At 44.1% G+C, this 72089-nt stretch overlaps 1 protein-coding gene across 6 annotated transcripts; it reads left to right on the top strand.

Moving 5' to 3' along the window:
* The first annotated feature begins 16727 nt into the window (after positions 1-16727).
* Positions 16728-57242, top strand: PLAC1 (placenta enriched 1). 6 transcript variants are annotated; one of them, XM_057538503.1, is made up of 3 exons: positions 16728-17439; positions 26814-26885; positions 56228-57242. In XM_057538503.1, exon 3 carries the CDS (start codon positions 56286-56288, stop codon positions 56922-56924), a length of 639 nt encoding a protein of 212 aa, XP_057394486.1. In that variant the 5' UTR covers positions 16728-17439; positions 26814-26885; positions 56228-56285; the 3' UTR covers positions 56925-57242. The 6 variants fall into 6 exon arrangements, with proteins under 6 accessions (XP_057394486.1, XP_057394485.1, XP_057394484.1 ...); XM_057538505.1 differs by lacking the exon at positions 16728-17439 and adding an exon at positions 20638-20726; XM_057538504.1 differs by lacking the exon at positions 16728-17439 and adding an exon at positions 24896-24964.
* Positions 57243-72089: the final 14847 nt, after the last annotated feature.

Here is a 72089-nt window from a genome sequence, read left to right as displayed (position 1 = left end):
TAAAAGATGGCAGGCACTCAAGTAATATTTGTTAAATGAGTGAAGGAAGGAAAGAAGGGGAGAGGGAAAGCTGAAAGGAAAGAGGGTTAGGTGTCAACACGAGTGCCAGTGCTTCAGAATCCTGAGGCAGCCCCCAGACTCATGGGCCAAAAACCCAGAGATACCTAGGTCAGCTTCACAGATGCTGGTGACTTTGAATTGGTCACTTTTATTGTTGTGTTTACTCATCCTTGAAGGTATTAAAATAATAGAGTAGGAAAACAGTTTGGTGGCTCCTCAAAAAGTTAAACATTACCTTCTTAGTAACAAAGTTACCATATGACCCCACAACTGCTCTCCTAGGTGTACAACGAAAAGAATTGGAAACAGGGGTTCAAACTAGTACCTGTACACACATGTTCATAGCAGCCCTACTCATGATAGCCAAAAGGTGGAAAAAGCCCAAAGCCCATCGATGGATGAATGAATTTTAAAAGTGTGGTGTATCCATACAATAGAATGTCATTCACCCATAAAAAGGGATGAAGCACTGATACATGCTACAACTTGGATGAACCTTGAAAACATTATGCTAAGTGAAGGAAGCTGGACAAAATAGTCACATATTATATCCCATTCATATGAAGTGTCCAGAATAGGTAAATGCATAGAGACAGGACACAGATTGGTGGTTGCCAGGGGCTAGATGGAGGGAGGAAATGGGGAGAATCTGCTTAATGGGTAAGGGGTTTTACCCTGGAGTGACGGAAATGCTCGGGAACTCTATAGAGGTGAGGTTGCACAACACGTGAATGTACTAAATGCCACTGAAATGTTCAGGGTTTTTTCTTTTTTTTTTTTTAATCTTTTGGCCACACCACACGGCATGCAGGATCTTAGTTCCCCAACCAGGGATCGAACCCGTGCCCCCTGCATTGGAAATGCAGAGTCTTAACCACTGGACCACCAGGGAAGTCCCTGTTCAGTTTTTTGGTTTGTTTGTTTGTTTAATTTATTTTTTTATATATATTGTTTATTTTTGGCTGTGTTGGGTCTTCGTTTCTGTGCAAGGGCTTTCTCTAGTTGCGGCAAGCGGGGGCCACTTTTCATCGCGGTGCGCGGGCCTCTCACTATCATGGCCTCTCTTGTTGCGGAGCACAGGCTCCAGACGCACAGGCTCAGTAGTTGTGGCTCACGGGCCTAGTTGCTCCGTGGCATGTGGGATCTTCCCAGACCAGGGCTCGAACCCGTGTCCTCTGCATTAGCAGGCAGATTCTCAGCCACTGCGCCACCAGGGAAGCCCCCTGTTCAGTTTTAAATGGCTAATGTTATGTGAATTTCACTTCAAGGAATTATTTTTTAAAATAATAATATTAAGAAAAGTCAGGCTAGAAAAGTCACAATTCTGACTCCAGGCAGAGAGGGTAGTGGTGGGAAGTGGTAGACGAGGTGGGTATAGAGTGAGAACTATTTCCTTTCCCACCCCCCCGCTCCAGCACGCTCCTATTCTTGTTCCTTTCCTACTCAGCTAGGTCAAGTGTTTATTCCTATTTCCATTCCTGTCCATATCCAAGAATTGTCTGGAATTATTCTTAAGCATATTCCACTTCTCAAAGAACTGTTCATAGAAAGGCAGTTATTTGTTGGGAGCTCTTCCAAGGAACCCCAAATATCAAAGGTTTTAGGAATACGAAAAGCCAGCATGAAGATATAGGTCAGTTTAAGAAGATGGCCTTTTGAAGAAAGTCTTAAGAAAATGTTGCTGTAGCCAAGGTGATGGGTGAGCACAAAGTATTGGGTAGCCGGGCAGGGGTGTGCTAGGAAATGCTTATTGATTGACTGATTGCTTGATTGAATAAATAAAGATATTTACATAAGGGATCTCACTTCAGGGAGGCCCTATCTTGTTTTTGGTCTTTAGGCTACGTTTTGTGTCAGAGCTTTCATTCGTCCATTCTTTCACTCGACAAATATTTATTGAGCACTTCCTGTGTTCTAGGAAGCACAGTGCTAGGGGTTCATCATCATATACATGGATCAGAGAAATTCACATACAATCGCAAACATTATTTTTAGACATAATTTCAACCTTTTATCATCTCCAAACTTTGAGCTTGACTAAACTGATGGGCAAGACCAGGGCCAGTTATGGTGATGATGATGGTGTTGCCACAAACTGGAATATGTGGTGCAGGAAGTATGGTTAAGGGGCAACAGAGTGGAAGAGTTGGAAATGAGGCCAGCTAAGGAAATGGCCCTGTGACAAGGGAGGTGGAAGAGCTTGAGGGAGAGCCTAATCAACGTCTTCTTCCCATCTGTCCCGTCCTCTCTGTCCCCCTCCCCATGCCTGGAGCACCTGGAGACGGTGGATTGAAACAGCATTCACCTAGACTGCTATGGCTACCTGCACCGTGTGTGCAGCAAATGCTTTCTCTCACCCCCCAGCATAAGTCATGAGGGACTCTGTGTGAGTACTAGGTCGCCCGAAATTGAGGGGAGGCTATCCAGGCAGAACTAAGAGGGGTCTGCTTCTTGCCGCCTATGCTACAGTTAATCCATTGCCATCTGTCTTTATTTTGCTGACTCACTGTTTTCATTTGGGTTGGCAGTTCTTCTGCTGTTGGCTGCAGTCTTTAACTGTTTACAGAGGGCTGAGATGGATGGAGAATTAGGGGCTTTGCATTCATTCCCTGGATGAAATCCTACCCAGGTACTGTGGGCCTCTTGTCGAGGGCTGAGGCCAAGGCCTCTGGATTTTGATGGATGGTGGAGATTAAGTGTAGGGTAACACATCATTTAGTCTGATTGCAAGGCCAGATTTCTCCCAAGTGCTGCCAAATGAGCTGGGAGGTCATGTGAATTGTCTGCCCAAGCACAAGGGAGCACGGTGCCTTTTAATTAGAACAAGGATGAAGGCTATTCAGGACCTTGGTCTGTCAGGGAACCTGGAGCGCTCAAATCCTATACCTCATTCAAGGTTCTCCTTAAGCTTCACCTCATTCATGGAAACGTCCGCTGTGTTAACTTCCATCCCCACACTATATCCCACCCCTCCTCCAAAACGCACTTTCCTACACTTTGAATCTCATCAGCATTTGTTTTCCATTGTGTACAGTCTTTGCTCACTCTGTCTCAGCAAGTTTGAGACATCCTTTCTTTATCACAGTGAGATATAAGCTCATCAGGATGTGAAACTCTGTAGCCTTTATAGCTCTGAGTGTGATTCTGGGCATTACATGTTTGCAGTCTAAAACTGAGGTGACATACATATCGTCCAAACTGGGACACTTCTGAGGGTGAAGCACAGTGCTATTAATAATACTGGCACCAACCTGGGCACACCAGTACATATCTTCATCCCTTCATCCCACCTAAAGCACTGGGTTCCTTTCTGACTTATTTTGTTCCTGCCCCAATTCCCAGGCAGGACACGTTGACACTGAAACTGAGTAGGCAGATATACCAAAACTCCCTCAACTCCCTCTACCCCAGAAATGATCGAATGCTGACAGAAAGTAACCTTAAAAGGGTTAAAACTGATATAAGCCCACTACAAACCCATGGCGTCTTATTACAAGTCATTCTATCAGATATCTTGGAACTGTTTCCACTGAATTACTGTAGATTTCAAAGGCCAACAGTGGCTTTCCCCAAGTCATCTTCTCCCAGGATCCAACCGCCATATAACAAAATGGATGTGACTTGCTTATAAAAATTGTCCCCTTGAAAGCTTAACATTACATGGTCAAACTATTCCAGGGAGATGGCTTCTCCAAGCTGTCAATCTTGGAAAGTATTCTCTACCAATGGGACAGGATTAACAAGTAGCCTCCAGAAACTGGAGCCCTCATACACTGCTGGTGGGATAGTAAAATGGTGCAGCCTCTTTGCAAAATGGTCCGGGAGTTCTCAAGCAATTAAACACAGAGTCACCATATGACCCAAGAGTTCTACTCCTAAGTACATACCCAAGAGAATTGAAAACAAATGTCCACACAAGAACGTGTGCATGAAGGTTCATAGCAGCACTTTGCATAATAACGAAGAAGTGGAAAGCACTCAAATGTCCATCAACTGATGAATGGATAAACAAAATGTGGTATATCCTTCCAATGGAATATTATTCAGCCATAAAACTCATGAAGGACTGACACATGCTACAACACGGATGAACCTTGAAAACATTCTGCTAAGTGAAAGAAGCCAGACACAAAAGACTGCATCATATGTTTCCATGTCTATGAAATATCCAGAACAGGCTAATCCATAGAAACATAAACATTAGTGGTTGCCTAGGACTGGGAAGGGTAGGGAGTTTGGGATGGAGAGTGACAGCTAAAGGGACAGGGCTTCTTTCATCAGGGGCTTTTGAAAATGTTCTAAAAGTGACTGTAGTTACAGTTGAACAATTCTGTGACTATACTAAAAACCACTGAACTATACATTTTAAATGGATAAATTGTATGATATGTGACTCATATCTCAATAAAGCTGTTTTAAAAAGTAGCCTCCAAAAAAAAAAAAAAAAAAGTAGCCTCCAGGCCTAAGTGGGACTCAGTACCAGCTATCCAGGCCAGACTTGGTGTTCCTTTAGTAAGAACATGGGTGCCCTCTTCCAGGCCATTCTTCTCAGTCTTCTCAGGTTACCCAAGCACCAGCTTGGGCAAATGCCTCCTAAGGGCAGACCAAGGGGGAGAAGCCTTGTTAACACCCACAAGACCTTGACATTTTCTTATTAGCCTTTATAGAACCATCTATCACAAAGTCACAGTGTCCAAAATTATTGGACAGGAAAGGACTTGGAGCTTATCCACTCCAGCCCTCCCTGTGGAGATGCTCAGAAAGGGGAAGTGACTTCCCAGCCCACACATTTAGTCAGTGGCAGAGCAGGAACCAGAGCTTGACACTCCTCACTCCCTCTCCAGTGTTCTTTCTCCATGGCCCCAGCTTCTCCATTGCCTCTCTTGCCCCTGCCCTACCCAAAGCAGCCCCTTTGGCCCTTCCTGCTGAAATCCAAGAGGAGTCAAGTCTGAGAATCCAAGCTCAAAATCAGGGTGAATTTACAAGTTTGGAAATATGGTACAACTATGGAAATACGGTTGACCAAAGAGCCAGTCAGGAAATGTGCAGTATAGGTCTCTCAACATCAGGATGTGGATAGAGCACAGGATCTGACCCCTGGTGCAACTAAATTTGTGGAATAATCACATGCTTCTCTTTATACTGTATTTGGCAGTATTAGAAGAGAAAAATAATATTCATCTTAGGAAAACCTTGGTAACTGCAAATTTTCTGGCAACCTTATTTCCTCTCGCTTTCTTGGAAGAAACCAAACGAAAAAGCAGCTGTACAAATTAGCCCTAACCAACAGGCCCGGGACCAAAACAAAACAAAACAAAACAAAACAAAATAAAGCCCAAAACAAATCAGGCTAAATATTTAAATCAGAATTGGAAAATATATCCAACTCTACGCCTACTGAAGCTCTTGAAACTGCTAATCTCCACTTGATTATCGACAACATCCTCTTTCCAGGAGGTCAAGACAAAGCTGGGGACAGTGTGACCTAAACTTATCAGTAGTTTTCCAAACCCCTTCATCTGCATTCGCAGATTTTTCTGATAGCCCTGTTTTATAGAGGCCAAATCATTTATCCTGCTTGTGTGAGTCAGATTAGTACCATAGTGAAAAGAAAACGTGCTGAGTAGGTCATCAGTCGTCAGACACCGTGTGCCAGGCACTGTGCTGGTGCTGGAGGAGAGGGGGAAGACGTGTTGCCTGTCCAACAGGAGCCATCCAGCCCCAAATAAGACAGATAATGGCCAAGGGCAAGGGCAAAGTTGAAGAGGTAGCGGAGTTTATACATGTTGAATAACAGGCAAGAGCACCAGTCTTTCTGGAATAGAGATTTCTTTTAAGAGAGTCAAGGGATATTTGATTGAAAAAAGAAAGTTGGAGACAGATTATGAAAGCAATGTAGGGTTTTGAGGAGGTGAGCAGCCAGATGAAAACCAGGTCAGGGGAAGCTTCTCTTCACCCTCCCCTCAACACTGGGTTCGGTGTGCTCCTCTGGGCTCCCACAATCCCCTGGGCCCTGTCATAACACTTTTCACACTTTCCTGTAATTCTCTGCTCCCTTGGAGTTCTCCCCTTCAAACTGATTTTCTTGTGGGAAGAGTTTATATATCTGGTTGATGTGTATATCTCTAATGCATAGCAAAGGGTTTAACCGGTGGCCGGCACTCAGGAAATGTTTCTTGATGGGATGAGTTGGGACAGGACGGTATGTGATGGGATACAAGGTTAGATATTTGGAAGAGCCATCAGGAAGAGAAGCCCGGGGAGAGGAGATCAGTTTAGAAAGATGTTGCCCTCGTACAGATATGAGGAAATATGGGCCTGACCCCAAGCAGTAGCAATGGTGACTGAGGAGAAGGGAGGATGTCAGATGCATTTTGAAGAAAGAATGCACACGATTTGGGAAACTTATTTAACAATGACTTGAGGAAGTAAAACAAAATGACTGTTGAACTTGAGTAGGTTCCTCAGGAAGTGGTGTGGTAGGTCCTACAGACCCTAGTAGGATTAACCAGCCCCTGCTTCCATTTTGTGGGCAATTGGTCATGGACCCAGCTCTGTATGGGGACCCTGGCCCTTCGGTTCTTTTCACATCTAGAGCGAAAGGGACTAGCCCATTGCTGAGGGGACTTTGCCCAGCTGTCTCTGTGCATGCTGTGCTAAGTCCCCAGTGAGCTCGTGCTGACCCAGTAAGACCAGGCTGCAGAGTGATGACCCGACGTTTGGTCATCTTAATCCCATGGTCTCAGCTCAGCACCCGCCACCTGGAGGTGTCAAATAAAGAAGTCCCAAACAAAGAAAAGCATCAGCCTGAGAAACAGGAGTCCTCCTTTCCTAGCCGTGCCTGTTTCGTTCCACCTCAGTCTTTCTGCAGTCCGGGAAGGGAGGGGCGAGAGAAAAACCACGGAACTTTTCGAAATCCCATTTTCCAAAAGCTAAATCAGATTCATTCTGCGTCTCCTGCACAGACTGCATTAGTCTGGGTAATGTAAACACTGCGAGGCCGCAGCTGTCTGCCAGCTGCAACATTGAAGCCCATTTCGGGGGGCATGAAAAAACCTGTCTGTAACTATCACAGATGAGAAGTGTTAGCTAATGAATGATCCCTGCTGAGTCCAGAACCCAGCTGAGTTATTTCAGTCCTGGGCCTTAGCAGAGATTTTTATTGGGTAACAAATCTCAAATGCAACCGGTCACCCTCTAGACCCCAGATTGGAACCCGTCCCTCAATGCCCCCAAAATGAATTCACTCCAGGGACATTCCTGGTAGTAGCTCAAGGATCTAGGCATTTGGAGTGTTGGGTGATTGCTCAAGGAAGGAGGGTACAGCACGGGTTTAATAATCCCATGAGCCCCATTGGGCTCCCTGCAGCAGCGTGGACAGTGGCCTTTTCCGAGAGCAGGGCTGTCAGTGGCTCCCACCGGGACTGAGAAACAGTAGGCTTGGAGCTGGACACCACTATTTCTGCTGGGCCTCAGCCTAATCATCTGGTTCTTGCTGGCACCTTTCCTACTGTTCTCACTCCTCCTACATGGGCTCAGGTCAGGGGCAAGGCCAAGAGAGCCACCAACCAGCTCGCATGACATGAGTGCGAGGGCCCAGGTGTTTTGCGGGGCGTCGGCCTAGAGCGTGCATGCCTCATAGCCAGTGCCTCCAGCCCGCCCTGGGGTGGAAGCAGATACCGATTATCAGCCTCCGTATGTGTGCACTGTCTCAGGGCTGTCTGCGAATTAGAGACCCAAAAAAGAGAAGAAAGTGCTAAATCCAAGCCAGCGAATTTTTTGTGGTAAAATACAAATAACACAAAACTTAACCATTTTAACCATTTTAAAGTGCACGAGTCAGTGGCATTGAGTACGTTCACGACGTTGTGCAATCATCACCTCTGTGTAGTTCTGGAACATTTTCATTACCCACAAAGGAGACCCCATACCTATTAAGCAGTCATTCCCCATCCCCCGATCACCAGTTCCTGGAAACCACTAATCTACTTTCTGTCTCTAGGGATTTACGTAATCTGGATATTTCATATAAGTGGACTCAGACAATACGTGGCCTTTTTTTGTCAAGCCAGCACTTTTTTTTAGTACCTACACGCGCTAGTTGTTGTAATAGGCATGAGGCTTCGGCCTCAGATGCACGCCAGGTAGCAGCAGCTGCTATGTTTTTGGCATGCAGTACTTAGCTCACCCAAGACACGTGCTGGGTGATTTATTTACACCGTCCCGTTTAATCCTCACAACTCTCTCGAGCAGGTAATAGTAATGTCCCATTTTAAAGGTGAGTAGTCTGGGGCTTGGAGAAATTGAGTGACTTAGGCAAGGTCACACTAGTAGTTAAGATTCCAACTTAAGCCCTCCCCTTATTTATCACATATTTAGCCTGACTTTGAGCCAATCTGCTTAGTTAGAGCCAACCTACTGCCTTTGTGGTAGGTGCTGCCTGCCCCATCTTGCCTGCCTCTAAGACCCCATAGGCAGGGGAATAATCTCATGAGGCCCTTGTTAAAATACCCCCCTGCTGCCAGGGATAGGAGCCTGGCATGAGTGCCCTTAGTGTTCACATGCCCTTGGGCATACCCAGAGTTTTCTTTAGTTCCCAGAGCACTGACTATAACCCCACCCCTTTCCCTCCTACTCATGAGAGCATATGGGAATATTACTGACAGTTATTTATAAAGAACCCCTTGAATCTGCTTGAGTTTATTTTCTTAAGTAAATCATACACACGCTTTGGTATTTGATTATTAGAAACAAATACTAACTGATTGTCAGACACCAGAGCGTCCTAACATCAAAGATGAGAACCTTTTCCAAAGGTTTTTTTCTGAAGACTTTCTCCTTCATGGCCCATCTAGAGGCTCCAGAGAGGTGTAACTCAGCTCAGCCAAATTCCCCCTGGGGACTGAAGATCTGATTGTTTCAAACAAAGGTCTGGGGTGGCCTTCGTGGGGCAGCCTTGAAGGCTGTGCACCTGATGTCTGGACTTTTGAACATGACTCTGGCTGCATCTGACAGGGACTCTCACGCCCAACCATGTATGCAAGAGATAGCCAGGGCCTGACCCAAGTTTGGCAGCCAAAGTTGGGGAAAAGGGAAAGGAAAATGGGCGTTGTCCCACTGTTTTCTAGACTCCAGGATGTATGTTTCAAAGCTCCACCAATGGGAGTGGCACTCCGGAAAGTCCAATGGAGCTAAAAGAGACAAATATTGATACTTGACAGTCAGCTTCTATAATAATAATAACGGTACTGCCTGAATTCAAATAAGCAGAACAGATGTTCCTCATGTGTTATGAGTTGAAAATCATTCCTTCATGTGGGATCAGTTAAAATCAAGCTTGAGACTTAGTGTATGTTTAATATTAAAATTCTCAATAAAAAGACTTTGGAGGCAAAATCCAAGTGAGGGCATGCTAAAATCATCTGGGCAAATAATCAACCATTCAGCATTTGCCTGGAAGGTATCAAGGGATGTAAGCGTGGGAGGATGGCGATCCTGGGAACAGAGGTGGTGATGAGAGAAACGTCCTTTGCCATCAGATCTGACCAGAGGTCAGCGTGTTCGGTTCTTATCAGCGTAAGTGGGGCTTACGGCTTGCTGCTGGGGTGAGCCCCAGAGAAAAGGAAAAACCAATTTTTTTGACGTTTCATATACAATAGAAGAATTTTCGAAAGATGGGCGCTTAGAAATATACGAAACTGTCCCAGTCGCTGGCATGGGGATAATGAGAGAACTTCAGCCGTAGTCACTGCCTCCAGGACCCCATCCACACCATAGAAGAACTTAACATCCGAGCTGGCAGACACGCTAGGAACCCGGATTCAACACCCTCATCTTGCTGGCAAGGAGACAGGTACAGGAGTCTCTTTGATGCGTCCAAGGTCACACAGTGAATTGGCCCCCAGGCAGAGCTGAGACGTGACTCCGCTCGGGGAGCCCACTTGAAAGAGAAGGAAGTCAAAATGGAATATAAAAACATGATTGCCTTTTCACAATAATGGCATAAAATTAGGATTCTACAAGAAAAAAAAAAACAACAAAACTGGCATGCCCTTTCATTCCACAGCACCAGCTAACAGCCCTTTTGGTTTTAAAGAATTAGTGGAGTAAATAGTCACCTGATCCCAAAGAAGAGAAACACAAAACAGGCAGCCATAAACAAAGACTTAATGAAGCCAGGAAAAGGCCAAAGTCACTGGGAGGCTGCCCTACATGGGCAGGCAGGAAAGATTAGAGCAAAATAGTCGGGGAAGATGAAGGCATAGACAGGATGTCATATGATGAAAGTTTATAGAGAAACTCCAGAAGGCCATGGATCCAAGGGACTTAGACACGTCCTCCAGATTCTGGAGTACAAGAGAGGCAGCTTTCGTAGTGCATACCAGGAAAAATAGAGAAACAGAGGCAGCCTTACTGTATACAATGGGTACTAGATACCCAGTAAAAGTGAAGGAAATGTACAAACCTTCTTCACCCAAAAGGTGTTATAAAGTTACAAAGCATTTCTCAAAGAACTTCAAATAAACCAATTCCTGGTTTAATAATAATAATACCACTACCATTTATTGAGTGCTTACTATGTGCCAGGCACCATGCTGAGCTCTTCACATGCTTTTCTCATTTCTTCCTCACAACCACCCTGTGACTACTTTTCGGATGAGGAAGCTGAGACTCAGAGAGGTTAATTCATTTGCCCTAAGTCACACAGCTAGTCAGTGGTGGAACCTACCTTCAAATCCAGGTCTCCATTCCAGAGCATGGAAACACTCCACCACCCTGCCTCTGTCATTGCGATGGCTTGGTTGCTTGGGACTCTCCCTCTGGCAGTAGAGATCTGACAGAAATGATGTTCTAGAATGTTCATTCCAGTTGGTGGGAAAGATGAATTGGAAAGAGAAACCCTGGGATTAGGGAACCAGTTAGAAGGCTGAACCAATGAAAGGGGAGGAAAAGCAAGGAAGGGCTCAGTGAAATCACTGGGAGGAGGAGGGACAGACTCTAAAGACATATGGGATCTGACTGTACCGAACTTTGCTTGTTTCCTTTAGGACATCATGGAGATCTTTCTGTGACCATACATGTAGATCTGTCGTACCCTTTTTGTGACTGCTCAGGGTTCCATTTTGTGGGAGCACCACTATTACAAACACTTTCGGTGAACACTCTGGATGTACATACATCTTTGCATCCTGCTATATATGCGGGATCAATTCCAAGCGATAGAATTTCCAGGCCAAAAGAAACACATTTGAAATGGTGATAGACTTTTTTGAAAAGATTTTCAGAGTTGAGATGATTAATATTTTAAACTAGGGATGAGGGAAAACCTTCCTTGGTAGTGTTAGGGAATGATATAGCAGAAATAAATGGATTGGTTGCCATTCAATAGTATAATCAAAGAGCACAGGGCCTTCCATACCTTTCTAAACCACATGAACGCCCATGTTGTCGCAGCTAGTGACAGGAAGAAAGGGAACAGAAGGCATGGTAACCCTTTGGGAACCATTTTCAAATGTTGGAGATCTGGTAACTCATCTCTCTTCATTACTTAATTTCAAAGGAAGAGGAACTAAGCCGGCGTGTGGAACAGGATGGCTGTGGCCATTTATTTAATAGAGCAGACAGCCTTGCAAGAGGCTCCCAGAAGGAAGGCTGGCAAACTGAAAGGAGAGAAGTTTTCAGACATCATAGCAACTTAACTTTATTTGTAGCTTCGAGAATATTGGCCATTGTTTTCAGACAGGGAATCTAAATAACTTCTTAAAAGTAGCACCCAGGGGCTTCCCTGGTGGCGCAGTGGTTGAGAATCTGCCTGCTAATGCAGGGGACACGGGTTCGAGCCCTGGTCTGGGAAGATCCCACATGCCACGGAGCAGCTGGGCCCGTGAGCCACAATTGCTGAGCCTGCGCGTCTGGAGCCTGTGCCCCGCAACGGGAGGGGCCGCGATGGAGAGAGGCCCGCGCACTGCGATGAAGAGCGGTCCCCACACCGCAGTGAGGAGTGGTCCCCGCTTGCCGCAACTGGAGAAAGCCCTCGCACGAACCGAAGACCCAACACAGCAAAAATAAATAAATAAATAAAGGATAGTCTTCTAATTTAAAAAAAAAAAAAAAAAAAGTAGCACCCAAAGGGAAGGGAAGGTGAACTCGAGGATTATTATCAAGTATCATCATAGTCTGGCCCGCCAGGTAACATTTTGATACACTGCTATTAAAGTCAGTTCCTTTTGGCAAATCCCCAGCACTAACCAAAAAGCTGCCTGATCGTGGGCACCATGGCCCAATGAAGAAGAAGGAAGTGGACAGAGAAAGGAAGTAGCTGGGTGCTAGCTAGCTCTCTCCCCCCAGATACACAAGCTGCAACAGTCAAATGCAAGAAGCTTTTAGGGAGAGACCTATGCATGGAGACAATAGGAGTGCTTTTTAAATTTCCACAGAATGGACTAGTAAGCGAAATACCAGCATTTTATTCATCCACTCAAGAGATATTTATTGAGCATCTACTATGTGCCAGGCACTATGATAGGCATTTGGGAGTACATTGTTGAACAAAATAAAGGTGGCCCCTGCCTTCATGGAGCTTACTGTGTCAGAGGAGAGATGAGTAATAAGCAAGCCAACACACAAATAAAGACATCGTGATAAATGGTAATGAGTGCTTTGAGCAGGAGAAAAATAGGTTCTGGGAAAGAGAAAATTCAGTGGGGGCCCAGGCTGAGGAGTCAGGACGGCCTCGCCAAGGTAGCCATACATTTAGAGTGAGTCCTGAGTTGTGCGGGGGGCGGGGGTGGGCAGTCACTTAAAGAGCCCGGGGAGAGCCTTTAAGGCCGAGGGAGACATGTGAAAGGACTTTGGGGAATCAGATTCTTAGAGCTGCTGGGCAGGCAGGAGGCTACCTGGGAGATGCCCCCCACTGGGCAAACCGAAGTGCTCTAAGCCTTGTGGTGGCTCTGGGGCCCAGGTGGGTTGCAAAGACCACCCTGGAAGTCGCCCAGCGAGGATCCATGGTGACAGCCTGCTTGGAGGTCCAGACAGTGAGCTTCCAAAGGATTCCTAGCCTTCCCAGCCTCAGAGAATCACGTCCCAGGGATTTCCGTCTCTGCTCATTGCCTGCCATTAGCGGGGGATGCCTGCTTGCCAGAGAGCTGTGCCTCACCTTGCTGGGGGTTAACGACGGAGGCAGCTCTGGCCTTCAGGAAAAGTGCGAGCAGCCACGGGGAGCGAGAGCCGGGGAAGCAGCCCCTGCCAACAACTTCCGCTCCTCCCCCTCCCTTCGGCGCGGCTGCCCAAGGAGCCCCCGGTGACTGTTTATGGTGATCTGTTTGTTTCGCAACTGACAAAGAAGGAGGGAGCCCTTTCTGACATTTTTGCCCAGAGGCCCCAGATTTCTCAAGTATGAAACTGCCAAATACGCAACTTTGGGTGGATATTTGGCTGAATCACTTTGAAGGGCCTGTCAGTGCCTAAAATGGAAATTGTTAGAAAGCAGAGGAGGATGGCTGCCAGCAACCATGAAATGGTAATGACCAAATCATTGATTTTTGTAATGAAATGTCATCCCCTAACACTACAAAGGCTGGTTTGTTTGTTTTTTCTAGCTTAGAAGTACTGACCACCTATAAGAAATCTTCAAAAGTGACTGTGTGTGCCCCCGTCCCTCTCCCAACCTCTGTCTTCCCTCCCACACCAAACTTCCTCCATGTTCCTGGAGCCCAGCTGCAACCTGGGAGGAATTAAGAGGTTGGCTGATGGTGAAAGGTAATCAGGCTTTAGCCACCCTATAAAATGAAGGGGAGTTCGTTTGGTTATTCATAAGGTAAAGTTGTGTGTGGCCAACTTTACCATGTGGGAAAGTCAGTAGGCTGTAATAGACTACACCCCAACACGTGATGTGGGTCTCTTAACTGTCTGTCCCAGCCTAGCTATAGTTGCACCTAGGAGACAGGACACTTCATAAGGTTTTATTGTATGTAAAACTCGGTAGCAGGCAAATTAGGCCAAATCTCCAATTCTGTACCTTTTATTTTTAAACTCTGGTGCTTTTTTCTTTTTTGAGTTTAGGAGGAAGAGACTGGAAAGTACCTTGTGGGTTAACACGGGGGAATGGAAGAAGATCTACTGTTTCTTTGAAAACAGCCATTAAGATACCATTCCCTTGGGCCAATTCCTGGGCGGCTTTAACCAAAGACCAAGCCTCAGGTCCTTTCTGTTTTTCTACATTGACTCCTGTGTCAGGATCAGTGAAATTTTATACGGTCATAAAATTTATTTTAAAATAATACTTCACAAGCCTTTTGGCTTGAAAAATATTTCAATAATGTCTGCACATTCAATATGGAAAAGTAAGATGGTTCCATTGAGCTCTCATTATAATAGGCTTTGAGAGGTATCCTTGGATCACAGTCATCAGTCCAAACTTTTTGATCAGCTGCTTTTTCAACAGAAGTGGTTTTCCCCAAAGCCGTTTGTGATTGTCACTGTGGGATCCATTTTGTAAGCAGGTCTGGTGTTAAGACAGGTAACAGGGCCATTGCTGTTCAGCCATGGACCACGGCCATCTGAACGTGGCAGTGGCTTTGTGTCTCACTGCACGTGAAGCCCACCACATGGCACCCCTGTTATGCCAGGAGCTGGGGCAGTGCATGGGAAGAAGAGGCTCTGGTGTGGGTGAATCCCTCCCTCCGATTTCTTTGTAGGGAAAGGAAGGGAAATTATAAATTAGGCCAACTCTGTCATTTCTGTTCCTTTCCCAACCTTCGAAGCTCCCTCTAACCCTCAGTCCCCCGTGAACCTAATCCCACTTTCTCATCTTCAGCTTCCCCATCTGTAACATGAAGGACTTCGACTAGACAAGCTGTAAGTTCTCCCCAAACTCTGACATTTGACAAATCTCATGGACTTACCAGCACAGAGCAACGTGGCCATTTTCCAACACTTTCTTTAGTTTGGGGAAACCCATTTTATATAGTGTTCTTTCCCTATGTTACTCTTTTAAGAGGAAAACACGACCCATTTCCAGTGTCGTAAAGTCAACATTTGGCAGCTATGCGTGAGAAAGCTTTTTTCTCTGTAGAAGGGGCACAGAATGCCATGGAAACGAGGGCAGGCCCCTGCGCCTGACAAGGGATGCAGGCGCGTGAGGCAGGCGGGGCAAGCAGTCCTCACGGGAGCCAGAAACATGGGTACCAGCTCAGTCCTCCGATCGTGCTGGTCCCACCTCCGAGCCAGCCGTCCTGGGTTAGAATAGCAGCTCTCCCATTTAGTAGCTATTTAACCTCGATTCAGTTAACTAACCTCTATGTGGCGCAGTTTCCTAATCTGTAAAATATGATTAATCATCATACTGTTGTGAGGATTAAATGAGATCAGATAAGCACGTTAAAGTGCTTAGAACAATGTCCAACGCATACATATTAAATGCTCAGTAAATGTCAGCCATTTTCATCACTGGCTGTCCATGTCCAGGTATGGATCCAGGAGTGGCGAGGGTCACATAACACAGAGCTATCCTTTCTCGTGTGTCATGTGTCTCTGTGGTCTAGGTCAACTTGTGTGAGGTGTCTGGTCTGGATGAGGTGACTTCCTTCAACAGAGCTAACTGCCTACTGGATAGTTAGTCTACCCCAGTCTTAGTCTCTCTAGGTTCACAAGTCGGTGATAATGACCAAAAGGGTGGGAAACTATCCCATGAGAGGGAAAGTGTGGTCATTTAAACCAAAGCAGTTGTCTCCCCTGGTTGAGGAGGACTTAACAGAACTCTGACTTGAAGGCTCTTGGAGTTGACAAAGGATCTTTAGAAAAGAATGTTCCCTGGGGGTATTCCATGCCTACAGAGGCCCAAACAAGAGAAAACAGATGGTAGTTGGACCCAGGGAAGAGATTTTTACCACAGAAGGATAAAATACTGGGCCAGATTCCCAAAACAGGTTATGTAGTGTCTTTCCCTGGTAAATTGGGGAAAGAATGGCTGGCCAACTGTCCTAGATTGTCTCATAGACCATTCGAGCAGGAAGAGCCCTTAGAGGTCATTTTATCCAAGCCTTGATTTTAAGGGTGAGAATGCTAAGACCCAGAGAGAGGGGACAATTGCCCTATAGTCAGATAACTAATTATTAGCAGACCCAGGATTTAAATCCTAGGCCGAAAGCTTAGGCCACTGCACCATACTGCTCTCTTAAGCCACTCAAACTATTGTCCCTCCTAGTTCTGGAATGCTCTGGAGTACCAACATACTAAAGAGTAATTGAGGCCCACCCAGAAGGACTCAAAGGCATTGAGCAGTGCCCAACTTGCAAGTCCTCCAATGTATCCATCTGATTTTGGAGCTCCGGCTGTCAAAGTGTTTCAGCCAAGCCTCCTCAGCTGACTAACTGGTCTTCTTAGCTTACCATTTGAAAGCAGCTGTGGTTAAAGCAGAGCTTGCTGACTCAGCCCATGTAGTAAGGATGACTAAACACAAGAATTTCCTGTGGAGGGGCATGGGGGATGAAAAATATCTTTCAAATGCATTTGTTTCAGGGAACCATTCTGATCAGTCAGGAGCTGGCCCACCGTGGGCCCATGAGAAAAAGCCGCAGGCTGTCCCTGCTCAGCACCAAGGCAGGGCTTGCAGATGTTTCCTTTCTTTTCTGCTAAACAACACCGTGGCTGTCTCGGCACCATTTTGGTCTGGCCAGCATTTGCACAGAGCTTCATCTGCCAACTGGTACAGCCCAAAGCCAAGGGGAGCGGATGTCTCCCCTGACCAGAGGGGCCTTTCCCCTGCTCAAAGGCCTTCCCCCAGGGGTGAATGGGGCTGATCTGCTTTATCTCAAGGCAGCTTCAGTTCTGAGCCCACCTTGAACTCGAACGAGAGGATCATTTATGCTGACTGATCAGAAAGCAATGTGGGCTGGCTTCCATCTCCAGGGCGCACTCTGGGGAGTTTGCAGTCCGGAGTCGAGTCATCATTTTCAGGTCTGAATACCACACAGACACTGGACAACTTTAGGAAACGAACGTTGACCTCCAGTTGGATTGCTCACCAGCTTAAGGCATTAATTCAGTGAAACTAAAATGTGGATAAATATTTCAAGGCTCTTGGCTGGGAAGGAGGCTGCCTTGCTCAATTAGAAAGTTGGAGACACCTGGTGCATTTGGGGGGCGACACGTTTTTACAACTTGCAAATTAGAAAAGGGGGGCGGGGAAAGAGGGGGCGTGAACGCACTCAGCCATCTTCCGAAAGCCATATACCAAGCCAACAGTTCCGACATAGAGTCCAAGGGGCCTGCCTCACCCTCCCCCCATCCCCTCCCCATTCCACCCACGCAGGCACAAGGAGGAAACAGGACCAACTGCCTTACAGGTCTCAAAGAAGGTTGAGGATTTATTTTTCAGAAGTGAGTAACAATTTCTTATTCCAATGGAGGGAGGGATGTTCTGGGACCGCCAATATGGAGTAACGGAAGGAATCTGGTCTTGGGGGAGGGGGGGAGGGGGAGGGGAGGGAGGGGAGGGGGAGGGGGAAGAGAGAGGGCGTCCCAGTTCCTTGCCACCTAGCAGTGTGAGCTTGGAAGTGTTATTTCACTTTTCTAAGCCCGTTTCTGATTCTGTAAGCGCTTATTTAAGCTACATATAGTGCCTGGTAATAATACGGCCTCTAAAGGTTTAGTGAATGAAAGAGAGGGAGGGAGAGGGCAAGAGAGCGAAGGAAAGCATGACAGAACAATAAGGATCTGTGTAGCCCATGGAGTTGGTTTGAAACTTAAATGAAATAACGGTTATGAATTCTTCTGCTTGTCTAACACTTTACAGTTAACGAAGTATTTATATACACCCTATCTTAGTTGAATCTTACAAGACGTCTGTGAGAGAAGCAGGGTAAGAATTGTTGTGTGTCTGATAGAGGGACGTGAGGCTCAGAGAGGCAGGGAGGCAAGATATGAAGGAACTAGGGCTCCCAATCCAGTGCTCCTTCGAACATACTATACAACCTCTTATTTTCAAATAAAAAGTTTTTTTTTAAATTTTATTTATTTATTTAGTTAGTTATTATTTTATGGCTGTGTTGGGTCTTCGTTTCTGTGCGAGGGCTTTCTCTAGTTGTGGCAAGCGGGGGCCACTCTTCATCGCGGTGCACGGGCCTCTCACTATCGCGGCCTCTCTTGTTGCGGAGCACAGGCTCCAGACGCGCAGGCTCAGTAGTTGTGGCTCATGGGCCCAGTTGCTCCGTGGCATGTGGGATCTTCCCAGACCAGGGCTCGAACCCGTGTCCCCTGCACTAGCAGGCAGACTCCCAACCACTGTGCCAGCAGGGAAGCCCCCAAGGTTTTTAAAAGGAGAAAGTGCTACCAGATCAATGCATCAGATCTTTGCCTTGCAACTAAGCACCCTTTGTATGAGGGTTCAAACACTGGAGGTGGGTGCAGAAGAAGAAATATCAGTCCATGACTAACAATGATATTCAAGATTATAGTAAGACCTTGTCTACTCAAAACACAAGAAGCCAGGGGGAAATGGCCTTGGAATGACTTGGGCTGGGATTATCTGATATTTTTGTAAAAGAACAATAGGGCCTCTGGTTGGCAGGGAACTAACGGTTGCTATTTGGAACAACATGGGCCAGTGTAGGGAGGTTGACTGTGGCCTCAGGTGAGTGAGCCAATATATACTTAGTCTGTCCCCATCAGGTACCTGGCCTCTCACAAAGCCATCAGCAGCTCAGCGGGAATGGACCTATGGTCTGAGACTTCTCCAGGTTTACGTGGGTCTTAGAACCTTTGACTCATATGCTGAATGGGGCTGTCCAGGTCATAGAGTCCAATCCCCTTCTGATGAAGACACTTCTGTCTACTGAGTAGCTGCCCACCTTCCAGTGACAAAAAAGCTTACTACCACTCTACGTGTGGTTTCTAGCTCTGAGTTCTGGCCAGTTCTGATGATGGCCATCTGTGCCACTGATATTTCTAACTGCATTTCTAGGGGAACACAGAGATGTTGATTGCAAATGCACCTCATGCAAGCAATTAGACATGTTCCTAAAACATTATATGAAAACAAAATTTTCACAAAGCAAATCCTGGTTTATGTGCCCTAGGTTGGTTTGTGATTTAAAGGAATCATTGTTTCTGAATTTATCACTTTTTAAAACATAAAATTATGTTTGCTTAAAGCAGGAGTTTTTAACTTGGGGTCTGTAGTTCTTGAATGAGATACAGAAAGCTAGGTGAATTTTTCTGAAAACTATCTACAAAAATGTGTATTTGCATTTATACGTTTTTCTGAGAAGAGGGTCTACAGTTTTCTCAGATTCTCAAAGGGCTCCACCCACAAAAAGGTTAAGAATGGGAGCCGGGAATGAGAATCCAGACTTAAATGGTCAGAGTCTGGGCTGCGATGAGGCCACGGAAACCCAGAAAGGAGAACGATGCAAGAGAACGCGCCGGTCTCTGGAACCTTTGCCTAGAGGAGCACAGAGACCTTCCTCTCTGTACGGAGCAAGCTGATCTGGGGTCTTTACATTTCTCTAGCATGAGTGATGCCTTCTTCATACAGGAGCGCGTGGCCGGCCAGCTTTAAGACAGTAGCATTGACATATATACACGACCAAATGTAAATTAGATAGCTAGTGGGAAGCAGCCGCATAGCACAGGGAGATCAGCTGGTGCTTTGTGACCACCTAGAGGGCTGGGACAGGGAGGGTGGGAGGGAGACATAAGAGGGAGGGGATACGGGGATATATGTATACGTATAGCTGATTCACTTTGTGATACAGCAGAAACTGACACAACATTGTGAAGCAATTATACTCCAATAAAGATGTTAAAAAAAAAAAGACAACCAGGCAAAATCACTTGCAAAGGAGAGAAACCGAGAGGTGATTCTTCATGTTGAGAAATGATTCTTTCCCAAAGAACGTGCAGAGAGTGCCTTGACTTAGACCCTCCCCGAAGTTTAGAATGCTTTCAGATTAGAATACTTAGGCTTTTTTGAATTGAGGATGAACAGAGTCAGAAATTATATCGAAAAGATTTGTTTAAATAGCTTAAAAAAGTAAAAAGGAGGGAGAAAAATAAAAACAGTCAAATGTTCCCAGTTGTCCTTCCTTGTGATACATGGGAACCATATAAAACTTACGCCTTCTGAAAATAATACTAAAAGCTATAGTAATTTAGTAAGATGAAATATATGAGGAATAACCAGTAATAATAATAATAGTCAACATGTATTGAGGGCTTGCTAAGTATGACATATTACTAAACAACTTAAAATAAAAAAGACATATCACTAAAACAATTATCCTGTTTAATCTTCACAACAGTCTTTTGAGGTATTTTTTACTATTCCCCCCATTTCATAGATGAGGAAAATGAGGCTTTTAGAGAAGTTAACTAAATTGCACAATATCGAAAGAAAGAAAGAAAGAAGAAAAGAAAAGAAAAGGGAAAGGAAAGGAACTCTCTTAAGTTATGTGCAGGGTAGCGCCCTGTGTCCTGGGAGGCTTTGGAGGGTGGGATGACAAAACACCTGGACAATCCCCCTCCTCAGCCTCTGCCCGGGCTTCTACTTGATGTAACAGGTCTTGTGAAGCTTTTCTGATGGAAAACCGCCTCTGTCAGCCTGCGCAGATTGGTCAAGACCCTAGTCCGGTGGTGAAACGGCTTTTTTTGACATTTCAGCATGAAAGGTACAGAAGCGAGGTCTGCAAAGAGCACTCAGGACTCAGTTCCCTGGGTTGCCCTGAGAATTTCTTTCTCAGATTTGAGCATTTTCCTTGGGGGAGAAAATCCAGGGCTGTGAAGTGGTTCTTCACTCCTGTTCTGGACGCCCAGTGAGGGGTGGTGAGTGGGAGACCCTTCTGAGTATCACGTTGGCTGGAGCTCTGAAGCACCGCTTCTACCTGCCGCGTGTGCCTGAGAGGCCACGCCTGGCTCGGCCCCAGAAACCCCCAGGGGGCGGGGGCCATGCACTTGATCAAGGCTGCCAACAGCGGCTGGATTCAGCGCGGGTTCAGCTCTTCCACGGGGTAGGGCAGAGCGAAGGTACCACACAGTCACACTCAGGGGAAGAAGAGAATCTTGTTTTTACAAACTTTAAAGGAGTATAAAAATGACGTTGTTGTGTTTGAATTGCCTTCGCTGGATGAATAGAGCCCTGTAGCTGCAGGGCTTAGGGAGGATTGTGTGGAGACCACGTATTTCCTTATGTATGTTCCTATATAGATATATTTCCTTATATGCTTGTGTCTGAGAACTCTTCACCGGTTCTCACTGAAACTGGTTGTTTCCTGTGGTGACTTCTGTCTGTCCATCTAGGTGGTAAGTCCTTAGTTTATTATCTGAGCTTGTGTACCCTGAGGGGTCCTAGGCAGTTGAGGGACCCAGGCTAAAACTAAGACTGATATTTTTGAAACTTTCTTGAATGGAAGCTAGGGGTGGGGAAACCCTGTTTAATTGCTGCAAGCAGTTTGTAGCTTACAAGGGATGAAACCTTTGATATTTGTTGAGGACAAACTATTCCTGTTTAGTGGTGACAGCAGCTCCTATATATTGAGAGCTTCCCACGTGCCTGACACTGTCCTAAACCCTTTACATACATAAACTTATATAAGCTTCACGACATCCCTAAAAGTGAAGATCATTGTTATCCCCGATTTTGCAGAGGAGGAAAGTGATAGAAAGAGAGGCAAAAGGATTTCACTAAGGTAAGGCAGCTAGTAAGTGGAGAGCCGGGATTTGAACCCATAATTTTAATGACCATGCAAACATTCCCTGGGAAAACTGCTCAGCATTCTTCTCCCTGCAAATTTCAAGCAAATACTCTTTAAGGGAATTAAAATGTGGTTCAAGAAGCAAAAATGGCTTTGTGAAGAAAAACATACAAAGTTGTCTACAGGGGAGGCTGGAAACAATTTGTGCAGACTAATCTGCTATGGGAGCAGATTTTTTTTGAGGCCCATCCACATTGTAGCATGTATCAGTACTTCATTCCCTTTTATAGATGAATAATACCCCATTGTATGGATATACCATATTTTGCTTACCCATTCATCAGGTGATGGGCGTTTGGGTCGTTTCTACCTTTTGGCTATTGTGAATAGTGTTACTATGAACATTCATATACAAGTTTTTGTTTGAACACCTGTTTTCCATTCTCTTGGGTATATACCAAGAAATAGAGTTGCTGGGTCATATTGCAATACCGTGTTTAACTTATTGAGGAATCACAGAGTGGCACCACTTTTATTATTGAAAAGAAAAACCCAACAACCAAAATACAATCATTTGAAGCTATATATTATTTTTTAATATCTTTATTGGAGTATAATTGCTTTACAGTGGTGTGTTAGTTTCTGTTGTACAGCAAAGTGAATCAGCTATAAGTATACATGTATCCCCATATCCCCTCCCTCTTGAGCCTCCCTCCCACCCTCCCTATCCCACCCCTCTAGGTCATCACAAAGCATCGAGCTGATCTCCCTGTGCTATGCAGCAGTGAAGCTATATTTTAAAACATTATAAGTAGTCTGGCCAGATTAGTGGCAAAATGGATCCCCTTCTCAGGAGGAGAATCAAAGTAAGTTATTCAGTGAACACCCGTCACTACGGTTAGAAAACCCACACAAACGCCATTTTCTACTGGCCAGCTCAAGGATGAGCGTGAACTTCCTCAAGTCTGAAGCTGGACTGCTTGTTGTAGCCCCCAGTCACCACTAAGACTAGTGATAACCTCATCCAACTATGAACACCTTGAAGACAAGGGCATATCTGAGGCACCTTTGTCACTCCAGTGCCTGGTACAGTCAACATTTGTTGGTGGAAGGAAGACAGGAATGCCATGCAGCCCCCTGGGAGAGATGGTCTTGGGTAGAGTGTCTCTTTGCCATGCCCCCACAGGGCATGAACCACCCCTACCCTCACGTCAACCTCCATTCCATCGTCCATCACTTTGGGTGGCACCACCACTGTCACTCAATGATGAGCAAGCCGGGTTATAGCACTTTTCACATAAACAAATCGGCAAATCACAGAAGCCAGTGTTTGTCAGACCCAAGTATCCTGATTTTTTTTTAATTAATTTATTTTATTTTTTGGCTGCATTGGGTCTTCATTGCTGCACGCGGGCTTTTTCTAGTTGCGGCGAGCAGGGGCTACTCTTCATTGCGGTGCGCGGACTTCTCATTGCGGTGGCTTCTCTTGTTGCAGAGCAGAGGCTCTAGGTGTGCGGGCTCCAGCAGTTGTGGCATGAGGGCTCAGTAGTTGTGGCTCGCGGGCCTAGAGCGCAGGCTCAGTAGTTGTGGCACACGGGCTTAGTTGCTCTGCGGCATGTGGGATCTTCCCAGATCAGGGCTCGAACCCGTGTCTCCTGCACTGGCAGGCAGATTCTCAACCACTGCGCCACCAGGGAAGCCCCCTGATTTTTATTTTAACACTATGATCATCATTCCTTTGGGCAAATCCCCTAGTGTCCAGATGTTTGCCTTTCCGCACTGTAAAATGAGAATTTTATTACTGGTTTTTAGTCACCTCACAGCATTGTGGGGAGAGTCAAGGTAGATATGGGAGCTGGATGTATGAACATCCCTGGGCTTGTGGAGCTCTCATCAAGAGGGCAGTAACTGGGCATGATCCCCTTTGGAGCCTGTCACTGCTGTTGACATTGAGAATGCTGGTGTGGGAACAAATGCTGTCTTTGTCACAGGCTCAACTACAGGGCCTCTCCTTCCCAAAGCTGGCAGCTGAGGCTAAGTACTTGAGATCCCTGGGCCAGCTGTTGTGAAGTAAACGCCAGGCAGTAGGTAAGGCAGGATTCAGAACTGGGCAGACAGCCAGGCTTGAGTGGGAGCACTGATGGGGGGGGGCACAAAAGTTGGCAAACAAGTGTTTTCCAAGGGGGGAGGATTAAAAACTACAATCTTGTTTCTAAGGTAGACAAAGCACCAACAGGCAGGGGTCGGGGGAGGGAGAGCTGCCTAAAAATTCCTGCTTTAACTCACTATCAGCTGAGAAGATTCTAGTACTAGAAGGGCAGTGTGAGCAGTGTTTCCCGAGGAGGCTTCCCTGGGAGCACAGAAAGATAGCCACACCCTTTGAAGTTCGCTGGGAGCTTACAAAGGGCAGTGTTGTTTCCACTGAGGAAGAATGATAGCCCCACATAATGGTGTCCTTATTCTCTAAACCTCAGACCTTGTGCGATGAGGGGCAAGTGAGCCTGCAGGCCCAGGCAAGGGGGGCAGGGACACTTGGCAAAATGCACACGCTTTCAGCTTGCTTGCTAGCCAACGTGGAAGGTCTTTCCTAGGAAGACGGTGTGGTCAAAGTCAGGGGTCTGTTTCAACTCTCTTTCTAGGAGGATTGCTAAACCATACCAAGGTACCATTCTAATTTGATGATGGCTGATAAAAGTTTCCAAGTGGACATATCTATCATACTTGACAGATTTCAGTGAAACATGTCATGCACCTTAGAGGCTGTAGAGATAAAAGACCGATGAGAAAAAAATTGTTTTAAATCAGAATGAAAATGGCGGTATTTCTGAGTGGTAGGATTCCTATCACACAAAAAGGAAAGTCAGTAGGCTGGCAGGAGCTGTCAAAGGCAGTTGATCCACCTGTTATTAGGAAATGGAGGCCCCAAGCTGGGCCCTAACCTAGCTCGACCAACTTCGGGATGCCTGTGGTACTGCATCATCCATGCGTATGTCAGGGACCACTTCCAAAATTCTGACTCATTTCCCAGACCAGTGAAACCATGTAAGCGTGCATATGAGTTTCATGCCTGGTGTCATCCCTGGGAATTTTTGTCAGCTTTGGTACCCGGAAATGATTCCATTAGACCTGGTAGAAGCTGGGTGGTGTGATGGCAAGAGCCAGGCAGAGACCTAAGCTCCAGTCCTAGCTCTGTTACCAATTAACTGTCATTCCAAGTGAGTCTTTTTTTTTTAATTAATTAATTTATTTATTTTTGGCTGTGTTGGGCCTTCGTTTCTGTGCGAGGGCTTTCTCTAGTTGCGGCAAGCGGGGGCCACTCTTCATCGCGGTGCGTGGGCCTCTCACTATCGCGGCCTCTCCTGTTGCGGAGCACAGGCTCCAGATGCGCAGGCTCAGTAGTTGTGGCTCACGGGCCTAGTTGCTCCGCGGCATGTGGGATCTTCCCAGACCAGGGTTCGAACCCGTGTCCCCTGCATTGGCAGGCAGATTCTCAACCACTGCGCCACCAGGGAAGCCCCCAAGTGAGTCTTTTAACCGATCTGTGTCTTGCTTTCTTCAGTGGTTAAAAAGAGACTGCTTAATTTGATGACTGAGTCCCTTCCAGGTTTAAAAATTTTTAATGTCTGTGTCTTAGCTTTGGGTTCAACAAAGAATTGTTGTAGATATGCAAGTCATCTGATTTGATAAATTCTTTTAGGTCTGAAAGGGATCTTAAAGCTCGTCTAGTCCAACCCCTTTATCTTACAGATATAGAAACCGAGACCCAGAGAGGAGAAGGGAGTTGCTCAGTTTGTACAGAATGAAGGTTAGAGATAAGGTTTCGTGATTCCCAGGGCAGTACATTTCCCACTACATTTATTTTTAAATCAAAGTAATGCATGGGCATGGTTTTAAAATACCAAATAATACAGGAGCACTTGTAATTTAAAAAAAAAAAACAGTTTTCTGCCCCAGCCCTAGTCCCACTCCTCAGAAGCAACCATTTTTAACAGATTCTGTTTTCAATTCATATCTGGTGGTTACTTCAAGGTCTCTAAATATGCCTCTACTCCTATTTCTTGATTTATCCATTTTGGACCTTATCTATTGACTCCCTGCTATAAAAACTGAGGATTTAGCTCACTTAACATTACTCCCAACCTCTTCTCTTTCCTCCGCCTCCCCATGTTTGATAGTATTATCTTTATGAGGTTTTGAAATTCACCTTTTAAAATAGCATATAGTATAATTTACTATTTTGGGTATACAGTCCTATGAGTTTAGACGAATACATAAAGTCATATAACCACCATCAAAATCAAGACATAGAACAATTCCATCACCCCCCAAAACTTCCTTATGCTGCCCTTTGTAATCAACCCTGCCCTTCACTCCCAAACCCTAATAACCACTGATCTGTTTTATTTTCCTATACTTTTGCCTTTTCCAGAATGTTATAGAAATGGAACCAGAGAATATGTGATCTTTTGACACTGCTTCTTTCACTCAGTATAATTATTTTGAGATTCATGTCTCAGTAGTTCATTTTTTTTTATTGCTGAGTAGTATTCCATTGCTTGGATGTACCAGTTTACCCATTCACCAGTTGAAAGACATTTGGGTTGTTTCCAGTTTGATAGTATTATTTTCAGTGAATTCCACTGGTTACCTTTTAATTTGAAATCATATACTTAAACCTCTATTTCTATTTCTCTAGATAGCATCCACTATATATTAACTAGGTCTTCCTTTTCAGAATAGTAAATGCTTTTGACTGGATTTCAAAACATGATACTTTCATTCATTTTGTCTCCGTTTTAAATGGATTGAGTTTGAGGGTGTAATTTTTCATGGGGGTGAGCGGGCTTGTTTAAATGCTACCCAGCAGCCCCATTCAGGGCTACTGCTATTCTAAATGGCTCCTGTAGCATGGGGGCTTTCTCTAGCTCCAGACGTGCTTGTTGCTGGGAAGATATACATGTACTTTCTGTTCTGACCGTTGCTAACTCAGGCAGTAATTTTGGGGAAAAAGATCTTTCTTCATGTGGATTTCAGCTTTTGTCTGTCATGCTTTTTCTGTTCCAGCTGCCTTTACCAGTGAGCACAAAGCCACATTTCAAAGGAGACTGACAAATTATCCCCAGCTGCCAGAAGGAGGTTAGCTTTCTGTGTGTTCTGTGTCCCCCGTCTCTGATAACTAACAGGTTAACTTTCTAAAGGGAACTGACAAAAGCAGAAATTGTCCTTTTACCCAAATGGGTTTTTGTTTTTTTAAAAGATATGGATTTGTAATATTCCTCTCCATTCTGACCCTAATTTACATCAGGAAATACAGTGTAAATGATTACAACTGAGCCCCTGTCATTTGCAAGATTCATATTAGTGCATTTCTTTTTTTAAAGCATTTATGAGATCAAAATTATGTTTGAAAATTTTCTGGCACAGTGTCTTTCCTCAAAAAGTAGCCATTTAAAGGCTGAATGGTATCAGCTCTGGCCATAGAGATTTATATGTGGTTATATTTACTTGCATTTTTTTTTAAAGCTTTTATTTATTTATTTATTTATTTATGGCTGTGTTGGGTCTTCGTTTCTGTGCGAGGGCTTTCTCTAGTTGCGGCGAGCGGGGGCCACTCTTCATCGCGGTGCGCGGGCCTCTCATTATCGCGGCCTCTCCTGTTGCGGAGCACAGGCTCCAGACGCGCAGGCTCAGTAATTGTGGCTCACGGGCCCAGTTGCTCCGTGGCATGTGGGATCTTCCCAGACCAGGGCTCGAACCCGTGTCCCCTGCATTGGCAGGCAGACTCTCAACCACTGCGCCACCAGGGAAGCCCTTTACTTGCATTTTTAACCATCTTTGTATGTGTGTTATCTACCTAGCACTTACACTGCATAACTCATACCTAGCATAGTACCCTACACATAGTAGGTGCTCAGTAAATGCCTTTTGAATGGAAATGGTCCAAAATAGTGTCATGTACACATGATGGTGAACTATTCTGTATTAATGCAGTGAGTCAGGCGTTCTCAAACACAACTGGGCATGCGAATTGGTACAACTTTCCCACAGGAAGATTTGGCAAAATGTGCCAAAGCCTTAACAATGTTCTTGTCCTTTCACCCAGTAATTCTCTAAGGACTTATCCTTAAAAAATAATAGAAATGCACAAAAGATATAAATACTAGGAAACTCATTGTAGCATCATTTAAAATAGAGAAAAAGTGAAATCAACTTAAAATTCTATATTATAAAATCGTATGCAGTAACATTTAACACTATGAAATGCTATGTATTTATTTAAAATCATGTTTAAGAGAGTATTTAATAACATGGGGAAATGCTCACAACCTAAATTAAGTGGGGAAAGGGAGGATACAAATGAACATACAGTATGATCTCATGTGTGTGTGTGCAAAAGAAAGAAGACTGAAGGGAAATAAATACAAATAATAACAATGGTTCTCTCTAACGGTAGAATTATGAGTTATTTTTATATTCTAATTTTTGTAATTTCCAAATTCTCTACAATGAGTTTGTATTACTTTACAATTTGAAAAATATCTTTTTAATTTGAAAGAAAGAAATACTATCCTAGGGACTTCCCTGGTGGCACAGTGGTTAAGAATCCACCTGCCAATGCAGGGGACACGGGTTCGAGCCCTGGTGTGGGAAGATCCCACATGCCGTGGAGCAACTAAGCCCATGCGCCATAACTACTGAGCCCGCGCTCTAGAGCCCGTGAGCCACAACTACTGAAGCCCGCGTGCCTAGAGCCCGTGCTCCGCAACAAGAGAAGCCACCGCAATGAGAAGCCCGTGCACCGCAACAAAGAGCAGTCCCCCTCGCTGCAACTAGAGAAAGCCCACGCACAGCAACAAAGACCCAATGCAGCCAAAAATAAATTTTTAAAAAATTAAAAAAAAAAAAAGAACTACTATCCTAGTCACAAAATGTGGAACGATTTCTCAAACCAAAGTCAGCTCTTCAGATGCCACGTGGAAAGTCACGGCAGTGTTTAGTTTTCAGAAAGACAAAATGAAGCTACAAGTTTTTTCAGGTTTAAGTGTTAAGAGCCTCAGTTTGATATTGCAAGGCAAATGTGTTCATCCTTTTCTCTAGGCCTCGTTAGGTTTCATCCTTCTCTCTCCCCATCCCCACCCATTTTAAAACTGTCCAGATCTGTGGAAAAAATGTTGAGTAAACTGGAAATAAATAAAATCCAATGGCTTTAAGATACCACAAAGTCCTCCCTTCCTGTGTACTAATGGCTACCTGCCCACTGTACTCCCCAGAGTGGAGGGCTGGAGTCAGCCAAAATGGAGGCTTTTCTGATTCAAGCGTGAAAACTGCAAAACACAGAAAAACTTAGGAAGTCTGAAATGATTGAGACACAACATGTATAACCTTCCCTCCTTACATTCTGACCTTCGCACAATATAAACTGGTGGGCTTTTCTGGGAAAAAAAACTACTAAGTAAAAACTCAGTCATAGAAGGCAGCTACAGTAAGGACTATTCACATTTCAAAGAAATCTCAGAATCCTAGAACTTTACAGCTGGAAGGGAAGTATTCCAACAAGTATAGCATTCCTTCCAAATACCAGATACTCTGCCGGGTGCTGATCCAGTGTTACCTCATTAAAAACCATATAGCAATGCACCCCATTTTACAGATGAAGAAATCAAAGCCCAGTGAGGGATTATGAATTGCCTTAGATCACATAGTTTGTTGACTGCAGAGCTGGAGCTAGGCTCCACATCTTCTGGAGACTCTCAGGTGAAAAGATGGGTTTTTCTAATATTACCTAGCCCCTCAGCTTCAGAGAGTCCAAGTACTTACCGTGCAATTGTGCTTGGATGTTTTGCTAACAGTTCAAGCTAATCAAGTCCAAAATCAAACACATAATCTTCCCCTTGGCTCCCAGTGACCCAGGATCTGAACCAAAGTCTGGCTTTTTGCTCTCTTTCACACCCCCTCCCCCACATAAACAATCTGTTAACAAGTCCTGTCAATTTTTCCTTTAAAAATACCTTCAAAAAGGTACAAACTTCCAGTTATAAATTAAATAAGTCATGAGGATGTGATGTACAGCATGGCCACCACAGTTAATAATCCTGTATTGTATATTTGCAAGTTGCTAAAAAGTAGATCTTAAAAATTCTCATCACAAGAAAGAAACATTTGTAACTATGTATGGTGACAGAAGTTAACTAGACTTAACTTCTGGTGGTGATCATTTCACAATATATATGAATATAGAATCATTATGCTGTACACCTGAAATTAATATAATGTTATATGTCAATTATACCTCAATAAAAAATACCTCCAGATCCTACCCAACCTACAAGACAAAACCAACCTCTACCTCCTTAAGAAATCCCTTCTTGACTACTCCAGCCCACACTGCTGCCTCTCTTCTGACTTCATACAGCAATTCTAGTGTGCAGCACAGAGTTAGTTTAGCACCTGTCATTCAGGGGCAATTAGCATTTGTTCAGCAGCATTCATCCTGGCAACAAATATGTATTGGGTGTCTACTATATGTCAGGTCCTAAGATGGAGAATTCATTTGTCTTGTCTCCTCACCTAGATATTAAACACCCTGAGAGTGGAGGCTACAGCCTTTGCCGTAGCCTCTTAAACACCCATTGCAGCTCTGGGCACATACTGAAGACTTGTTTGTTCAAGAGCAGAACAGATTTAAGGAATCTGTCACCAGCTCAGCAGCTGGAGAACTCTGGGGATGCTTTAATCTATAGTTCTGCCTCACTATCATACAGGCTACATGAGTATGATCCACTCACTCAATGAAGACAGCATATCAAACTGTGACTTTTTAACACCATACCTTCCGAGATAAGTGAAGAGATTTAACTAATACGAGATGTGGGGTCCAAAAAGTCAAATGGTGTCTTCCACCTCCAGGAAGCTGGAGTAGATGTACTCTTCCCTATTTCTCTCACTAAGTACAGTTAAAAACCCTGGACATTATATATAAAACAGATATAAGAAGACCAAGAAAGGTGGAGAGAAAAGGGTGGAGTGGCTAAGGACCTCAGCAACCAAAGAATGACATGGTGGTGAGTTCCCTGGATTTTCTTTTTGCTTCATAGATTCCAGACTAGCTGCTGGAAACACCAGCAGTTCAGAAAACACCAAATGGGAGCAAACAAACAAAAAAAGTCCTGCTCTCTCTAGCCAAAGGACCAGGAAAGGGGCAGCCTAGCAAGGTAGAACACTTTTAGACTAGTACTGTTCTACTGTAGCCAAACACCACAGGAAACACTGTGACTCCCACACCCACCCATGCCAACAAATGACGAATGGGGAGCCTGACCTTCTACCCCAATCTGGCAGTAACAAGGCAGCAACCCTCTTTCCCCTGCCAGAGCAGTGACAGAAAAAAAAAAACAAACAAACAGCTAAAACAGAAGGTTTAAATAAGATCCAGAGTCTCATTACATGATACCCAAAATGAACAGTATTCAACTGAAAATCATTCATCATACCAAGACCCAGGAAAATCTTAAATTGAATGAAAAAAAGAATCAATAGATGCCCAAACCAGGATAACAGAGATGTTAGAATTATCTGACAAAGATTTTGAAGCAGCTGTCATAAAAATGCTTCAATGAGCAATTACAAACATGCTTCAAACAAAGGAAAAGAATAGAAAGTCTCAGCAAAGAAATATAACAGCTCAGCAAACAAATAAGAATATACAACTAAGAACTAAATGGAAATTTTAGAACTGAAAATCTCAGTGGATGAGCTCAACAGAGTAGAGGGGACAAATGAAAGGCTTAATGAACTTGAAGATATAACAACAGAAATTACACAGAGAGAAATACAAAAAATGAAAAGAGTCTCAGGGACCTGTGGGACTATAACAAAAGATATAACATTCATATCACTGGAGTCTCAGGAAAAGGGAAGAAAGAGAATGGGGCTGAAAAGCATTTGAAAAAATAATGGCTTAAAGTTTCCAAATTTGGGTAAAGATATAAACCTACATATTCAAAGAGCTGAAAGAACCCAAACAGGGTAGACCCAAAGAAATTCACACTAAGACCCATCATAGTCAAACTTCTGAAAACTAAAGACAAAGAAAAAAATCTTGAAAGCAGACAGAAGAGAGAAGATATCACTTACAGGGAAACAATGTTTTGAATAAGGAATTGGCACATTTTTTAAGCGCTAAAAGAAAAGAACTGCCAAACCAGAATCCTGTATCCCTCAAAAATATCCATCAGGAATGAAAGGGAAATCAAGAAGTTCTCAGATGAAGAAAAAGTAAGAGAATTTGTCACCATCACACTTATCCTAAAAGAATAGCTAGAAGAAGTTCTCCAGACAGAAAGGAAATAATAAAAGAAGAAATCTTGGAACATCAGGAAGAAAGAACACAATAAACAAAACCATTAATAAATCTAGTAGACTTTCCTTCCCCTCTTAACTCTTCAAAATTATGTTTGATGGCTGAAGCAAAAATTATAACACTATCTGATATGGTTCTAGATGTATGTAGAGGAAATATTTAAGATACTGTAATAATATTATAAACTGAAGAAGGTAAATGGACATAAATGGAGGCAAGGTTTCTACTTCACCTGAAATGGTAAAATAACACCATCACTGAGTATGATAAGTTATGTATATATATAAATATAATACCTAAAGGAACCACTAAAATCTGTACAAAGATATACACTCAAAACCATGACAAATATATCAAAATGATCTTCTGAAAAATATTCAAGTAACCCACAGGAAGGCAGGAAAAAGAAAGCTAAGGACTGAAAAGCAGAAAGCAAAAAATAAAATGGCAGACTTAGATCCTAATTTATCGAAAATTACATTAAATGTAAGTGGTCTAAGCACATCAATTAGAAGACAAAGATTGGTGGAGTGGATAAGAAAAATATGACCCAATTATATGCATTCTACAAGACACTCACTTCAAATATAATGATATAGGGAGGTTGAAAGTAAAAGGATGTAAAGAGATATATCATGCAAACATTAATAAAAAGAAAGCATGAGTGTCTATATTAATATCAGATAAGCTTCAGAGCAAAGAAAATTACCAGAGGCAGAGAGGGACATTATGATATATGATAGTAACATAATGATAAAAGGGTCAATCCGCCAAAAAGACATAGCAATCCTAAATGTGTATGGGCCAAACAACTGAGCTGTTTTTGAAGCAAAACATGTGAAGCAGAAACTAATAGAACTGAAGGGAGAAATAGACAAATCCACAAGTATAGTTGGAGATTTCAATACCCTTCCTTCAACAATTGATAGAACCCAGCAAAGATATAGAAGAACTCAACATCACCATCAACCAACAGGATCTATTCAACATTTACAGAAGACTCCGCCCAACACCAGCAGAATACAAATTCTTTTCAAGCACCCAAGGCACATATGCCAAGATAGACCGTATTCTGAGCCATAAAACAAACCTCAGCAAAGTTAGAAGAATTAAAACCATACACAGTGTGTTCTCTAGCCATAATGGAATCAAATTAGAAATCCATAACAGAAAGATAACAGGAAATTTTCCAAACACTTGGAAACTAAACAACATACTTCTAAATAATCCATACATCAAAGAGGAGCTCTCAAGAGAAATTAAAAAATACATTGAGCTAAATTGAAAATTAAAATACAACATTTAAAAATTTGTGAGACACAGCAAAAGCCATGCTGAGGGGGAAATTTATCACACTAAGTTACATACATTAGAAAAGAGGAAATGTCTCGAACCAGTCGTCTAAGCTCCCACATAAAGAACCTAGAAAAAGAAGAGCAGAATAAACACAAAGCAAGCAGAAGGAAGGAAATCATAACGAGCAGAAATCAATGAAATTGAAAAGAGGAAAACAATAAAGAAAATCAATGAAACAAAAGCTGTTCCTTTGTAAAGATCCATAGACTTGACAGATCTCTAGCAAGACAGACAAAAGAAAAAGGGAGGAAGCAAATTACCAATATCAGGAACAAAACAGGAGATATCACTACAGATCCTGCAGATATCAAAAGGATAATAAGGGAATACCATGAACAACTCTAAACACATAAATTTAAAAATTTAGATGAAATGGACCAATTCCTTGAAAAACACAAACTACCACAACTCACCCAATATAAATGGAGTTCACAGCCCTATAACCATTAAGGAAATTAACTCCATAATTTTAAAACTCCCAAAAAAGAAATCTCTAGTTCCAGATGGTTTTACTGGATAATTTTACCAAATACTTAAAGAAAAAGTAACACCAATTCTACATAATCCCTTCCAGAAAATGGAAGTAGCAGGAACATTTCCCCATTCATTTTATGAAGCTCATATTACCCTGATACCAAAGCCAGATAGAGACAGTCCAAGAAAACTACAGACCAATATTCCTCATAAATATAGATGCAAAAGTCCTTAACGAAATACTAGCAAGTAGAATTCAGCAATATAAAAGAATTATACACCATGACCAAGTGGGGTTCATTCCAAGTATACAAGTCTGATTCAGTATTAAAAACCAACCAATGTAACCCACCATATTAACAGGCTGAAGGAAAAAAATCACATTAGCATATCAATTGATACAGAAAAGGTATTTGACAAAATTCAACATCCATTCATGACAAAATCTCTCAGCAAGCAAGGAATAGAAGGAAACTTCCTTAACTTGCTAAAGGGTATCTACCAAAAAACTCTACAACTAATATTATATTTAAGGGTGAAAAACTGAATGCTTTCACCCTGAGATCAGGTAGAAGGCAAGGATGTCCATTTCCACCATTCTTATTCATCATAGTGCTAGAAGTTCTAGTCAGTAGAATAAAGACAGAAAAGAAAAAATATATAGATTAGAAAGGAAGAAATGAAACTTTTTCTATTTGCAGATGGCATGATGATCTAGATAGATAATCCCAAGGAATCTATGTTTATTTTTTTAATTCATTTTATTCAAGTATAGTTGATTTACAATGTTGTGTTAATTTCTGCTGTACAGCAAAGTGATTCAGTTATACATATATATACATTATTTTTCATATTCTTTTCCACTTATCACAGGATACTGAATATAGTTCCCTGTGCTATACAGTAGGACCTTGTTGTTTATTCATTCTCTATATAATAGTTTGCATCTGCTAATCCCAAACTCCCAATCCATCCCTCCCCCTCCCTCCTTCCCCTTGGCAACCACAAGTCTGTTCTCTATGTCTGTGAGTCTGTTTCGTAGATAAGTTCCTTTGTGTCATATTTTAGGAATCTATTTTTTAAACTCTTAAAACTAATAAGTGAGTTCAGCAAGGTCACAGAATAAGCATAAAAAATCTATTGTATTTCTATATACTAACAATGAATACATGGACACCAAAATCAAAAATACAATACCATTTATAATTGCTCAAAAAAAGACTTAGATGTATATCTAACAAAATATGCATAAGACTTGTATGCTGAAAACTACAAAATGCTAATGAAAGAAATCAAAGAAGAAGGGAATTCCCTGGCGTCCAGTGGTTAGGACTCCATGCTTTCACTGCCAAGGGCCCGGGTTCGATCCCTAGTCAGGGAACTAAGATCCCACAAGCTGCACAGCATGGCCAAAAAAAAATTTTTTTTTAAAAAAGAAGTCAAAGAAGATCTAAATAAATGGAAAGACATACCATGTTCCTGGTTATGAAGACACAACATAGTAAGGATGTCAATACTCCTTAAATTGTTATACAGGTTGATAGTTCCTAATCAAAGTCCCAGCAAGACTTTTGTAGAATTTTATCTAAACTTTATACACAAAGTCAAAGGAACTAGAATAGCTAAAACAGTTTTGAAAAATAATAAAGTGGGAGGAATCAGTTGGCCTTACTATGTATCTACACTAATCAAGACTGTGGGAATAGAAAGAAAAAGAAAGAAAGAAAAAAATAAAAGGACTTCCCTGGTGGTCCAGTGGTTAAGACTCTGCGCTTCCAGTGCAGGGCGCACGGGTTTGATCCCTGGTCAGGTAAGTTCTGCATGCCACGCGGTGCGGCCAAAAAAGAAAAAACAAAAGACTGTGGTATTGGCAGAAGGATAGGCAGATAGACCAATAGAACTGCATAGAATCCAGAATACACTCACATAAATATACTCAACTGATTTTTTTAAAGTATAAATGCAATTCAATGAAGGAAAGATGGCCTTTTCAACAAATGGTGCCGGAGAAATTGGACATCCATAGGCAAAAAAAGAGCCTTGTATTAGAGTTCTTCAAAGAAACATAACCAATAGAGTGTGTGTGTGTAGAGAGACAGTGTGTATATAGAAAGAATGTGTGTGTATATATATATGTATATATATATGTGTGTGTGTGTGTATGTATACATATATCCAATTTCTCCAGCACCATTTATTGAAAAGGCTATCCACCTTTCCTTCTTTGAATTCCATTTGTATTTTAAATATATACAGAGAGAAAGAGAGATGTTTATTTTAAGAAATTGGCTCATGTGATTGTGGATGCTGGCAAGTCCAAATCTACAAGTCAGGCCAGAAGGCTGGAGACCCAGGGAAGGGTTGATATTGCAGCTCTAATCTGAAGGTAGTCTTCTAGAAAACTCCCTCTTCCTTGGGGGAGGTTAATCTTTCTCTTAAGGCCTTCAACTGATTGCATGAGGCCCACCTATATTATGGAGGGTAATCTGCCTTAAAGTCTACTGAATTAAATGTTAATCTTCTCTAAAAATAAAAAATACCTTCACAGCAACATTCAGCTGTGTTTCATCAAATATCTGGGCACCATGGCCTAGCCAAGTTGACACATAAAATTAATCATCACAAACCTCATCCAAAGTCTCATAACTTGTACAAAAATTAAGTCAAAATGGATCATGGACTTAAAACTATAAAATTTTTTAAAATAGGAGAAAATCTTCAGGACCTAGGACTAGGGAAAAAGTTCTTAGGCTTGACAGCAAAAGCACAATACAGAAAAGGAAAAATCAATAAATTGAACCTGATCAAAATTTAAAACTTTTGCTCTATGAAAGGCCCTGTTAAGAGGATGAAAAGACAACCTACAAAGTGGGAGAAAATATTTGCAAACCGCACATCTGCCAAACGACTCACATCTAGGATATATGAAGAGCTTCTTTAAAACAGTTAAGAAAACAGACAATCCAATCAGAAAATGGGTAAAGGACATAAAGATACATTTCACCAAAGAGGAAATACAGATGGTAAATACACAAAAGGATGTTCACCATCATTAACCATTAGGGAAATGCAAACTTAGACCACAATGAGATGTTACTACACACCTATTAGAACAGTTGAAATAAAAAATAGTGACAATACCAAACGCTGGCGAGAATGTGGAAAAACCAGAACTCGCAGACATTGCGGGTGGGAATATGAAATGCTGCGGCCACTCTGGAAAACAGTTTGGCAGTTTCTTATAAAACTAAACATGCAATTACCATAGGACCCAGCAATCACTCCTGGGTATTTATCCCAGAGAAATGAAAACTAATGTCCCCTACAAAGTACATGAATGTACTTTGTACACGAATGTATTTTGTACATGAATGTTTATAGCAGCTTTACTTGCAATAGCCCCAAATCGAGAACAACCAAAACGTCCCTCTATAGGTGAATAGTGAAACAAACTGTGGGTATGATGAAAAGGAAGGGACAACAGCTTGGATGGACCTCAAGGGTATTATCCTGAGTGGCAAAAATTGTTTGCACCAAGATCTCCACCCCTCGCTCCCAGTCCCCCTACCCCACCACCCCTAATTGCAAACATTCTAGGTTCAGTTCCCTAGGATTCGAAAGACAAATTGACAAAAAGCACCACAGGTGATTTCAATTTTGTGGCAGTGTATGAGGAGTGGCAGTCTCTAAAGCAATGTTTCTTAAATATTATCATTACTATCCCACATCTACAAGACACACACACTTGAGCACACACACACATATCCCAGATGTCGGGCTTTTCATGCTATGGGATTCCGACCTCTATTGACTCATTTTCAAAGATGAAAGATAGAGACCCACCTGAGCTGTACTCAGAGGAGGGGAGAAGGTGATGGCTGGTGGCAGCGTAGGGGAAAGAGTAGCAGGGAAGAGAGGAAGATAAGCCTGATAAGAGTTGCAGGGAGAGGCTTGTGCTGACCTGTGCTGCAGTTCTGTAGCTTTGGTCTTGGCCATTCTGTTGACATGTGCTCACTATCGCCCCATCTGCAGCCTCAGTTCAGAGTCTGAGAACTGGTGTGGAAATGGACCTTCTTCAGGGAGGCCTTAAGCCAGACCCCAAGACTAGGTTAGATCCTTGTGTTATACACTCTCACAGCACTTGAATCTGACCTTGGTATCATTTATCACAATTTCAGCTACATGTTTTTGAGATTAACTATTGAATGTTAAATAATGATGCATGAGTTTATCTATTTAACATGTCTCCCACTTGGGACTGTAAACTCTATGAATGTAGGAACCCTGTCTTAGTTCACTTTCGTATATTGCCAAGCATCTAACACACTGCTGGTTCAAAGAAGGTGCTCGGTACATATTTGTTGGATGAATGGAAGGGGGAAGATAGCAAGATCCTGACTGAATTAAACATAGTTACTGAAAACCATATTAAGGAAAATAAATTTTGATTTATATTTATTTTCTCTATTATGAAAATAGGAAAAACATTACTTATCCCACTTATCACATTGGATAAGACTGAATGGATATGGAGATACTCTGGAATAAAGAGCACTTGTTCAAGTCCATGGGCTAATGGTAATAAAGCACTGGCTTCCTACCCATTGAGTTTGGGGGGCCCATTGTACATTCTTTTCATGGAATCCAGGCCCTGTATGTGCTATGTATGAAAATGTGTCCATCTCTAGGGGGTTTCTTTCCACCCACCAAGGATCCCTCCAAACCACCCAGTAGAGCCCAGGGGTTGATGGAACCATGTGCTAGGTTAGAGTGCCTGCCCAGGCTAAATAAGGACAGGCAGGGATCAAAAATTATGGTTTCTATTACCTTTATTTATTTCCCCCACAGGAATAACTGAGTTGAGTTGAGCGAGCACAAAAGATTTGAGAAAAGAGTCTCCTTTAGACTTTGACCTTAGAGCCCAAATACTGTTTCCCATGCTTCTCCATGTTTTCCATTCCCTGTCACTCACATGGGACCCCCCTCCCCACCAGTCAGCAAGGAAGCCAGATTTTTCCAGTGGGAGGAATTGGAAGGGGGTGCAGATGTTCCATGTCAGTACATTTCAGGGACAAGTCCAACCTGTTTAGCCTTTAACACATAAGCTTGCCTTTTCTTCTCAATATACCATGATCCAGCCCCAGGCCACCCAGGCTCCCACCAACCCCCAGGCCCTTAGGGGAAACAAGGTCCTTGCTGGCTGAGTTCCACATGCAATTCCCAAGTTACAATGAATACTGCGCTCCTCGTGGCCACTTGACACCAGAGTGGTTGCTCAACCCTCCCTCGTTCCCACGCCTGCAGGGCTGGAATTATCTTGGTTCCCTGGGCCCCCGAGTAAGTCAACTTTTTCCCAAGGTGCCCTTCTGCTTTCTACTGCTCTTCATTGAATTCATCCCGAGTTTCTCCTCCCTTCCTCCAACCTGAGCTTTCTGCGTCCTGAGTATTCTCCCCTTGCCCATCATACTCTAGTCAGACCATTTTCTCACAATGGCCTCCCCCAACACCTGGCCCAGGCCCATGTCCACTCTGCTCTTGTTTGGTTTCAGGAGTGGTCCTTTACCCACCAGCAACTGGCAATCACCAAACACCCACAGGCTCCTGAGATCACCTCGGTCTTCACTGCAAAGAGGGTCTAATTCCAGTACACACAGAACAGGGGAGATAGCTATAGAAAAAAACAGGCAAGATACAAATATTACCGAGTTTTCCAATGAGAGTCGTTTTCAGCAAAACAGCTCAAACTGGGAATGGCTAATCCAATCATAATCCATGAAAATCTGCTCAAGTGCATTTTACAACACTTTCCTAGGAGCATACTTTTTTTTTTTTTAATTTTTTAAATTTATTATTTATTTATTATTTTTATTTTTGGCTGTGTTGGGTCTTCGTTTCTGTGTGAGGGCTTTCTCCAGTTGCGGCGAGTGGGGGCCACTCTTCATCGCGGTGCGCAGGCCTCTCACTGTCGCGGCCTCTCTTGTTGCGGAGCACAGGCTCCAGACGCTCAGGCTCAGTAGTTGTGGCTCACGGGCCCAGCTGCTCCGCGGCATGTGGGATCTTCCCAGACCAGGGCTCGAACCCGTGTCCCCTGCATTGGCAGGCAGATTCTCAACCACTGCGCCACCAGGGAAGCCCAGGAGCATACTTTTTGTATATGAACCTTATTCAAAGTTCTCTGAGGATACAAGTACCAGAACCTTATACATTGGGCTTTTTTCTAGGCTTGACCCCATTTTTTAAGCAGGGGAAAACGGTACCAGTTCATAAAACCAAGAAATGTGTTGGCAGTTGATTTACTCTGCATGAAACTTGCTTCTTTTTCTAGCCTGGAGGTTAAGAAGGGGAAAGGGAAGGACAACCACATTGATGCTAATGTCTGTCCCCTTCCCCACCCCGCCTGCCACCTTGAAACCTAGCGGGTCTCCTAAATAAGCTGGCGTGCCAGGCAGAGGCCATCGTAAGTAGCACATGAATGAAGTGAGAGAGAAAGGAAACTTGGGAAGGCTCAGAAAGCCCTAAGTGTGGTGCCGGGCATATCATTAGCGCTGAGTAAATGTTAGGGGTGCTGAGGAGGAGAGAGAAATGGAGACAGAGCCAGTGGTCAGATGACCTTGGATTCTACTGGAAAGAAGGGGCCTGGCAGCTGGTGTCTCTCTCCTTGCCCTGCCACTCTGCTTTTCCAGCCCAACTCAAAGCTTGCTTCGTGGCCCCTCAGGTTGAACAGCTGAGACTTTGTTCCCAAACTCAGGTCTGCCGTCCTGCACACCTGGGTGGAACGTCGCTCTCGCCTTCCTGCAGTTACCGAATCGCTTTAAGGGAAACGCTGTACATTTTTTCAAAGGGAGCCTGCGCTTATATTTGCTTACAGTGAATTTTAAAATTTAGAAGATAATGAGTTGTTTACCAAATAAATACGTCTGTTCGCATCCATTTGTCATCCCCTCCCTGGCAGATGCCTCCCCGCCTCCTGTGGGCTCCAGAAGCAGGGCGGGCAGTGGGGTATGAAAATGTGAGTCGTTGGTCTTCTTGGACCCAAAAATTATTTACGGAGTGCAGGATTTACAGTCAGGAAGGATTTTTTTTTTTACAGAAATGGGCAAATCCTAGATACTCTCTATGTATACAAACCTCCTTTCCAACAGTTATGAAAGGACATTTTAAACTTTAAATGAGAGCCCTGTTGACGGTACATTCTCAACACTAAGTTCCATCCAAACATCGCGTTGAGGGGAAAGAGGTCACATAAGAATTGCCACCTTTGGGTCCTGAAATCTCCCCAATAACGCTGCGACTCCGGAAGTAGGCAAGGGTCCTTGTTACGGCCCTGGCTCACTTCCCCACTGCCGTGCATCTCATGTCAAAGCATAAGCCAGTAACATACACCGAGGGATAGAATTTGACCCAGAGTCAGGTCAACTTGAACAGTTCTGCACAGAAGTCCAACTTGAAATCTACCCTCCGTGGAAGCAGTCCCCCCCTGCAGCTGCTCTCTCCCAGCTGCCCGGCCAGCTGCCATCAGGCCAAAATTACCTCCACCTCGGGGTCCCCTCCACACACTCCCTGGGGCTCATATGCTGCCCCATTCGCTGGAATTGCCCACATTGGAAGTCAGTTCTGGTTTTCACCAATATTTTTTTTTTAACGATAAAAGGGCAACTTAGTGATACCCCTCACCCTCAGCATGTTTGGAATGAGATAATACAAAAGCTTGCTGAGTCAGGCCCCAAGAACCAAACTGAGCCAGAGATGATGTGAATGTGGAACCAATCAAAAGTTTCATGGGTTAGAAAGGCCTGGCTTAATGGTTCTCTTTAAAACATTTTTTTAATTTTCAATCACATCATGTAGGGTAGAATCTTCACACTCTTTTTCCAGTTGGTGTCGGGGTTTTTTTGTTTTTTGTTTTTTGTTTTTTTTTGAGATGTTGGGCCTGTTTTTATGGGTCATTGGCAGAATGTGTGGGCGATAGGAGACTGGGTGTGACATTGAGGTTGGGACTCACAGGGAGCAAGAGGTCAAGAATCAAGGATTCAGGATCTGAACCACTGTTGCTTCTGTGGTGAGAGGTTGTCACCCAGGCAATTAAGTGTATATTAATTTTCCAGCAATGTAGTTTGAAAATCAGCACATCAAATAAAATATTTCACACCCAGGAAAAGCCAAATGCACATTCCTGCATGTGTGTCCTTAAGTGGTATTTTTATGGAGGGAAACCTTATTTGAAACACATGTCAGAACAGAAGTTGAGCTTATGAAAGGCACTGAGAAACCATGGCACAGGAGGTTTTAAGGAGTTGCCTGTAAAAAGCATAATCCTCCGCCTCAGTGCCTTCCACGGTTCGGCACTCATGTTCCGCGCTCGCGTTGATCCACCTGTGTGTACAGGTGTCCTCACTCATTTGCGCGTCGCTCACGGCAAAACCTGGTAGTCATATTGCTTGCATGTGTGAAATGAGAATCGGAAGTGGCTAGGGGATCTGTCATCTGGCCCCCCACCTGCTCAGCCTCAGGACAAGAAGGGAACCTCAAAATGATGGATGGGATTCTATCTGGACATCCCTGGAGGAGCTTCCTGAGACCAGCATTGGAATGAAGCTGTTTTCTGCCCACAGCTGAGAGATTCAGGTGCTCTGAACCCAAAGTGGGGAGCCCCGATCCACCCCCAAGCTTCTGTCTGGGTGTCTTGGAGGGGGCGTGACAGGTGTTGCACATAACATGTGCACCAGGAAGGAGAGGATTGGGGCTGGCCACGGTCTCCGGCCTGGGGAGGCCCCATGATAGAGAACTGTTGTGGGTGCATCGTCAGGAAAAGCTTGCCACGACTCTCATTTCTGTCTCTGCCTTCCCGGATGCCTGCCCGCCGCCTCTCTTTTTTCATTCATTTGTACATACATTCCTCCAGTATTTACCGAACACCTATTTCAGGCATAAGCCTGGGCTAGCCAGGGCAGGAGTATACAGAAGACGCTTGTTTTCTCCTCTCCCTCTCAATGGGTCTTCTCTCCTTCTCTCTCTCCCCATAATTCAGTGGTAACAGGGTGGATGGAGGAATATCCAAAATTCATCCCTGTAGGAGACATCCGCGCCAGGAATTTCCGGCAACCCCCCGGGGAGAGTGGCAGATTGATGGGAGTCTAGTTGGGACTCACAAGGGGGTGGAGGGAGGTGGGGATGGAGGGAGGTGGGAGGGGAAAGGAGCCCGCAGCCAGGCTGTCTGCCCAAGCCTAGCCTATAGGTCCCATTTATCGGGCACTTGCTCTGTGCCATTTCTCGTACCTCATTCAACCCTCCAACCCAAGAGGTAGTTACTATACCTGGCCCTGTTTTTTTTTTATGAGGAAACTGAGGCCAGGAGGGGGAAGTGACTTGCCCAGAGTCACCCAGCTAGGAAGCAACAGAGCCCCAGTTCAAGCTTAGGTCTATCTCCAATGCCCAGGCATTTAAAAAACTCAGAATGTGGTTTAGACATCAGTATGAACAGAGATTAGGAGCTTCTAAAAGGTGCTATGAGCCCTGTTTAATTGAGTTTCTGCACAGTTTGAGTTTCTGTATTCAAGAATCATGATTTTAGGGAATTCCCTGGCAGTCCAGTGGTTAAGACCCAGGGCTTTCACTGCTGTGGATGCCGGTTCGATCCCTGCTCAGGGAACTAAGATCCCTGCACTGTGCGGCCAAAAAAAAAAAAAAAAAAGAATAATGATTTTAATAATAGCTACCATTTACTGAGCACTTACATGTCAGGAACTATACTAAGCAGTTTTACATTCATGGTCTCATTTAATCCTCACAACAACCCTACGAAGTATTATTATTGTTGTTGTTGTTACTTTGCTTATTTTATAAATGAGGAAAGCAATGCTTAGAAAGCGACATGCCCAGGGTTACGCAGCACGTAAAAACAGAGTACAGTTTTATTCCAGGTCTCTCTGACATATCAAAGCCACTCAGCCACTAGACTATCCTGCCTTAAGCCCTCCATGGTCTTATTTTGAAGAGTCTTTCCTCAGACTTTCTTCTCACCCTTTTTCTGTCCACATAAGTGTCTCCATATAAACCTCACCCATTTCTGTCCTGTAAGATGAGCTAAGTCACTGTCTCCTCCGTAATCTCCTCCCCAAGACCACTTATTATCCCCAATATCCAATTAGCCTAGAAATCCCAAGGACGTGTCCATATCGGGGGAGTCATAACCAGAAGATTACTGGCACCAAATTTCTAGTCACCTTTATAGGCTTGTGGAATCTTAAGAAGACAAAGTAAAACCATAAATTCTTGTATTTAGAAATAACAAATGCTACTTAAAACTTGATTTTTTTGAAAAAAAATGCCTCCCAGGTTGACAATCTCCCACCAGCAAGATCTCTCAAAGGAAGGGAAAAATCCTCCTTCCTGAAAATCAGTTTATTTTATAAACAATGATAAGGTGGCCCTTTTGAAAGTGTTGCTTAATTAGAGACTCAGAATTTAAACATACATTCCTAGTGAGGGATGTGTCCCAAATGACCATATCCCTTGAGAAGGACAATCCTTCATATTTCTTTAATCAGCTCCTTCCCCCTCGTTCTGTAGCACAAACGCCAGGGCAGCTGCCATTTTGGGCCGAGAGTTTCTCTTTCCATTTTCCAAGGAAGCAAAGAACAAGGATTGTCTCCCTTATCTCCCAGTCCCCTGTACGAGGTCATGCCCTTTGAGGACTTATTCTATTTCAGCCTCTACCTCTAGGCAGTCAGAAAAAATGACTCTGAACCCCCCGGAGAATGAGCACCTGCTTCAGTGACTGTCCCAATGTGAACACGCTAATCCCCGGGTTTAGGAGAGGTTCGCCTTCCACACAAAATGGTCAGGCCCTTCTGATGGGTCAGCCCTGCTGGATTTCATAACCCAGTCTTGATTTCTAACAGGTGAGGGCCACAGTTGTTCAACTCTTATTATGAGCCAGTGCATGGCTCAAACACTATAAGATTCTTCATGAGGGGTCTGAGGGCATGCCAGATGGTATTATTGGGGGAAACCAGCTCAGTTCCTTTCTCCAGCATCCCGAGCTAGTGGCTTTGACCAGGAACCAAGGGCACCCCAGCCCCGCTGATTTCTTTATACTCACCACGTGGGCTTCTTTTAAAGTGAGTACTGAAATGTTTGTGAAAACCCAACTTTGTCAGGGCACCGGGGCGGCCCAGCAATAGTTGTTTAGAACATGGAACTAGTGTGAAGTCCTTTTCGGATGTCTGCTCCCTCCCCCCTCCCATCCAAGCCCTGCGTGGAGCTTCACAAACATCCAGGCCTGGTAAAAGAAGCCCAGCATTCCTTTTAAAGACATGATGAAATCAGAAAGAGACACAATCTCTGTCCTTGGGGTGGAATTAGGAACATGTGATTCTCCACTTCTGTAACAAATGTAACATTTTGAGAATATGTGGTCCCTTTTTTCCAGTCATAGAGATTTTATGGGTGAGCTTGCAGGCCATTCTTCATAGTTTGAGGTTGCCATATTTGGTGGCTTTGTACAGAAACCATACACACTTCCCTTGTCAAAACAGATGGGGAAGGCCTGAGTACACAGCATGTCCTGAGGTGCACTATGCTCTGGGTCAGCCTGCAGCTCATGGAATAAACGTATTCCATCGAAATCAGGAATGACTGCTTGCTCTTAAGAAGTCTAAGATACAAGGAGTGATGAGTGATCTAGAATTATCTTCTCTGAGTGCATCTGAATTTCTGTCTCTCACTTATTGCCTTTTTTTCTCCATTCTTCCTGCTTAAAAAGCTATTAATTTCCTTACCTTCCCATCGTCCTAGACTCTGATCCCCAGAAACAATCTGTGCCTCTTTTTTTAATGTCCTCTTTGTTAAACACCTTCCCTGTGTTACTTCCCTAGCGTTGGCAGATACTAGAAAGAAAACTATGGAAGCTCCATGAGCACGGCAGATGCTTCCAATCCTATCTTTGCTGCTTACTAGCTTTGTGTCTTCAGTGAGTTTCCTAACCTATCTGATACTCAATTTCTTCTTCTGTAAAATGTGGCTATTACTACGAGTACCTCCCACACAGGGTCGCTGTGAGGATTCAGTGAGATGCTGCAAGTAAAGCCGCTTAGCCCAACGTCTCAATAAATGTTTGTTTCCTTCCTTCCTTCTTAAGAGGAATTTCAGTTTCTACACCAGGCAGCTGCCTCTGATGGGCAGCCTTGTCTAATGGGTGGAGTCGGTTTCTGTCTTGGTTCCCATAACTTAGGAGTAGAAAGAAAACTTTAAAAAGTGACAGGGGAAGCACAAATGACACGCTCAGCTGCTGTCTAACTGGGTCTGCCCTCTCCAGCCCATGAATACTCCGTCCTTCCTCTTGTCTTTTTCAAATCTTGGGCCATTCTGGAAGGTTCCGTCCCTGCCCCTCACTGCCATTTGCCACCTTAGAGCTACTCTCGGCTTTTTGCAGCTGTGGGAAGCTGCTCCCAGAGCCCCTCTGTACTTTTGGTTTGCTCAGCTCCCTTGGCTGAGTTTGAGAGTCAATTCTGCCCCCTCTCCTAAATAACCTGGCCGCCAGCACTAACGCAGACTTCACCATGTATCTTGGAGCAGTAGTCCATAGGTCAAACCACTTCAGGGCTTTCCCTTCCTTTCCACAATGATTTGCTCACCATAATATCTTACAATTTTGTATCTGGTGTAAAGGGGGAAGAGAAGCCAGGCAGACTGCTGGGAAGGCCTGAGGCCCAAAGTCTCTCCACCCTTCTGGGCCCCCATTTCCACAGCTTTAACATGTGATGTCTGTCTTTGAGGACCTTACAGGATTGCTGAAAGGATCAAGGGAGATAACAGGAGAGAACACACTCTATGGGAGGGGTGTCTCTATACAAAGAATAGATATCCAAATTAAAGAAAAAATTTGAGATTTATTGCCATACGTGACTCATATATGTTGAAACAAACTTTCAAAAATCCTGGGATTCTGCAATTGCTTAGAACGTGGCAAAGAAGCATAAACAGAGAAGAAAAGTTGTTCCTACCAGCCCTTTCTAGGTTAAATAGAGAATATTTACACTTTTGAGCACTTGCCCTATAGCTGTGGTGCTAGTTCCCAGGAGCAGAGCCCCAGCCTTTGCATTCAGTGCAGGAAGTTCGTAAAGAGGATCCCTAGTGCGGGGCTTTCAGAGATCATGCTGCTTGGAAAGGCCGTGCCAGCCCCCCATCACTTACAGCTGTACGGTAAGCCCCATTCTGAGTATTTATGTCTATATTGTGACTCACCCCCCCTTCTCCCCTGGCACCTTGCCCTTGTCATTGCCATGAATATCAGTAAGCGCCAATCACAACAAAAACCTGGCTTAGGGCTCAGGTCCCTGTGAGGCAGTATTGTGTTGTCTCGTATATGTCAGGAAGACCTATATACATAGCTGCATGGGGTGTGTGTGCGTGTGTGTGTGTGTTCTCTCCTGCCTGTGTTCATAATATATGCGCTCATTATGACCACGTTATGATACACAATTATGACCACATTATGAATTGTGATAATATATTATGAACACATGCATGGGAACACACACACAGCATTCACTGATAATCAGAGCCTTCAAGACTCTCTAATGTAGCCTCCCACATAGGACAGGAATTCCCTCTCCAGCCATCCTGACAAGTGACCACCCAGACGCTACCGGAAGGCCTGCAGAGAACCCAAGACGCTTAGTTCTACACCGGACTTCTCCGTTCATTTTTGGACAACTTTTAAAGTTAGGAAAATCTTCCAAATGTTACGTTATAATCTCCCTCCCTAACTCCATTCTCCTGCAGGCGTCCAGTACCAGCACCAGCACCCCTTTAGACAGGCTTCTTTCTTTCTAACTTCCTGTCTCCATTCCTGGTTAGTCATCATCTTCCTAATCCCAAATGGATTTAATGTTGTAGCAAGACAGTCAGAACATTCATCGTTTCAAGCTCTTATCTCGGGAAGGAGGCATGTGTGTCTGTTCAAGTTGTTGGAAAAACATATTTATTAGTTTCCTAGGGCTGCTGTACAAAGGACCACAAACTGGGTGGTTATTCTGAGAATAACAGAAATGTATTCTCTCACAGTTCTGGAAGCTAGAAGTCCAAGATCAAAGTGTCAGCAGAGACATGCTCTCTCTCTGACGGCTCTAGGAGAGGATCCTTCTTTGCCTCTTCTAGTTTCTGGTGTTTGCTGAAAATCCTTAGCGTTCTTTGGCTTGTAAATGCATCACTCCAGTCACATGGTTGTCTTCTCCCTGTGACTTCACATTGTCTTCCCTCTGTGTCCAAATTTCTCCTTTTAGTAAGGGCATCAGTCATATTGGATTAGAGGCTCGACCCTTGAATACAATTTCAGAAAAGAGTCCTTTATTCTTTGTTAAGGGGAAGATAGATTGCCAGGGAGGAGAGGCCCTCCTCTTTTTGTTGTTAATATATATTTTAATAGTATTATATATCACATATGTATATATTATCAGATATAATAATAGGTCAGCCTTTTATATTTATTTTTAACATTATTTATATGCTATATATTTACTTTTAAACATATATACATTATAATAGGCAGATGATGAACTCATGTTCAACCTATTATGTATCTATTTTAACAAAATACTAATTGCATGGAGAAGGTACCAAGCCAATGCTCTGCCCCAAGTATTTTGATATTGCTAAGATAAGGACCTATCACACCCAAAGTCAAACTTCTGTTATATAAAAGGTACAGATGGCAGAAATGGAGAGTGATATCTGCCAGTGAAATACAATAGCATACGTGGAGATGGGGTCAACTTCGAAGCATTTTGGGGAGCACTCAGGCTGGGGGATGCTGAAACAAAACCTGAAGTTGGCCTGGATCTCTCTCAGTCTGGAGTTGGCAGAGTGGATTGGGCAAGCCTGGCCCAGGGTGAGCCAAGGGTCAATTTGCACTGGGGGAGACTTAACCCATCTTGCCTCCGATTTCCCAGGAACCTCTGGCGTTTTCTGATTTGTGCCTCTGTGCTTGGAACTGGTAGTGGACGTGTAGATGTGCTCTGAGGAGGAACAGACATCCAGCCCGCGGTCTGGTTCCTCCTTGTAGCTAAGGGAATCCAGGGCGACTTCAGGGGGCTGTATCCATTTGCCTCAGTCAAGCCAGTGATTCCAGCAAGCCCCTTCTAGGCACCCATGACTCTTCAGTACCTTGTGGACCTGAGACTTCCGGTTCTCATGATGCTGTGTCTCTCAGTTGCCTGGACTTGGGCCGCGTGGGCTCAAGAATTTCTTCTCTCCTCCCATGTAAAGTCAGACCAGAGGAGAGTGGCACCTTGTCTGCTGTCTAGAGGTTGACTTCGTTCAGTTACCTGAGACCATCAGAGTTGGGGTAGCCTGTGAATCTACCGCTAAATCCAGGTGTGCTGACACTGGTTGTGCTTGGTTGCTTGATAGAAGGAAGGAGGATAGTGACCAGGGTTGGGGAGTTAGCGCAAGGAGGGCTGGCTCCATTTGGAGTGACTGGCTAGGAGCTAATTGAGAGGGCAGTGGGTACCATTGGGCTGGGCCGACATACAGCCCTTGGCATCAGTGAGGTCAGTAGGCAGGCAGGTGGGTAAGTGGGCAGGACTCTTGACAGGGGCCCTACACTTTCTACCAAGAAAATTTTCACTGCTACCGCAGGCCTTCAACTGGGAGTTTGGGGAAGGAGTGGAGGAGAGATTTAGCCAGTAACTAGACTCAGGCCCTTAGGGACTGGACAAGAACAGTGGAAGGTGGCAATTTCTAGTGGTTCCTTCATTCTTTTATTCAATAAATATTTACTGAGTACTTACCATGTACCAGACACTATGGTAGATCAAGACTCAGCTCCCTGAGGAATTTACAGTCCAAGGATTAAGGGATGGGGAAAAATAGTAAGGATCAGGGCAACAGCAGGAAATAGATTTGGGCTTTCCTTTCTTCTTAGTGTGTGTGTCTATCTACTCGTCCATCTGTCCATCTGTGTGTGTGTGTGTGTGTGAGAGAGAGAGAGAGAGAGAGAGAGAGAGAGAAAGAGAGAGAGAGAACGATTTGCTCTTCCCACAATGTCCTGGCCTCAGAACAATGCCTCTTTACCTATTGCAATATGCAGGCAAGCCTCCCAAATTGTAAGTTCCCTAACAACGACCAACAGCCTTCCTATCAAAGGAACCTTTTCTAAACCTTTTCTCCCCCTCAGGAGCCAAGATATGGTGAATGGCCTCACTCAGGGTGTACACCCACGCACCAAGTGGCCACATTCTGGGTGGGGCATACACAAGGTAGCTTTGGGCTTGGGAGAGCCACAGATTGGTCAAGTCAGGTAAAAATCAGCCAAACAGGCTGTAAAGTCAACTGTGGCTTGATTTGGACTTAAGCCATCCTTCAGCTGGGGCTGTATACATGCACCTCACTTTAAGAAAACCTGTACCCCAAAATCCCAATTTTGAAAGGGAGAGAAGAATATGCCTGACCATTTTCGAAAGCCGTCTTGAGCCCTCATTTATTGACACAGGTGTGTCAAAGAGGTGGTGAAGCCCTTGAAGGAGTGTCTGATTCAGTCCTCTGCCTTCTGATGGTAACACCCGGAAATCATCTCGGGCGAAGGGGCCTTTCTCTGGTTTGGGCAGCCCTCTGGAGACGACTAACGGGTTAAAAAGGCGGCCCTGCTGCTGCAGATTTGCGAGCTCTGCACAGACACAAACTTACCTTGTCTTTTAAAATGAGGAGGGACTCTGGGGCTTTGTGGCAAAGGGTGTCGTTTTCTGAAAAATCAAACTCAAATAAATTATTAAATTAAAACATAAACTGGGGCTTCCCTGGTGGCGCAGTGGTTGAGAATCTGCCTGCTAATGCAGGGGACACGGGTTCGAGCCCTGGTCTGGGAAGATCCCACATGCCACGGAGCAGCTGGGCCCGTGAGCCACAATTGCTGAGCCTGCGCGTCTGGAGCCTGTGCCCCGTGACGGGAGGGGCCGCGATAGAGAAAGGCCCGCGCACCGCGATGAAGAGCGGTCCCCGCACCGCGATGAAGAGTGGCCCCCGCTTGCCGCAACTGGAGAAAGCCCTCGCTCGAACCGAAGACCCAACACAGCCAAAAATAAATAAATAAATAAATAAATAAATAAGAAAATCCTTTAAAAAAAAAAAAAAAAGAGTTACTTTAAAAAAAAAAAAAAAAAAAACATAAACTGGATTAGGGGCACACATTGGGGATTTTCCTTACATTTTATGGAAATTATGAAATACATCCCTTCGTTCAACTTTAAAAATTAAACTAATTCAGCTTCTCTGCACGAAAGGGAAGGAGTTCCCATGACCTGATATTTGCCATTTCCACTAAAGTACAGCTTTCTGTATTTATTTGGAAATACTTATGTTCAGTCAGGGTATGGTTTACCCTTGTTGCGTAGCCTGATTATGGTTTGATTTCACATCAGACTCTTCACCTTTTAGTAACCAAATTAATGACCCAGCAAAAACTTCTCTCTCTTACAAGGAGCTTAGATTCTTATTTATTTCGCAACCTTTATTTGTGCAGGAGATGAACCATGACATTTAAACTATGCTTGATAGCTTAACAGATTATAAGAACAAAACCAGATGGCCCAAACAAAAATAATGCTTTGATTGCTTTCAAATTCAATGTCAAAAATTAAAAACAGCTTTCAAAAAGCCTTACCCTTTTTTTTTTTCCTGAAATGACTTTGGATCATATATATGTATATAGACTTTTTCCCCTCCCCCACAAAACTAAAAGTATATAAACCAAAAATTTAACAGTGATTATTCTGAGATCGAAGAATGTTTTCTTCTTTTTTCTTTTCTATATCTCCCAATTTTTCTGCAGTTTTTTCCTACAATTTTTCTACTGAAAAGCAGGAAAAAAAACAGAAAAAAACACTTTGAATGATTACTTTTTAGTTTAATTTGAATGAAATCTTTCCTAGGGTTGAGTCAAGGTGTTTTCCTCAGTTGAGAGAATGGACTTTGTTAAGCATTAGCAGTTCATAATTCTTCTTCCTCGCCAAACGATGAATAACGTGTGGTTACTTTAATACCGTGTTTCACTATGTTGGAAAACGAAACCGGGCCCAGATTTCTTTAGAATGAACGTAAATTCTACAAAAGCAGTAATTTAATTTTCTAACTCACTTTAATGTCCCTTCGACATCATTAGTATAATCACAATCCTCACTTTCTTTGAGAGCAGCAAACCAACTAATTCTTTAAAACTGGGCCTCGATTTTAAAAGGCTCCCAAACCTTGAGATAGTTGGCTGGGCAAAGTCAACATGTGACTATTTGAATTTCTAAACTAAAGGGTCCACAGAGTGTTAGGATTCTTTCTTCTGTTCTTATTTTGTAAAGGAATCTTTATTCCAACTCAGATTCATTTTTCTTCAAATCAGCTGCAAGAGAGTGAACAAACTTTGCTGCAAATCAATGCCCTGACAGTTATATTTCCCTGAGATAATTGCGTACTGCTTTGGAGTTTCCTTTTCCCCTCTGTTTCCTTTTGTTTTGACAACAAGATTCTGGGAAAACAATATACAAATGATAGCTATGCTGTCATGAGTATACTGAATTTTAAAAATAAATAACTGTCGACCCCAAAAGCTTCCAGGAGCCTATAGAGTGAATTCTTTTTCCAAACTGTTCTCAAACCAGATGTGGAAATGTTTAGCTAATCCCCTCCCCATTCCCCACGCAGAGTTCGTATGTGTCTCTAACGACATCAGAGGAGATGAGGAGGCAACAATCTGTCTGCTTTCAAGGAGATTTGTGTTACGCGTCTCAATTCACTCACCAACATCACAAAACTAATTTACTTCTCTCTTAAAAAGTATCTTTTTTTTTCCTGAGATTAAAAATGCTCTGTGTTTAGACCAATATTCAATCTCTTTCTTGTAAGACATTAAGAAATAGAGTTCATATTCCCAGAATGAAACGTTTCATGTTTATTTTTTAAACGTAAAGGATGTATTAAGAATTAGGCTTATTAGGGAATTTTTTTTTTAAGGGGAAGGAGGAAAACTTTTTAAAAAACTAATGGAAAATGTATATGCATAAACCACATTTAGAAAAACAGAAAGCTACTGTACTCTGTAGCTGCAAGGAAAGCAAACGTTTTGCATCCAGGTGTCATTAGCAGCTCTGGTTTCGCCGGCTTCCCTATAGCTCAGTTCAGGACTGTAGGTACCAAGAGCTGAGCCCTGCTTGGCTATACAAAGGCATCGAAGTTATGAGCTTCGCAAGGATAATTTGCAATCAAGCCAAAATGGGGCTATGGTAATGCAAACCCTGAGACCTGCTTTCTAACAGCCCAGCTGCCTCTGGGAAGCCCGACAGTAGTCCCAGGGTGAGCGCTCCCTTCTCTGCAGTTATTTCTTCCCCGGTCCTCAACTCCCTCAGCTCCCAGGATGCTGGGCTCAGCCCCAACTATGGCTAAAAATACCTCCAGTTTGGCGCAAACTGCACAACCCTCTCTTCTGGCGCCCCCTTCCCATCTCTAGCCCCTCAGCCCTCTTTCTCAGAGCCAACCCTCTCCCTCCCCATCCAAGTCCAAGGTCCTATTCTGCCAACACATCTCAGCTGGATGTTAGAAAAGCCAGCTGATTTGATGAATTTACACTGTGTTGTGAATGACTTATAACCATCCCTCAACACACACCCACACACACACACCCACACACACCCTCTACCTTTCCCTGGGAATTGCCAGGCAGCGGGGAAGGGAGGCTGCCCAGTTCTGACGACCTGTGCTCAGCAAAAGGGAGCAACTCCCCAAGAGTGGCGTTGAGCTAGGAGTTAGCAAGCTCGTTAGCAAGTGCATTCTGCTCTCCCCTGATCTCCCAACTCCTCCCTCTCACCTTAGAGATGCAGTCTTAAACATGGGTCCCACTGACTTCATTTTTCAGTTTTATCTGAGCTCAAAGGTATGTTGTCATACACAATTATTGCTCCAATCTTGTGGCAATCTCTCCCTGACTACAAGAAAATCAGAGGAAACCGATTCTGTACTGTCTGAGTTTGGAGATTTGTGCTAAATAAACCCCCAAACTCAGTGATGTTACTAAAGCCCTTCCTTCAAGACTGATTCAGTGCAGTGTAATTCAAAAAGTGGCTTTGGGGGTGGGAGTGAGGTAGTCTAAAATGATTCGTTGGGTGACAACTGTAATGTTTCTCAGAGAATTTGGGCTTTTTATAATTCTCTTTGGATTAACCATGAGAAGGAGGAGGAGGGACAATAGGAAAGATGCCCGAGGGATGCAGAGGAAGTAGATGGCTAACTCCCTGCACAGGAGCACACCCTTAAACTTGGTGTCAGTTCTGGGGTTTGAACAACAAAGTCGGAGTGGAAGGATTGTTTCCCTGACCTATTCCAGGAACTACCTAAAGGGGAGGTTTTTGTTCAGGGCAAGTAGGTCCAGGCTGTGAGGTCATGTGAAGGAAGGAGGAAAGAGGGAGAGAGAGGGAGAGAAAGGCACTCCTAAAGCAAGCTCAGGGCAGGGTGGTCTTCCTGAGACCAAGGCAGTAGTGCAGCAGTGATGGAGTGATGATCTCAGCTTCCAGAAGGAACCTCAGCAAATATGCATCATTCCAGAGCAAGTGGTTTGTTTATTTAACTGTTGAGTCATTATCCAAGACCAGCTGGCATCCGAATTAACTCAGTTTTTGTTGTTGTTGTCGTCATCATCGTATTTTGTTTGTTTGGTTTTTTGGAGGGGTAAGAGGGCTGGGTTTTTCGGTTTGTTGCTGCTGCTGCTGTTTTTCTGTTATGTTTTTTGTTTTTGTTTTTGTTTTTTTTTGCTTCGTGAAAAACAAAAAAGCAGTCCTAAGAGAGCCGTTTCAGAACAAAGAGGCAAGGAAGGAGCCGAGTAGACCTCTTAGGCTTCTCTTTACACCTCACCATCCCCAAGAGAATGAGGAGTCAGTAAGGAGAGAGGGAGAGACAGGGGTACCAACCAGATCAAGGGCTGATGTGAAAACAAAGCACTTCATCCAGGCCACTGCACCTGGCTAGTGGGCTCCTCCGCCATGGTTTCCATTAAAGAATGCAGCAAATTCATCAGTATCAAAGGAAGAGAAAGAGCTACATTTTTGCAACTGAGGAAGAGGGGAGGAAAGAACTGTCTTGGGATGCTTTTTATTTAGCACAGTGCTGGGCACATAGTAGATGCTCAATAAATATTAGTCAAAGAATGAATTCATTTATGCAAGGATTACTTAATTCAGCAGGGAACAAGAGTAAAACCCTGCATAGACATTTCCTTTGAATTTTTAGGCACTTTTCTATTTGATTTATTTCATTTTCACTTTTAAAATGAAAACTGAGAACAATAGTTGATGATATCCCTGTTCCTTCTTCCTTTGTGCGTACCCCTTCTGAAACTGCTTTAGACACTTGTTCTTAGCATGACTCTTTTCTTCTCATACTGCTCTGCCTGTCACTCTGCAATTTCGCTATTTTGCAAGGTCGTAATGGCTGTTGGTCATAATGGCTTATGATGCTACCGCTGGCATTTATGAAGCATTCATTTGATCATTTTAAGTGAGCCAGTTGGCAAAATTTCAATATTTGGATGTCGGGAATAAACCACAATTTCTTGTTAGGTTTTCATTTAATTAAATCTGTTGCTAACCAAAAAAAGAAGGCAATAGAGAAGAGTTCATTAGTATGGTCTATGGGAGGACACTGGGGCCTTCAGGAGGAAAGTGCTGTCAGCTTGAATTAAACTGTTATCTCCTGTCACCTTATTTAATGTTTGGCATGAAAACTGTTTTGTTTTCTTTTTGGCTGGGGTTGCACACAAAGGAATGCTACTCCTGATCGGCGTAGACTCTCATTCTGTATGTGAGGGATTTGTGTTTTATACCAAAACAATATGGTAAAGTCACTTAAAGAAGCCATTGTAGTCATCTGGAAACACGTGAATTCCAACAATGACATCAAAATTCAGTTCTCTCTCACAGGGATCTTTTCCTTTGCTTTTTATTCTTTTTTTTTCTTCAGTTTTATTGAGGTATAATTGACAAGTAAAATTGGAAGGGATTTAAAGTATACAGCGTGCTGATTTGACATACGTTTACATTGTGAAAAAATTTCCCCCATCAAGTTAATTAACACATCCCTCACTTCTCATGTTTACCTTTTTTCTTTTTAGTGAGAACATTTAAGTTCTACTCTCTTAGCTTCTTTTTTTTTTTTTAATGCTTTAGGAATGGTCTTTTGTTTTTAAAAAATGATCGTGTTTGAACTTTCAAAAGGAAATAAGACGATTTTCCTTTTGTGTTTCTTTGTGCTCTAGAACTCCTCACCAGACAGCTTCCTGTTTCCTGAGAGTCATTACCTGGTCCGCTACCGGGATGAAAGTTTTCAAGTTGATAGGAGGGCTAGTCTTCCTCACCTCTGTGTTTTCGGCCTGTTCCGGACAAAATCCGATGACTGTTCTGTGCTCCATAGACTGGTTCATAGTCACCGTACACCCCTTCATGTTGAACAACGACGTATATGTGCACTTTCATGAGTTGCACTTGGGACTGGGTTGCCCTGCCAACCATGTTCAGCCCCATGCCTACCAGTTCACCTACCGTGTGACGGAATGTGGCATCAGGGCCAAGGCTGTCTCTCAGGACATGGTTCTCTACAACACCGAGCTGCACTATGCTTCCAAGCATACGTCGTCTAAGTACGTGATCCCAGTGTCCTGCGCTGCCCCGCAACGTTCCCCGTGGCTCACGATGCCCTGCGCCAGGAAACCAGCCAGCGAAGGAGCCATCACAACCCGGGATGGTGAGACGTGCTACGACGTGTTCACCTCGTCACAGTCCAGCCGAAGGCCCAACTGTGACTGTCCGCCTTGTGTCCTCAACGAAGAAGGGCAGACCCGGGGCCCACATCACCAAGCAGAGGCTCAGGAGGCCCATCCCGTGCAGTTTTCTTCCTTTGTTAATACTCCTGAGAACTGGTCTCTTCGCCTGGATGATCAGATTGCGTCCATGTGATCCCTAGGTTTGGGGTCTCCAGTTGATGCTCTTTCTAAAATTGGTATATAATATTTACTAATATGAGACAAATAAGTGCTCTTGTGGCCCTCTTATGCGTGCTTTTGAGAAAGAGCAGCCCGTGGTAATTTCATGAACAAAGTTTTTTTCTATTTTTGTATCTTTTTTTTTTTCCCCCATTTTTGGCCATGCCACCCAGCATGTGGGATCTTAGCTCCCTGACCAGGGATCGAACCCGCGCCCCCTGCAGTGGAAGCTTGAAGTCTTAACCACTGGACTGCCAGGGAAGTCCTGTATCTTTATTAAGAGAAAAAATAAAATCCTGATGGCATAAAAATATCAGTTGGGCGTTTTTATTTCATAAACACACACATAGCTTTTACTATGGGCCAGACACTCTTCTAAGTGCTTTACAAACATTAGTGTCTGGTCCCTTCTTTAGGATGACTTCTCTCTCCTTTAAGGTCCCCCAGCTGAATCCCTCCGTCTGTCTACCCATATCCCTGAGACTCTACACCACTCAACTTAGCACTTAGCCACATAACTTCTTAGTTTGATGCATCACTTTTCTGTATCACTTTCTGTCCACGGAAGGCAGAATTTGCGCTAGTGATTTATAATCCACCAGTGGTTCTAGGAATCACTCAACTCACATCCCACCAACTAGATGGTAAGCTCCTGAGGCCAGGGGCTAGATCTTATACTTAGCCACAGACTGATAGCACTCTGAAAAGAGTTTTGTCCCCCGACTTATGTGATCAGAAAATTTTCACCCAAGTCTAGCTATCCATTACTGTTCTCAAAGACTCGGAAAGGGAAGGTAAGTCAGTTCATTCAACAAATATTCACTGGGCGCTACTATATTCTAGGTACTGAGGATATGGCAGTGAATAGAAACTGAGGCTCAGAGAAATCAAGGTCACACAGCTAGTAAACAAATAAATAAGTACACAAAGAGAAAATCAGACAGTGACGAATACCATGACGAACTTAAAACAAAGCGATATGAGAGAAATTGGAGAAGGAGTCAGAGTGGTCAGGGAAAGCTGCTGAGAATTTGCCATTTGAACTGCATCTTGAATGTGAAAAAGGAGCCAGCCCTGGGGTGATCTGAGGGAGACCATTCCAAATAGTAGAAGCATCTCATTGAATCCTCACTACAGCCCTGAGAGAAATACTCTTACTATATCCATTTTACAAATAAGGAAACTGAGTCACAGAATGATTAAGAAACTTGCCCAAGGTCACACATTTATTAAGAAGCAGACAATGTTAGCACAATGTACATGATAATATACACAAAAGATTACAGTAGACATTAGTAATTTAGTCATTGTCTTAGTCTGTTTGGGCTGCTATAACAAAGTACCAGAGACTAGGTGGCTTATAAACAACAGAAATTTATTTCTCATGATTCTGGGAGCTAGAAATTCGAGATCAGGGAGCCAGTATGGTCAGGTTATGGTGAGGGCCCTCTTCCAGGTTGTAGACTACATGTGTCCTCACATGATGGATAGAAAGCAAAAGAGGTCTCTGGGGCCTCTTTTATAAGGGCACTGATCCCATTCATGAGGGCTCCACCTTCATGACCTAATCACCTCCCAAGGGCCACACCTCCTAATACTACCACATTGGGCGGTTAGGATTTCAACATAGAAATTGGGGGGAGGGGCACAAACATCCAGTCTATTGCAGTCATGACAGTTGAAGAAGCACAGCTGTTCATTTAAAAATCTCATGCCCCTTCTTGAGGAAAACTAGGTAATAATCCCTGAAAACAATGTATTCATTCAACAAACATTTATTGCACTCATCCTAGTTCCAGGCATTATGTTAGATGCTGAGCATGCAATGGTGAACAAGACTGACATGGTCTAATCAGGAAGAAACAAGTAAACAAGCCTAGGGAGCTAGAGGCTATTCTAGCCCAGAGAATGGGTCTGTTCAGAGACCTGAGGACTGGGGCTGCGGCCATCAGAGAAACCACAAGTAGTTTAATCCAATACAATTGGGGTGGGGGGCAGTTGACAGTGGTGAGAGATGGGGCTAGAGGAGTAGCAGTAAACAAGACTGTACAAGAGAACGAGCACTGCCCTTCCCCATCTTCTCTTCAGAAGCTTATGGATTATTAAACACTAAAACACGTATAAGTAACTTAGCAAACAATCAATACTAGACATAATAGACCTGGACTACCACGTGCAAGTTGTGCACTTGACAACTGCAAGGGACAGTATTCATGGAGACACCACCCTGGGGTTGTGCAACGTATCAGCCTTAGAGGAGACTCAAAACCTACCTGGTAATGATAGTTGTTACCACGTGCCAGACACATTATATACATGACTTTATTTAATTCTCACAACAGCTCTGCAAGATAGAAATTATTTTCTCTGTTTTATAGTTGAGGAACCTGAGGCTCAGAGAAATTGAGGCCAGACAGTTAATACGTAACATCACTGGGATTCAAACCCAGGTTGGACTAGCTCCAAAATGCACTTTCCTCCCCTACACTCAGCACTCCCTCCCAGAGAAGAGAAGCTTCCAGTTGGGTTGGAAGATCCAGGAAGATTTCCTGGTAGAGGGGGGCAGTGATCTCACTCTTAGAAGATGAGGAGGAGCTGGCTAAGCAGAGAAGAGGAAGAAGGGCATCCTCTGTGAGCGTAAGTACTGGCACAGGGCGTGGAAGTGCACTGTTGATGGGAGGACACCTAGGGGGTTAGTGCTCTAAGCTAGGTGAGAGGAGATGAGAAGTCAGATGGGGGAAGGCGTAGAAGTGTAGGAAGAGATGAAAATGAGAATGATTTCAAGTGAAGAACAAGGCTTCATTCATTTTAGCCTATAAAATTGTTAAATGTCTATAGAAACCCCATTCTTGGTCAAGAGATAAACTGAGTTGTGCAAGCAAATTTGGAGTGTGAAAGACTCCAGACCCTAGAGCAGAGAGGACAGGCTTCATGGAGGGCACGAGACTGGAGCTAAGTCCTGATCTGTCTGACGGGATATAGGTGAAAAAGAAGAGATTGAATCAAAGAAGTTGTCACCATTTAGAGCCCTGGAAGCTCAGAATACATGGTCAGTTCTGGCTTTAAGTAAGGAAACTGCAATGAGGGTAGAGGATAGGGGTGAAGATGAGTCCAGGTTGGACATGTTGAGTTGGAGCTGATAGTGTCATCCAAGTGAATATGTCCAGGAATTAGCTTAAGAAATTGAACTTCCTTGAGCTGGAGCTTAAGTAAGGGGTGTAAGAGACAATTACTGGGAGATAAAGCCTTGGAAAGATGACGTGAATCCAGGCAATTAGAACCAGAGAATCAAAATTCCCTAACATTCAATCTTCAAGGCACGCTTATGAAAAAAAGAAGAGACATCAAAGGAGACAGAAGAGAAGCGATCAAGAGATGGAAGAAGTATGACTCGTGGGATTCTAGTGGGGGGAGAGCTGGGTGGGCTAGATTTTCCAGTGCAACAGATAAGTCAAGATGGAGTAGGCCTAGGCATCATGGAATTGGGGGCCTTTGAACTAGACCTTAAATAAGAGAGAGAATTTCATCAGATGAAGATGAAGGGCAAGGGCATTCTAGGCAAAGGAAACAGCAAGAACAAAGATGCAAAGCAATATTGTGTTCGAGAATCATATTTTGCCTGGGTAAACGTCTCAGTATAGTTAGGCAAAAATTTTTTTCAGAATTCCAGAGTAATCCGCATTTGACTTGGACGTGTCATTACTCAGTAAAAGTGTACTTCAACCATTTCACTTCCATGTTTGATCTTCTCCACTTGATCGTGTGCTTCCTGAGCATGGGAGACCCTCTCCTATTTGTTTGTTTGTTCCTTTGTGTTGCCTTTCTCTTATATAGTACTTGGTGAAGGTATTCAGTAGGTGCTTAAGCCAGTCGACTGACTGGTACTGAGAAAGGGCCTGGGAGTTCATAAGCATAGGAACCATTCAAAAGATGGGAAGATAAAAATGCTTTAAGAGGGCTTCCCTGGTGGCGCAGCGGTTGAGAATCTGCCTGCCAATGCCGGGGACACGGGTTCGAGCCCTGGTCTGGGAAGATCCCACATGCCGCGGAGCAGCTAGGCCCGTGAGCCACAACTGCTGAGCCTGCGCGTCTGGAGCCTGTGCTCCGCAAGAAGAGAGGCCGCAACAGTGAGAGGCCCGCGCACCGCGATGAGGAGTGGCCCCCGCTCGCCACAACTAGAGAAAGCCCTCGCACAGAAACGAAGACCCAACACAGCCAAAAATTAAAAAAAAAAATGTTTTAAGAGAAAACTATATTTTGAGTTGGTTAATTTATTTACCTTTTGGAATGCCACTCTGAAAGAGTATTTTCCCCCTTTATTGTGGTAATGTTCATGCCATTTTTAAAGTGACATGGTTTATAAAAATCTACCACATAGTGTCAATTATATTTGTGATAATAAGAAATGCTTTATTGCCCTCAAAAGAAACGAGCATTTTCACCTTTCTTTCAATCTCTGGGAAAGCCAAAAATGTCTGAAACCATTTGTTATGATAACTGCTTGTCAAATATTTAAAAATTAGAGCCATAATGTGATTTTTCACTGATGAAAGGAGACTCAAAGTAACATTAAAATTTTTATTCCTATACCCTGAAAACAGCAAACCAGGTTTAAAAAAACTGTGTAAAGTATATATAAATGTCAAGGGCAAAAGTCTTTTATCCCTAGTTTTCACCAATAGCCCATTTTGGAGATACATGTAAGTACCCCCATCCCTCCATTCCTCCACCAATAATGAAAACCTGGTCAACCATTAAACTAAACACAGTGTGTTCTCTCTCTCTCTCACACACACAGGCACACACACTATGTTTATAAGAAATACATTATCAAGGAACAAGTGTTTATTATAAAGGGAAGGCTAACCTGCACAGTAACATCCTTTAATTCTTTTTCTCTTTTCTTTAAATCTAATTAGTATTAATCCCTATGATTGATCTCTATGATATCCTGTTTAAATTGTAATTATAGTTGTTTATTCCCAAAAAAGAAAGAGAGGGAGAGAGACAGAGACAGAGGGGGAGGGCTTTCAGTCTTGCGATTTTCTACAACTTTTTCAGAAGAAAACAAATGATTTGGTCAGATTTCAGCTTATAAATTTACGTTGGTTATACAATTACAAGACTTTCTGTATTAGCTATCTATTGCTGAACAACAAATTGCCCCCCAAACAGGACTTCCCTGGTGGTCCAGTGGTTAAGACTCTGTGCTTCTACTGCAGGGGGTTTGATCCCTGGTCAGGGAACTAAGATCCCGCGTGTCACGCGGTATGGCCAAAAAAAAAAAAAAAAAAAAAAAATTACCCGAAAACACCAGTTATTCTCTGACGGTTTCTGCGGGTCGGGAACCTGGGCGCGATGTCGCCGGGTGCCTCCGGCTTGGGGTCTCTGAGGAGGTGCCATCAAGTTGTCGTCTCAAGACCCAACTGGGGTTGGAGGCCCCGCTTCTAGGCTCACTCAAGGGGCTGTCGGCAGGAGGCCTCAGTTCCTCTCTGTGGGCCTCTCCTTAGGCTGCCTGAGTGTCCTCATGGTAAGGAAGATGGTGATGACGATGAAGATAGGAAGAGGGGAGGGGGGAAGGGAAGGAGGGGAGGGACAGAGTCCAAGTTAGAAGCCACAGGCTTTTTGTATCCCAAACTCAGAAGTGACATCTCACCACTTCTGCCATGTTCTATTTGTTAGAGAAGCGAGTCTGGAGGTAGAGCTCCCACGTGAGGAGAGGGGATTACACAAGGGTGGGAGCGCCAGGAGGTGGGATCACTGGGGACCATCCTAGTGATGACCTTCCATCTGATCATACTGGCAAACTCCACAAATGCGACATTCTTCAATTTATCTGTGTAAATACAATCAGTGGCAGGACGCGGACTGGGTGGAAAAATAAATGATATGTCACTGCCATACCCTTGCCTCTGTCTGTTCTATTTTCCTTCTCTGGGGAAAATAAGTCCTACCAGCTGCAAATTACAGGACCGACTGATTGACTGGTGAAAAGTGTTCCAGAGGAAGCTTCTATTTATTTTTTCTAAGAGGACATTGCTGAAGACATTTAAAGCCAAGGGGAGAAAGTGTAAAAGGTAAATCAAATAATATAAAAGGTGATACTGGGTAGAGGTTCTAATGTTACCTGTATTCGTGATCATATAAACTCTTTCAACAATCCTCTAATGGACTGTAATTCATATCGGACCAACCATCTCCTAATGTAACTCAGAGTAAGGGTGGGGGGGGAATCTGTGTCATATGTGTGTATATGCATATACATTTATATATATATAAATAATATATATGGCATTATTATCCGGCTTCAAAATCGATGGGCAGGGGGCTTTGCTCATTGATTTATATATATTAATACTAACACAATGCTTCCCATCACTCACTACTTCCGTTTTTTTTGCTTTGTTCTTATGCAATCCACAACCATCTGGCTTGGCCATTGGTGAAGTTCCTGTAACTTACCTGAAGGGTAATGCATGAAATCAAAGTAGCTCCCAGAATTATTAAACAGCAGGAGCCGAGGGGGCTAACAGGATCTGAGCAGGTAGTGGATTGCAGGAGACTTCATAAACAGGTTTCCGGAAGTGAAATGACAGGCGTGCCCTTCCCTGCCTGACTCTGTCAGCGTTCATGTGTAGATGTTCTCTGACAGGTGAGGGGGAATTGCTCTGGGTCAGAGAAATGAATGCTAATACCAGTTTTCAAATGTAAATGAACATAAAAAAAAATCCCTGCCAGCTGTCTAGAAACTTACCATTCCCCCCTTTGAAGGCACTTATATTCTACAGTTACCAGGAGGAATATTTAAATGACTCAAGTTATTTTCAATGTTATTTTAACTTTGTCACACACACCCTATTATATAAACACCATGCTAATGTAAATTATTCACCTTTTAAAGTTACTTCAAAATTTTTGACTTTTAGCCAAATACCTATTTCTTTCTATCAAGAATTCTTTTGAGTTGTAAGTCTACAACTTAAATACACACACATCTTTAAAAGTTTATTTTCCAAGTGATGCCCATAGAATATTTATTCTGTTTTCTAAAGTGCATTTACATGACAACTTACTGAAAGAACGCCAGTGTGAGGAGAGGAGAGACAAGTCCTAAAGCCGTAGTGAGACTGGTTTCTTTGGGGTTAGAGAAACCCCAGTCCTCCCCACTACCAAGGGTAGGTCAAGTTGGAACATATTGACCCAAAAGTAAGCCTCAGTGTCATTCTACACCAACTCCCTGTAATAATTTATAGTTTGCAATCAAAATAAAATAATCTCTTCAAAAATCTGGCTTTTATGATCCAAACTACAAATTAATGCTCGTGTTCATTTCATATTTCATCTGCTTAATTTCTGCCCCACTAAGGTACATAGAGAAATCACACTCTTCTGACTATATTCAGAGGCACCTAAGCTCTAAATATGTTGGGATATTTGGGTTACAGCAACTACAGCGAATATTTAAGTTGCCCAAGTTGCTTTCAATGTCGTTTTAACTTCTTGAAAATATTTAATGACAATCTTTTTAAACTGCCCATGAAAAATAACATTCTCCAGTTTGAAGCTCTGCCACCACCCCAAAACGGTTACCCTCAGTCCAGAAGATGTGTATTTCCATTCCTCTGTTCCATCAAATCAGCGCATGATGTTAAATTTCTGGATTCTTTCCATGAACTTTTTGCCTGATATTTACCGGTATTTTGAAACATATTTGTTATGAGTAATGTCACAGGAAATTGATTATCCTTAAAGGCCAGTCAAGTCTGAGTCAGGGGGATATTTTGGTGGCGGCCTGTGTAGGTGTGTGAGAGAGGAAGGAAAGGGGGAGAGACTGGTGGGGAGAGGGAGAAAGAGAAAAGCTGCTGGGGAAAAAAAGTCTAGCACATTGCCTGATACACAGTAGGCATATATGAAGCAGTATTTTTCCATCCGTTCTCTTCCCTAGTAAGAAAACTCACTCCTGTGTGCATGAAGAATAGGATATTCCAATGGTTCAGATCATTGTAGGTTTATCATAGTTTTAGTTTGCAGTTACCAGGTAAGCCAAGTGAATCTGTTGCAAACACTGTTTTCATTACATCACACCCCTCCTCAGGGCCCTTCAAAGACTCCTCACGGTGCTGTAACTAAAATCAAGACTCCTCTACCTACTTCCATGCCCCCCATAATCTATTTGTCCTAGAGTGGATAGACCTTATCTGTCCAGCTCAATCTCCAACTAATTCCCCAATAGATAGCCTCTGTCTAGGTGAGTCTATCTCCTTTTAACTCTTCTCTATCTCCAGGTCTCTGAACACACTGCTTCCCCCATTCCATCCAAATTTCACCTTCCCTTCAAGGACCAGCTTGAAACTTAAAAGTATAAAATGATGGTGGTAGTTTTTCAGAGGAGGGTTTCTAGTACTGAGTAGCTAATTTAAAAGTAAATTAATTCCATATTATTAAAGGGGATGCATTTCAAATGTCAATCCCAGACCAACTTGTTAAGCCACCATGTTGGCTTTGGGTTAGACAACCCTGGGCACCAAGGGCACCAAAGGGCACCTAAGCCAACTGATGAGGATATTGGCCATAAGTTTCACCACCAACACAACTTGACATTCTCCTCACTCCCTCCATTTCCTCCTTTCCCTTCTCAGGTATGCATTTATTCGACAAATATGTATTGGACACCAACTGTTACAAGTAATTGTGCGAAGCACTGAGAAGATATCCATAGACGGGCATGTCCCTACCCTCTAGGAGCTTACTGTCTGCTAGGAAGAGACTCAGAATGGCCAGCTTTATTAATGTGCTGTGGCAGGGCAGGCCAGAGGCAGTTAACTCCAACCTGAGGTCATCTCAGAAGGCTTCAGGGAGGAGACGGCATTTGGACTGGGCCTTGAGGGGTGAGGAAATGAGAAGAACAAACATCTCCTGCGTGGAAGCATGAAGAAGAAGGTGTGGCTGGAGGAGCGGATTGGAGCCGGGTTGGAGAGGGTTACACTTTTCATTGTGTGATGTTACACTTTTCATCGTGTGATTTTTGTGCCAAGGATTAATATGATAAGAACTGTGTTTTTAGAGCAGAACTTAGGGGACCACAGCAAGAGGGGCCAAACTCAGCTGGGAGATGAGGGGGGGCTTGAGAAGGTTACCTTGGTGACCTAGTGGTGGCAAATTAAGAGTTTGAATTAGAAGATGGATAGTAGGAATGGGGGGAAGGACTTGGTTTTCTTTTTCTTCTTTCACCTTCTTTCTTTCTCTCTTTTGTCCTTGCCCACCCTCTCTGTCTCCCTCCTGTTTCCTTGCCTGAGGCCTAGGCATTCCCTGGGGACACCGAGCTAAGGAAGCTGCTGAGCCCTGGGTTTTGGGCAAATGCTAAAATGGAAAACTGGGTCCAGATCTCCAGCTCCGTTTCCTGCCAGTGGGTGGGGGTCACCCTGGTCATTAACTACTGCAGAATCCCACCTGATTTCAAACCCAAAAATTATTTTAAGAGACAGGAGGTAAAAGAAACGACATCTTCTCCGAGTCCTAGAAACTCTACCTGTTAAATCTTATTTTTTTAAATGCAAACAGTTATGTTATGGAGACAAGAAGGAGAGCAGCAAGTGAGTTATGGATATTTTGGTGTTAACAGCTTTAATGTTAACGCTTCAATTATACATATTGACTTTCCCTCCTTTCCTTTTTCAACAAAGCACTTCATGGCTTGGAAAACACATCTTGGTTTTAAACAAAGATAGCACCCCTTAGCAACCTTCAGTTTCCTGTTCCCTCCTCCTGTCTCTACCCAGCAAGATATTATTTGCCCCCAGGAGCATTTTCCCTTTGCGTAGCAAGATCCTAAAAGTGATGTCATTTTGAGCTGGCAGAGTTCTGTGCTTTTTACAGCACCTCCTTGGTGCTGGCCACTTTGGGACTTTTTTTTTTTAATTTTTTGATATAAAAGGAGCAACCAACTGTCCAAATGCACTTCAGCCTCCCTGAATACAGTTACATTTGATGTGTTGACATTATTCTATACTGGGTTTTTGTTTTTATTTCTTCTTTCTTTTGTATAATTAGGTAATAAGGCTCAAGGAAAGTGCTAGAAGTGTAAGGTTAGAAATTGATGATCATAATGGTTATGGTGAAAGCAAGTGACCAAATCTCGTACACAGGAGATGGGCTTTCCGTCCCCATGCCCCTGTCATTACACTGTGCTGTCAGTTCACACTGGTGCAAAGGAGAGTCATGCTCACTTATAGGATGGGAACCGTGTAGGGCCAGCATGGTGTAGAGACTGAAGTCACCCTATGCCCCTTCATTGTGGCCTTCCTATGTGCAACGATCCAATCATTTCTGTCATCTGAGAGATTCTTTGATTTCATGGGCAAAAATCCAGGAACAATTAAGACAATAATAGTGCACACCCAACAAGAAAAACATGCCATGTTTAAAGAAGAAATCCCAACAGCATTGAAGGCAGTGATTCTGTGTCTTTGAAAGGAGACTTGGAAATCAAAAGCAACAGCCATCAAGGACTTACTAAGCTCCTCTTTGGCAGAAAGGAAAAATTTACTAATTCATTCTACTTTTTCCTGGTGAGATCATGGGGGTGGGAGAAGTTAAGATTTGACGTTTTTTCCCAAAGTTCTAAGTTTTGCAAAGAACTATTTTTATCATAACTAATTTCATAAAGTAAAATAAAAATTACCAAAGGGCACTACCTTTTTTGTTTAATCGGACAGTAGGGCAAGTATTAGTCTATTATTACTGCTCACTACTAGCCTTTGCTTGAACCCTGAAAAAAAAAAAAAGCTTTTACAAATAACACAGTAGAAGCTGCATAACACAATTCCAGTTGTTTTCTTTCTGTTAAATCTGTAACTCTATCCTGATTTTATCTCTCTGAAGACTTCTGGATATTTACAACGTAAGGAAAGTCTTGTTTCCCTAACTCTAGGCCTTTGTGAAAAACATAATCATAAAAGACGTTTCTAGTTAAAATGAAAATGCTAAGTTCTAGAAATTTTGTTTACAATGTAAAAAAGAATTTTCAATTCAACTCCTTTTCCTAGTATCTAGTTCCAAAGATTTATTCGCAATTGCTTTTCAGAAAACACTTTCCAAAAATTATTCCAAATACAGTACCTCGTTATGGGTAACTTCCTTGCTGAATATCTCCAGTCTAGGGCTAATTTATTTTTCTCAGCTGCGCCTTCAGAGCCTTCAAAGCTTTTGCTACACTCTCCTCCCACGGCTGACTATAATTATTTCTTATCAAGGTAATTTCTGAATGTTTCATGGAGGAAAAAAATATGTGCTATTTTCCTGAAAATACCCGCTTTGAAACAGAACTTCAGAAATGACAAAAACAGTGAATGGTGTCCACTTCATTTGGGGTTCCCCGGTTGCCCAGGGAGACGTTAGCTCCCTGGCACCGGGGCTGGTGGGCTGTGGCCCGGTTCTAATGCCAGGCTGAGTTTCTAAGCTCTTCTTAGGGCAATTGCTGTTTTGTCAGGTTGGGAAGGGCCTACTAAAAGGAGAAGCCATTTGCAGAATCAGGGTTTGCTTCAGAAGTCCTAAGAAAACCTAAGGAAATCCTTGAGACATCATATTTGAAAAATATTTGAAGACTGTTCACTTGAGTAAATACTTAGCCTGCCCGCCCTCACTTTCTGCGGCCTGTAGCCATATTACTCACCCTCAAAGCATTCATCAATATTCAACTGGCTCTCTAATTCGCTGATGTAGCAAAAAGAGTTTAATAAAGGAAGCTGTTGCATTTTTTTTTCTTTAGAGGACGTGTCACAGACTCGACTTTTATCTTATAGTACTGGAATCTTCTGCCCTTCTGCTAATCCAGGGAGGGAAATGAACGCTTGCGCGCAGCTAGATCAACCCAAGCAAATTTACCCACGAAGCCGAGCTTTAAAAGCCCAGAAAAGTCTTTCACCCCAAGGACACTGGAGCTTTATAAATGATCTATCTGAGGATTTAGAAGCTTGTTCCGTCACGTCTGACAGCCTGACAAACTTTCAGCCCTGTCCACGAAGCGTTTTGAAGACTTTCAGAGGGAAATTATCATTTAGAAATAACTTTTTACCGCCCACGGAAGCCGTACAAGTCACTGCAGCCTTAAAACCTTTCCTGAAAATCAAATCTTGGTCTGTAAAATCGTTCTGGTTAATTTTTTAAAACATTTTTGCAGACCCTGGAAGACTCTACTCTCCCTCCCCCCACCTCTAAAAAAAAGAAAGAAAGAAAGAAGAAAAAAGAAAGGAAGAAAGAAAGAGAGAAGGAAAGAAAGAAAAGAAAGAAAGAACAGAAAGAAAGAAAGAAAGAAAACAGCCACAGAGGCCAGCGGCAGACCGCGCAGCACTTGCAGCGCCTTGGGTCTGAGAGATCGCCCTTGCAAAGAAATTAAGAGTTTCCATCAGCGCTCCAGAAACATCACAGTGAAATGCATGCGAGAGTTAAGTAGCTCAAGAAACTCGAGCGCCGAGCACGGCGGAATCCATGGTTTTCTTTTTGTATACTCATTTCGTGTGTGTGTTGCTATTTTCTTTCGGCACCTGATTTTTTTTTCCAGTGCCGCGCGCGATTCCCCACCACCCCGCGCGCAGGGCGCAGGGGACAGGCCGCGACAGCCTCGGCCTCCCTCGGGGAGCTCGGGGGACCCGGGCGGCGGCGGCAACGTCAGGCGCGCGGCTCCGCTTCCCGCGGCCCGTTGGTTTCCTCACTCATCAGCGGCGCGGGCGGCCCTGCAGCGCTGAGCCGAGCTAGTCGGAGTCGGACCCGGGGTGGCTGAGAGCCGCCCGCGGAGCCCCCTGCCCCGGCCGGCGCGCTCGGCAGCTCCTCCGCCTCGCCGTGCGCCTGGCAGCCCACCTGCCCCGAGACCCCCGGGGCCTCTTCGGGCCTGCGTCCCGTGCCCGGGGCGCTGGCCGCTGCCGGCCAGCACTACCCATTGCCCTTCCCGTCCAGAACCCGTTCGGTCTGAGCCCTGCGTGCTCGCAGATTTGTCCCACCCGGGACAGGGAGAGAGAAAGAAGTCGCGCTCATTTTCTTAGACAGCGTTCAGGCGCTGTTTTTTTAAGGGGGGGTGGTTCTCACAAAATTTTTATTATGAAATTTTGCCAATAGACAGGAAAGTTGAAAGAACAGCACAACGAACGTCCGTTTACCCCCCACCTGGATGTAACAACACACTGCAACACTGCAACACTTGCTTCCTCTCTCTGGCACAATGTGTGCCTGTGTTAGCTGTATCATTTGAAAACTGCAGACGCGGTGACATTTCACCTCGCCACTCCAGCCTGCATCTTCTGAGAATAAGGGCATCCTCCTACTTACCTTCAATACCATTCTCACACCTAAGAAAATTAACTCTCCGTCCCTAACAGCCTGTAGCATTCCCAGTAAGGGCTCGTTTCCCTCCTGTTGCCCCGCTCAGTCTTAAAATCAGTTTCCCTTCTTGGACTGGGACGTGTGCAGACAGTTGTTCCCTCCCTCCGGGCTCTGTGCCCCCAGCGGACGGCCTGCACGTACGGGGCCTGCCCCGGGGCCTCTCTCCCTGAGGGCTTGGCAGGGTGGAGAGGGCAGGGGAGTCCCGACGAGGCTGGCCTCAAACGCGTGGGAAGAGCGCTAAGCTCCTGCGGTCCGAGGCCCCCCTTTTCCTCCCCCAACCAAATCAGGCACCCCCAGCAAGCACCGCGCCAGGGGCTTTGCGCAGCCCCCTTGCTCCCTCCGGGCAGCTCAGAGGGCACCGCGGGGGGACCGGTGGGCGCGGGGTGGCGTCCGTCCTACGCGTCTGGGTGCGCTCTGCGCTACCCTGTGCCCGTGGCTTTGCCATTTCCCATTTTCTCTTTTTTTCTCCCTGAACCCCCGCTCTTCGGCTCTGTACCGGCTATACTGGGCGCCCTGTGCCCTTTTCGGCCCTTCCCGGCTGCGGGCCAAGGTCGTGGCGTCGAGCGCCTGCACCCCCTCAACCCCCGCCGCTCCCCCGCTCCCCCTTTCCCTCCCCCTTTCCGCCCCCGGGCCGGGAGCGGCGCGGGGAAGGGGGGGCGTGGGCACCACGTGGCCACGCCCCCGGAGCCGGCTTTTTCTAGAGCAGCTGCAGGAGGCTCTCCGCCGGCCGCCCAGCTCGCCTCCCCGGGTGCGCACGGCTCCGGACCCGCGCTCCGCTCCGCCTCCGCCACGCCGCTCCCCGAGCTTCGGCTGCAGCCAGCGCGGGAGCGCGCCCTCCGTGCCGCCACCCCGATCCCCGGCTCCCGGCTCCCGGCTCCCGGCTCCCGGCTCTCCGCGCCCGGCTCTCGGTCCCTGTGGCTCGGTGCCCGGCCCCTCACGCCCCGCGCCCTCGCCGTCCCCCAAGCCCTTGCTCTGCTCCCCGCCCGGGCCCCGCTCTCTCGCTGTCTGTCTCACCCCTCCGCACCCGCACATTCCCCCCTCTGTCTTTTGCTTGCTTGCTCGTTCGCTAGCTCTCAGACGCGGCGAAGCAGCTTCGCAGGAAAATCCCAGAAACCTTTGCAAAAAGCTGACAATGAAATTTAAGAAGTTCTTCGATTTCGGCGCCATTTTCGAGTGGATCGAGAGGTGACATGCGATTTTTTAAAAAAGGGACTTGTTGGCTGGCGTTTCTACCTATAATAACGTTGGTTACGGCAGACTGAAAAAAAATCTGGTGACAATGCTGGAAAAGTTCTGTGTCGCTTTGGGGTTGTGAAGCACGTTTGGGGGCCGGGGTGCGGGCGAACAGACACATGAGTGCGGCCGGGAGAATTCTTAGGAAACGGGCTGAAAAAAGCTAACATGGAGGGGCGGGAAGAGAAAATCGAGTAAGGGGCAGTGACCGCCTGTCAGCCTCGCCAGGGTCGGGATCGACTGGTTTTGACAGACTGTAAATGGACTTTTCGTGGCTCTTAATTTGCAAGCAGTAAAATATGTCTTGGAAATAAATGTGTGATTAATCTTGCATTGTCTTTTCCCAGTTAAAACTTTCAAGGTTATTTAGTTTTCCCTGTAGGAAACTTGACATTGGGAAAGTTGGCACGAATGCGCCAAGGGAAGGTACATCGTGTCTGTGGTGGGGGGAAGAAGGCATCTGCAAAATTAAGACAAAACGTTGTAAAATATGAACAGAGGAAGAGGCGTTTTCTTTGGCTCTTAAATGATC

This window comes from Balaenoptera acutorostrata, chromosome X, assembly GCF_949987535.1.
Source record: "Balaenoptera acutorostrata chromosome X, mBalAcu1.1, whole genome shotgun sequence".
Lineage (NCBI taxonomy): Eukaryota > Metazoa > Chordata > Mammalia > Artiodactyla > Balaenopteridae > Balaenoptera > Balaenoptera acutorostrata.
Note: the sequence above shows the minus strand (reverse complement) of the source record. Positions and strands in the feature narration are given on the sequence as shown.

Excerpts from the sequence above, each read along its gene's own strand:
- PLAC1 (XM_057538501.1), top strand. The coding sequence starts at position 20,638 with ATGGAAAACCGCCTCTGTCAGCCTGCGCAGATTGGTCAAGACCCTAGT. Across the intron at positions 20,727-56,227 it reads TTGACATTTCAGCATGAAAG|AACTCCTCACCAGACAGCTT; the intron begins GTACAGAAGCGA and ends TTTGTGCTCTAG.